The 70630-nt window shown below is 46.2% G+C and overlaps 2 protein-coding genes across 6 annotated transcripts; one reads left to right on the top strand and one right to left on the bottom strand.

The window, feature by feature from the left end:
- Positions 1 to 51922: 51922 nt before the first annotated feature.
- On the top strand, positions 51923 to 61864 carry GTF3A (general transcription factor IIIA). Of its 2 annotated transcripts, XM_074568718.1 has the most exons (10): positions 51923 to 52099; positions 53053 to 53153; positions 53707 to 53803; positions 53995 to 54083; positions 55052 to 55125; positions 56249 to 56332; positions 56740 to 56969; positions 57053 to 57112; positions 57372 to 57571; positions 60349 to 61864. In XM_074568718.1, the coding sequence occupies exons 1-9, from the start codon at positions 51947 to 51949 to the stop codon at positions 57531 to 57533; spliced, it is 1050 nt and encodes a 349-aa protein (XP_074424819.1). In that variant the 5' UTR covers positions 51923 to 51946; the 3' UTR covers positions 57534 to 57571; positions 60349 to 61864. The 2 variants fall into 2 exon arrangements, with proteins under 2 accessions (XP_074424819.1, XP_074424818.1); XM_074568717.1 differs by lacking the exon at positions 60349 to 61864 and having other exon boundaries at positions 57372 to 57671.
- Positions 57573 to 63070, bottom strand: MTIF3 (mitochondrial translational initiation factor 3). 4 transcript variants are annotated; one of them, XM_074568728.1, is made up of 5 exons: positions 62943 to 63070; positions 62495 to 62644; positions 60486 to 60949; positions 59134 to 59279; positions 57573 to 57865 (listed from the first exon to the last, which is right to left on the bottom strand). In XM_074568728.1, exons 3-5 carry the CDS (start codon positions 60946 to 60948, stop codon positions 57656 to 57658), a joined length of 819 nt encoding a protein of 272 aa, XP_074424829.1. In that variant the 5' UTR covers position 60949; positions 62495 to 62644; positions 62943 to 63070; the 3' UTR covers positions 57573 to 57655. The 4 variants fall into 4 exon arrangements, with proteins under 4 accessions (XP_074424829.1, XP_074424845.1, XP_074424856.1 ...); XM_074568744.1 differs by lacking the exon at positions 62495 to 62644 and having other exon boundaries at positions 62943 to 63025; XM_074568755.1 differs by lacking the exon at positions 62495 to 62644 and having other exon boundaries at positions 62939 to 63007.
- Between the last annotated feature and the right edge of the window lie 7560 nt (positions 63071 to 70630).

The following is a 70630-nucleotide window of genomic DNA, read 5'->3' as shown; positions in this document are numbered from 1 at the left end:
GTCTCCATAATCGTCCCCTCCAATTAACCACACTGGGTCCTGTGATATCTTACCTTATGTAATTGCCTGAAGGTATAGGTGTAGGGCTGCACACTACCAAGCTGTCGCTCCTCTGCCCCAGGCATGGAATCCTGGTTTTGTTGGACCGCTGTGCGATAAAGGCTTCATTCACTCTGTAGTGCTGTTGTTCCCTTCCAAGTGGCTCTTATGTTTCCTCTCCTTTATTGCACTGCTGCAAGATCTTTATTATGGGGAGCTAAAATAGAACTAATTAATTGTTTGCTAACAACTCCAGCGTTTGTGAGGCAGCTGCAGGCTTACTCTCCACAAAATAAAGAATTCCCATCATTGTGGGCCTGGCTTGGTCCTCTCTGGAGCCAGGAGGACTTTGTTTTGATATGAATTAAGCCTCAGATGCTGAGGCTGATACCAGCAAAAGACTGAGCACAGCTTTCAAAAGTATTATACAGGATAGACAGAAGCACAGTTGCTTCAGAGCTGTGTATCGGGCATTCTGGTCAGTGGGGCTGGTCTTGATGTTCACAGCCATGGACTGCCCTCCCAGGGATGATGCTGTTAATTAGCACATGTTTTGCCTGCTGGAAGTCAGTCTCTGCTCTGTAGAAGAGCCACATGAGCAATCAATTTTACCTGATGTTTCATGTCCCCATCCCTGGAGACATTCAAGGCCAGGCTTGATGAGGCTCTGAGCAATCTGATCTAGTTAAAGATGTCCCTGCTTACTGCAGGGGCGTTGGACTAGATGACCTTTAAAGGTTCCTTCCAACCCAACACATTCTATGATTCTATTCTATGATTCTATGAAACTGTAGTAAGTTTATTACCACTACTCTGCTGAAAGGAGTATTGGGCAGCCAATGAAAAATCCAAAGAAATTGCCTGGTGTAATTCTGCAGCCCAAAGTACAAGGCACAACTTCAACTGCAACTGAGGGGTTTGGGTTTGGTTCCCTCTCCTGAGAGCGTGACCAGCTGTAACGATTCTACGCCACGCCATCAGTCCCTGTTGATTCACATGCTTGGCCACTACTTTGGGCAGTGACATCCTGAGTTTCCAGGCTGGCTTCTCAGGCTCCTAGCTGTCCATAAATTCCAGATGGATGGCCTTTGTGGACATATAGTGGATCTGCTGCTTCCCTGACACTGGAGAGCAATTGTGCTAGTGTTGGTATATCAAATGGTCTGAGAGGAGATCCTGGCAGTCTTGTTTGAAATTGTTTGGAATAATCTGGTAAAGTTGACTAAGTTTGGGAAAGGACATGTAGATTTCCATGAAGTTTTCAGTTATTTCATCAGACTTCAGTCTACTTTACCGATTGCAAAGCAAGCCTGTTCTTTGTTGTGACTGATTTGGCCTGATTTCATGAACAGCATGTGGTTTTGGAAGGGCCTCTAATTTTTAAGGAATGATCTGTGTTTGACAGCTTCTCCTCCTGGGCTGCACCCTCCAGCCAGTGTTACTGGAGCTGCACCGGTTCGCACACAGCACCAAAGGAAATGACCCGGTGACTCTTGGACAAGGAAGCTGGCGAGGTTTTGCTCTCAACTTCCCTAGCGCATCTCTGCCCACACGGTATTTTTGCTGTAACTAAGTGTAATTCGCAATAAATATCTGCTCAGGTATAAAACAATCACCTACCTCATAAAAGGTCTCCAGTTAAATTGCCCGTGTTTGTGTGGGAGTGTTTTCTTTTCCGCTGGCAAAGTGTCCTTATAAGGAGTAATAACATTGAAGAATCTGTAAAGGAAAAAATGTTTATCGAAGGTTTACTATTTCCCAGGTTTTACTGTAGAATCATTTACGCAAAGCTGTGAGTCACAAGCTGAAGTTCAGTGTCTGAAATTGCTGGCAGAGTGAATGAATTTTGTGCATGACAAGGAGATCAGTAATCTGCATGCATTACAGTCAATTCATAATTGCTTTAAAATCACATGGCAAATGATTATAATTAGGACAGGAGCTGTTAAAATCAAGAACAAAAGAAGGCCAGAATCTGAAGCTATTTACTGCTACGTTTCTCCTCCTTGAAGATTTATGAAAGACGTCCTAACTCCTAGCTGAAAAGCACAACAAAAATAATCAGTGCCCCTTCCAACCGCTGCGATGTCAGTAAGTTTGGCAGAAATGTCTGTGAAGTGCAACATCTACCCGTGGTACATGTCACAGGGACCTAGGAATAAAGACCCAAAATAGACAGGCCTGGACAGCAATAACTTCATTGTCCTGCCTGGATGGTCGAGCCTACCTAGCAAATTGAAATGACCTCTGTCTGCATCCGGGGTGTGCGATATCTATTAACACAGACCTTCCCCTAAGGCGATCTCTCTCTAGTAGCAGGGAGAAGAGTTGTCTGCGTGTAAAGGGAACGTCTCCATGGGTGAAAGTTGCCTTAGGAAAGTACATGTCACTCGTGGAAGAGGTGACCATCCATCAGCCCCACAGACTGGAGGAGGGCTGAGACCGCAGATAAGTGGCTAGAAAAATCAGAACAGGAGGAAGTCTTGAAAAGAGAGACTTTGGTGATAGAAGCTAAAACCAACCAAACACCCATTCCCCAACCCCCCTTTCCCCGTGTGATAGTGCAGACAGCAGTCGCCTACTGGTCCATGGGTTAATGCAGTGGTGGTATAAGAAGGAGCTCAGCCTGTTTAAGTCACAACCACCCATCCGTGAGCTCTCACCACAGCCTTCGTCTTGCTGGTGGTGCAGAGACACAGTCCTCTCCTGTGACGTGATGTCCCTGCTTACTGCAGGGGGGTTGGACTAGATGACCTTTAAAGGTCCCTTCCAGCCCAACACATTCTATGATTCTATGAAGGTACTCAGTGCCCCAGGACACGGTGGGAGATGGCAGGTCTCTTGGCAAGGTGTGGAGCTGAGGGAGACACCTTGAACACACACGAGGTGGTGATGCGTTACATCAGCAGCCAAAATATCGCCCAGAGTTTTGAAGCCATCAGAGCACAAGTTTCTAAGGGGGGACTTCATTGGAAGCTACGGCTGTTGCCTATGGGTATTTGTGGTTTATCTGTGCATGATGGGCAGGGTGGGAGGCAGGGCCCACGCGAACAGTGGGCCGTGGGGCAGCGGGGCCCCATCGCTGGCAGCTGGCAAGCTCCCCCAGCCCCATGGGAGTGAGAAACTTTCTGAAGATAGCTCTGCGCAGGAGAAGGATGCTGACTCCAAGTGCGTAGGCATAACTGAATCAAAGAAGTGAACTCACCCAGTTTATGGCAGCTGCTACAGATCATTATTTAACTGAATCAGAGCAGAGCGAATGCTTTCTACCCCATAAATCCAGATGAACCTGATTAATTCCTGGGAGATTTTATTATCAAGAGATTATATTTACTCCTCGTTTGAGGGTTTGTTTGAGGGTCTTTTTTTGGCAAGGTCAGCTGTTGTGCCGAGGCTGCTTTCTCACCTGTCTAGCTATCCCCAGCACCATGCTTACTTTGTCACGGACACGTGGCAGGGAGGTGCCGCTTTGGCCATGTCAGCCCAGGGAGTGAGGCCACGGGCTAAACACTGCTGAGAAGGGGGCATTGCCCACCCCACTGCTGCTCCCTGCAGCAGCAGAAACCCCATTGCCCTGCATCCAAAAGATGCCAAGACTTTGGTATCTCAGCTTCAGTTCTGCTCTTAACCGCAAACCTCCATCCCAAACGTATGCCCAAGAGAGGGCCAATATTTTCTCTTCGCAGGTGAGACAGAAGTCATATCAGCAGGTGGTTGCTGCTGCCAGGAAAACACGAGTCTCCTAGCCAGGAGGCTGCTGAAGTCCCTCAGTCAAGGAAGTTTTCTCTCTTCTAATGACTCCTGGATGACACAGCAACCCCTCTTATCTGCTAGCCTGTAGTGCACGTGAGAATTTCTTTAGGGCCCCTCTAGGTTTAATAACCTTCCTGAATAGCACAAGGAGCTCCGGGGCCTGGAGGCATCGTATTTAATACTAACAATCAAGCACGTTGTCATGCCCAGGTTTAGCATCCCTGTCAGCCACACGAGAACTGGAGAAAAGAAACTTCAGTAGGATCAGTGCATTTTCATTGCTAACAAATCCAGGCAGCGCAGGATCCAGACTGACCCTCTTTCAAGAGGTGTGTGCAAGTCACTGCAGCGGTTCCCAGGATACAAAGTGTTTGGAGTGATGCCCAGAGGTCAAGGTGCTCTGACACAGCTCAGCAGCAGTGAGGCTGTGCAGCTGGTTTGATGACTACGGAGACAAAGCCAGTTAGGAAGAAATGTATGTATGTGCTGTCAATCACCAGTGTAAAACCAGATGTTGCAACCTTTCATTTGTGGCTAGCTGGCTGATCAAGTGACAAACCCTTCATCTGCGGGAATACGAGAGTTTGGCGTACAGCTGTTTCTTTTGACATGGCAAGGAAGAAGGCTGATGGGTCTCAATTAATTGGTTAAACGCAGGGTAAGGGTAAGAAGCAAAGGACCTGAGATCAAAACCACTAAGTACAAGGAGGTAGTTTAGACTCCAGGTGCTTTGAATTTACACATTTGTAACTAATTAAGATGATCCTTAGGGGGTTGTGATAACGTTTTATTTCCCCAGCTAAATATAAACCAATCTGGCTATCAGTTTAGCCTTTGCATGCGTATCATGCTCTGCAAAACCTTCAAGCACAAAGCTGGAAGTGTCTATGCAAAGGCTCCAGGGAGTACGTCCCCTGGGTCAACTCGCGAGCCAAGCGGTGGGCACAGCTGTGAGCCGCTGGGCACCAACTCGCCTTTCTGCTATGAAGCTGACCTGTGGGCTCTGAAGGCAGTTTAAAGTCACGTGTCCTAAAGAATTGCTGCCTGGGCGGTTGTTCATTGCTGGGATCGCATGCTTATTATTTAAGATCTGAAAAGCTTTTTCCATCGTGGCCTTATCAAAGTCCTTATATGTGTTTCTCAAGCCTCTCTTGCAGGCCAGACTTGATACATCACATTATGTTACAGCGCTTGTGCTTGTTTCTTTTCTTCTTTTCCCCAGGTCTAGAACAAGATTAGTCTCCAATGAGGCGTGGTAGTTCTGTAAGAGGGAAATAGTACTCTAGGACAGCTTTAATCCAAAATTCACAAGCTTATATGGCCTCTGTTCATCTATTGGAGACCCACAATCAGCAAACGAGACACAGGCAATGAGTTTTATCATGCTATCTATAACAGGCAGGTACTTGTGAAGTCTAGGCATGTTTCCAGCATGCACTTGGAGGAACTGGACTTTTGTTTCCTTCTAGAAAAGAACAGTAATAGGCACTATAAATGAATGGGATGGGATATCTACATCCCACCTGACAGCAGCTTAGCAAAGGTTCAAAGGGGCTTCTTACAATCTCAGCTGCATCCTTCAAGTCAGTTCAACATGGCTCAAGCAAACTGGGGCAGGGTATATCATTATTCAGAGGGACTGGAGCACTCTTCAGGAGCACATTTCAGCAGCTGAACCTCGAAGACTGAATCTGACTTTATTCCCTGACTTCATTTCAAGTGGTAAGAAGACAGCCATGAAAATGAAAGCCAAAAAAAGAAGCCAGTCTGGAAGAGGTCTAACACTGTCCATAGGACCACTGGATGTCAGAGTGCAGGCGGACTCTTATTGACACAGAGGGGGTAAAACATTAAACTTCATGTAGATGTTTGACAAGGATGACATCTCATGGAAAAGTTATCCTGCAGATGTTCCTAGCGCCTCTTCATACGTGGCATGTAGAAGAAGATTCCCCAAGGATATAAATTATTAACCATCTAATGGGTCAGACGCTCAAAAGGAAATTCCTGTCCAGAACATCTTCAGTTGTGGAGGACGATGCAAGTCCAGTTGTTTATTCAATAGGCATTACATTAGAAAAAGCACACTGCTGAAATAGCTGGGCTGCTTTATGCAGGGTCATGCATTATTACTTTGAGTTATACAGACTTAAAGTTAACTCCTCTGCCTCCTGCCAGCAAGCTTTCCAGTCTCACATACCAACACAGTTCATGTGCAGGGTAGATTTATTGAATTTCTCTCAACCAACGTCTACTCAGCCTCATTTGTTTTAGTCTTAGGTTTTCCTGGGGTGGCGAAGGCACGGATTTCTGCATTTTTGAGGAATGTTTAAGCAATTTCCAGGAAATAGATGCATATCTGGACGTGCTCTAGTGTTACCTAAATGGTCCTTAAGAAATAGGCAGCAGATGTTTTAAAACAGAAAACCCCAGCGTTTCACAAACAGTCTCAAGTACTGTTTATTTAAAAAAAATGTACTTAATAAGTCCGTTGTGAGCATAATCATAAATAAAGTAAACTGGATGCATTTGCTATGACACTTTTATCTGGAACTCTTCCGGATTTTGTTTTCTTTGGAGTTCAGGGAGAGATGAAGACCCAAAAGGTGACCTTCATAATTCATTAATCATCACAAAACACTTCCTTGAGGGAAAGAAGTATGAAAGGTATGTGCAGTGCTGAAAGAGGGTGGCTTGCTTCACTGGAGATTTGAGAATCTGGGCTCCCAGCCAGAGGACGATTTTTCTTAAAGAAATGGTCCATCCAGCCCCCCTGTGCATGGTGGGTCCATCCAGCCTGGTAGCCTGGTGTGCGTGGTGGGTCCATCCAGCCTGGTGTGCATGGTTGTTCCCCCTCTGCCCTGCCTGCGTCTCCCAGGCTGACACCTCCTGTAAGGGTCAGGGCTCACCTCTCTCGGCCGCTCAACTGAAATGGATGAGACAGTGCCTTGGCTTGTTACTCCAGCTATGGCTTAGCTCTAAACACTGTCACCTCTACCAGACACTGTCCTTGCCCTGATCTTCATCAGCCAGTTTCCAGCACAGCCCTTCTCCTTCTGGGCCTCCTTTTGGCCTCTGACTACACCTATGCAAGAGAACTAGAAAGGGACAGGACATGGGCTTTGACCACCAGCCTGTAGCTGTCCTGCTGGGATACTTAGCAGCATGCTGCCTGGTATGGTTTTGGGCCCTGGAAGCTAGCCCTCTACACAGCAAATGCCTGGGTGCTGCTCAACTCCCAGTAGACCCAATGTACAGACAGACCCCATGGACTGTATGGCTCTACACCTTAGGTGCAGGTAAAGGCAGGTTAGCCAAGCAAATGCAAGCTGTGTTGCGCCACTTGCCCTCAAAGGCTGAAGAAGAGGCTGTGGACATGTTCACCTCACACTGAGTTGCAGTCAATGGTGTTGCGGTGCGTTGACCCTGGCTGGGCACCAGGTGCCCACCAAGACGTTCTATCACTCCCCTCCTCAGCAGGATGGGGTGGGACAGAAAATAAAATGGGGAAAAAAAACTTGTGGGTCAAGATAAAGGCAGATTAATAAAGCAAAAGAGAAGACCACACATGGAAGCAAAGGAAAACAGAAGATTGATTCTCTGCGTCCTGTCAGCAGGGAATGTCCAGCCACTTCCCAGGAAGCAGAGCTTCAGTACACGTACTGGTTGCTACAAACGTCGTAAATAATGAATACTCCCCTTCCTCCTCCTTTCTCCTAGCTTTTATTGCTGAGCAGACATCATATGGTATGGAATATCCCTTTGGTCAGTTTCGGTCAGCCGCCATGGCTATGTCCCCTCCCAAGATCTTGCCCATCCCCAGCCTGCTGGTGAGAGGGGGAATGTTGGCGATACAGCCTTGATGCTGTGCGAGCACCGCTCAGCAGTACCCAAACCACCGGTGTGTTATCTACACCTTTCTAGCTACCAATGCAAAGCACAGCACTATGAGGGCTGCTATGGAGAACATTAACTCCACCTCAGCCAGACCCAATACAGGGGTTCTTCTGCACTGCCCTAACACTTGGTTGCTCTTAAGAAAAGCAGAGACAATCTGTTCCAGCACAGAAGAGACTAAAGGAACAATCAGGTATCTCAGAAGCAAACTTATTTGGACTCTTGGGCTCAATAACACAAGGCTTTTGAAATCTCAACTCATGATAAGATAAGCCTGACAGAAGGAAGAGCCCAGATCTACCACCACCTTGGAGGTGAGGCTGCGCTTGTGCTGTGTACAGATATTTCAAGGATCCCAGTAGCTCCCCCACCAGTGATGCCAGCAGCAAGCCCAGGTCTCCCCACCATGCACAGAGCGATGGCTGCTCCAATTTGGTGAGTCCACATGCCATCTGCAACTGCGGTGGGAGGATAGCTCCACCAGCACACACCTTTTTTCAACATAGGACTTCTGGGTGTCCTTCACTCTTCCCCCATGCATCTTCCTGCTCTCTACACCACGCCTGTGGCTACTTTACTATCTGACTACTGCGGACAAAGGCTGTGGTGAGTGTTGCAACTGCTTGCGTGGTCTCCTGGAGTTCAAACACAGACGCTGTTTTTCCCCACAGATGTCACATCTTCAAGCTTCAGCTATTTGAAGCAGTCGCCAACATCTGTCTGCCTTACCAGTGCTGTACAACCAGACATTAAAAGTCTCAGCTCTTTTTTGTAGGTCACGTTGCATCAGAAAACATGGCCCAAGCTACAGAACTGTAGAACTAGCATTATGCTGCTCAGTCCATACTTGGACATCAAAATAAAGCAGATCAGTCTTTAAAGGCACTCAGCACCGCAGATCTCCCTGATTTTGTCAGTTGTTCACTTAAAACTCACCTATCAATGGTCTTGGGAGTCTGGGGAGGTCCCTGCTGACTGGAGGCTAGGCAATGTTATTCCAATCTACAAAAAGGGTGTGAAGGAAGACCCAGGGAACTACAGATCTGAAAAATTATGGAGAAGATTATACTGAGTATTACTGAAAGGCATTTAAAGAATAATGTAATTATCAGGCACAGTCAGCGTGGGTTCACAAAGGGAAAATCCTGTTTAACTGATTTGATACCCTTCTATGATAAGATCATCCACCAAGTGGATGAGGGGAAGGCAGAGCATGTCATTTTTCTGGGTTTCATAAGGCTTTTGATACTGCTTCCTTCTGGAAAAGTTATCCAACTGTGGGATGAGTGGGTTCACAGTGCGCTGGGTGAAGAACTGGCTGAAGGGCAGAGCTCCAAGGGCTGTAGCAAATGGGGCGACATCTGGCTGGTGACCAGCCATCAGTGGTGGTGTTCTTGGTTCAATTCTAGGGCCAGTTCTGTTCAATATGTTTATCAACAATCTGGATGCAGGAGTTGGATGCACCATTAGCAAGTTTGCTTATGATACTAAACCGGGAGGTGCTGTTGACTGTCTTGAGGGACAAGAGGCCTTGCAGAGGGATGCCCCAAGCCTGCCAGTGTTTAAGAGGCATTTGGACATTCCCTTAATAACATGCTTTAACTTGGTCAGCCCTGAGTTGGTCAGGCCATTGGACTGGATGATTGCTGTAGGTCCCTTCCAACTGAAATTATTCTGTTCTATTCTATTCTATTCTATTCTATTCTATTCTATTCTATTCTATTCTATTCTATTCTATTCTATTCTAAAAAGAATGAGAATATGATTAGCACAGTACAACTCTTCATAACTCATCAGTTATCTGAGGTAGCTCCTTGTTTCCTCAAGCAAGTCTCCTTTTAGCCTAGCTTGCTACAGAAATGAAGCTCTTGTGATACCATGGGTTAGGCAGAAGAGGACGTGTGCAGGTGTTCCTCCTTATTGCTGCATTATCAAACTGTGATTGACATGACCCAATATGTCCCAGAGCTCAGTTTTTACAAGTTTCACAAAAATAAATGGCAAAATATAGGAGAAAAAGAGACCCTGTGAATGCGGGGGAAGCAGGAGAGAAGGACCAATGTCTTCACAGATACCAGGGAAGCTCTACCGGAGAGGTACATTAGGGCTACCTCAGCCACTGGAAAAAGTCCTGGAGTTGGCACAAAATAATCCTGTAACCCAGCATAAACCCCCCCAGAAACCAGTCCTACACTGCCTGCTCCCCACTTCACCTATGTTTCCACCAGAAGTCATACTTTCTCAGAGTAAACCTATCACTAAAGTTATCTTCATCCTCACACTTGTCCAAGCGCTCTCTTCAAGCTGGAGAGAAGATAACAAAAATGTAACTTGGCTTGGAGGAACATGAGCTCGTTCTGGAAAGTTAAAGCCCCAAAAATTTGTAGGGAGGAGAAGCGCAGATACGAGAGCACGTCTGGAGACACTGAAGTGATAGGGGGCAGTGAATCGGACAAATATTTGCAAGAAAACACCCCTTGAACTCCATTCACACACAGGCATTATGTCACAGAAAAATGAGTGAAAAGTCCTTGTTTTAATGGGCTTGACGCAGAACAGACAGAGCCTTCTGGTCCCCCTCCAGCACAGCAGCTGAGCAAGGTTTTATTTTAAGGGCGTGTGTAAGCTCAGGAAATCAAGTAGGATTACTCACATGCTTAAAGTTAAGCACAGGTTGAAAACTGCTTCTCTGGGCATGGGCCAGGGTGCTTACCATGCAGGTCATCCTTGCTGCCTTCACAGCTTCTGGGAACATACGCTAGGTCCCAAGGCCACCGTCTTGGTGGGATGACAGAGTCCAGAGGAAAGCCACAATGTCAGGAGTGATCAATTTATAAGGGAAAATCATAAAGCTAAGTAGGGTCTGTCTGAAATATAACACAGTGTGTGGGCAGATGTGAAAATACTCTGTAGATATCTGCAGAGAGTAAACACCATTGATAGAGAAAAATTGCTTAGGCAAACACACTGGCAGTGTAATTAGGGTAAATGAGAGGAAATTAAGAAAAGGAAAATTCAAATTAAACACCAGGAACATACTACCAATGAGAGAGTTTATACTGTGAAACTGCTGTCTATGGTTCTGCTAACTTCTGCAGTTCTGCTTCTCATAAAGTCATCAGGATGGAATTGAGCAAATTAACATTAATGCTGTGGATTTTTCATTTGTTTTAGTTTTAATTGAAATGTCCTTGCACGGTTCAATGTACTCCTATTACACATCAGACCACTCAATGCCACCTCTACAAGAAGGGAGATAATGAGCCAAGTTATGCTGTGAATGACACCCGTATCAATCTTCTTCACCTTCGCTGGTTTTGGGCAAACGATATTGGAGCAATGGAGATCAGATGCTGTTCCAGGCTGCTCAGGTTTAGGTGATGTAACACATTTTGGATGTCTACTTTTTTTTTTTTAATCTTTCAGTGTCAAAGATCTTGTTAAACCTTCACATAATTACTTCTATCATCTAAAAATAGTTGCCATTTTACAAAATTATTCACACGGCTCTTTTGGGTGGTGAAGCACACCACACACTGAGATTTTAATATGAGCAGTCTGCCGAAATCTTGTGTGTCATCAAGGGAGAACCAAAGATGGGTCCTGATGCCACAGACTGCAGTGAAGGTGCTCCTGCCATTACCTGTATCTTTGTGTTTCAGGTAGCTGATGGCTTTGCTTTCACAAAGCACACATTGCTAGATTGATCGGCCCCTGGATCCAGACCCATGGGACAATTTGGTCCCAGGGAGGGCTCCAAATGCCTGTGATGGCCAGATGATGGTGTCTAGAAGAGTCTGTGATGAAACCATCATCCCTTGGCACCGTTGCATCCCAGCTTTAGGCAGGGCATATCCTGCTTCTGCTCCCCTCCTTGTCTTTTAATTCTGCTTTCACTTCCACACAGAAGCAGCCTCTGAGCTCAAATAGACACCATCCGGGTCCCAGACCCTTGAGCACATATGGCTGTCAGAGCAAGCTCAGCAGAGGAATCGTTCCCACTGGCACCATCAGCTCCTGTTCGCCTAGAAACCCTCCATGGATCTCTTGGGGATGTTGCACCAGAGTTGGGTAAGCACCACGCTGTCCTTACCTGGGAGCTGCTGTGCAAGGGTGAGGAGAAAGCCCAGTTCAGCCCATGTGTGTGGCATGTCCCCCCCACCCCAGCATAGAATCTTAGAATCACAGAATGGTTCGGGTTGGAAGGGACCTTAAAGATCATCTAGTTCCAACCCCCTGCCATGGGCAGGGACACCTCCCACCAGACCAGGCTGCTCAAAGCCCCATCCAGCCTGGCCTTGAACACTTCCAGGGATGGGGCATCCACAGCTTCTCTGGGCAACCTGTGCCAGTGCCTCACCACCCTCACAGGAAAGGATTTCTTCCTGATATCTAATCTAAATCTACCCTCCTCCAGTTTGAAGCCATAACCCCTCGTCCTATCACTAAATGCCCTTGCAAAAAGTCCCTCCCCATCCTTCCTGTAGGCCCCCTTTAGGTACTGGAAGGCTGCTATAAGGTCTCCCTGGAGCCTTCTCTTCTCCAGGCTGAACAACCCCAACTCTCTCAGCCTGTCCTCACAGCAGAGGTGCTCCAGCCCTCTCATCATCTCCGTGGCCATCCTGCAGCACCCCCAGCCTGCTGCAAGGGCAGAGGGGCAGCAGATGCCCGCTCTGCCAGGGAGGGTGCAGAGCAGCGGGGTGACCCAGAGCCCTGCAGATGCTCCCCCTCCCCTGGTGGGAGTTAAAACATTAAAAGCACAAAGCGTGTTTTATGGTTTGATTCATTGCTGTGAGTAACTTTCTCTGTCATTTGCCTCCTCGGGGTTGCTAGAAGAAGCTGCCATGAGAGTAAGGTTTGAGGCTTTGTTTTTTTTCTATGGCAATCCTTTTCTTGGCAGAAGTGCCTCCCATCTACACAGGCCGCTGGTGGCTGAGCAAATAATTTCAGGGGAGCTCAGTTTCTGAGGAAGTGTTGCATGTGCCCCTTACTGTAACACTCCATAAACACTGGTGTCACTGTGAGAGCGGACGGCAGTTATCGCTGTGTTTCATGATAAACACAGATGGTGTTTATGTTTAAATATGCCAAATGTGGTAATGAGAGCAAACTTTGAAAGGATTTATTTTTATGTTGTTTCCATTCTGGCCTCTGATAATTAAGGCTGCTGTGACCTGCCTTTTGGAGGGGGAAAATATATTTATGCAGCGGTATTCAGGTTTCTAAAATAACTCAGGGAGGTTTTGTTTGGTTTTTGCTGAAGGACACTGAGCTCCTGTTTCCCAGGAGGTTTTATTGCCCCGTATTGAAAACTAGACCAAGATTTACAGAGATAATCTGGCCATAGGTTTATGCACATTTTAACTGCTTCTAAAACATCCTTTTTAAAATCACTATCCTTTTTTTCTCCAGAAAAATTAGGTTAATGTAAGAGTTGGAAGAGTTTTACACTATTCTACGTAGGTTCTTACTCCATGCTCATGCAGTAGAGTTGACCATCAGCGAGGAGCATGTTCAGCCGTGTGTCTGTCTCCTGGGGCATCTCTCTCCCCTCCTCTGGAGGTGAGAGTTGGGAAGCCCTGTTTCACATAAACACTGACGCATGCAAGTAGGCACACGAGTGTTGATGCTAGAGGCGAGATCTAAGAAACAAGTCCTACGCTCTGTGAAGAAGGTGACAGTATTTCCCAGAGCTCCCTCCACAGCTCTGAGCATCCCCACTCTCTTTGTCCCTTAAGGGAAGGAGCTCCCTCTCCCGCAGGGATGAGCCGGGATTGCTTCGCACACATGTTGCTACCAGCCCTCTCGGAGGAGACCCTGCTTCTCTGCAAGACAGCACAAAACTTCCCCCAGATTATGGTCTTGAAAACCTGGACTAAATCCACGGGAGGCTGCTCTGAAAGGGCCATCTGACCGCCTGAGCTGGAGAGAGCACGCCTATTTCTCTTCTGTCTTCAGGCCAATGCATGGGGGATCTTTCAGAGCTAACACAACCTTGTGCCACCAGCACTGGATGCTTGGCCTCAAAAAAATGGGCCGTGACATTTCAGTGGGGTCAGCGTGGGAGACATGCTAATGTGGCATATCAAGCAAGCTGTGACAGACAGCTCCAGAGATCCTTTTCCTCTGAGGGCCCAGCACCAGCCATGCTGGGTGTGGGTTCTCAGGATTTAAATTTTGATCCTTATTATCCCACTGCTTTATTGCACTAAAGGTCACAGACTCCCGGGCACCTCTTCTGTTATCCAATATAACCTGTAGCAGCGCCTCATACAACGAGTTCTTAAATAGCTGTGCCTAAATGTCACCGCTGTGGGAGGAGACTGTGCTCCAAGAATAAATGCTCTGTTGGTACAGGGCTACTGCAGGGACAGCAAATCAAGCAGAATAAAAGAAAAAAGTATCATTGCTTTAATTCATTTTAAAATTTTGAAATCATCTTGAGGTGACTGTGTAATGCAAAGAGATTTTCAACCATTTGAACTTCCAAGAATACTGGTTTCTTAAAGGAAAGCAAAAGTCTCACTGCGTATTTTGTGTCTTTGAGATAAAAGTAATATTTTAAATCTTTATTCTCTCTTCCTGTTGCTTGCAGATAGAGCGAAGAAGACGCTAGGGTGGTTATTTATTTCTTCTACAATTATTACCATTTAAATCGTGGCTGACAAGAGCTTTGTGTAACGGTACTTTCAGGATTCTTTAAGACAACAGCTATGTTAGAGACAGCTGTATCTGTTTTCTTCTCTGCTTCAGCCTGGCATCTATAGCTGTATTTATAGACTTGCACAAAAGGCCTGATTTCCTGCACTGCCAAGCATCTTCAGCTTCCACCTTTGAAAATGAGCGTGGATTAGGGGGCTGAACACTGGAAGCCAGAAATATTGACTTCCATGGCTACCTCAGCACCACGGCATCAATCAGCAAGACACCCAAATGCAAATCACAGACCAGGAACTGCTGATCACGCCTGTTTCTTTTCCAGTGCTACACATCAGTCTATAGGATGCCACTAGTCTGTGGAGTCCATTTCAGTGCAAAAGTTACTGGTGAAATGATGACTGGATCACTTGAAAGAAGGCAGTGTAGACCCCGGGGTGTTACACGCATTGAGTGAGTAACCTATGATGAAAGCTTGCGTGAACATTAACTTTTGCATGTGTGGAAACCAATGAAAAAGGCCTGGCAAACTGGTCACTCACAGGAGCAAGAGTAAAACCGAGTCCAAGGCAGCTACTAGAGTAGCTGCTAAGCACTCAAGAAACTTAGGCTTTCTGTCCTGGTTGTCCAGATCCCCCTATGACCTTCAGCCATTCACCTCATACTAGATTCATATCACCTAACTTTAGGTATTTAGTCTTCCTCTGTAATCAGTGGAGAGAGAAAGGCTCTTCAGAGATAATTAATCCGAAGCACCTCCAGGAATACAACTTGGTGGCCTCTGCTGAACTCACCCTTGCTGGTTGATGACTTCCCTGGGCTGGGGAATCCAAAACTGGATGTAGCATGTAGACATGGCCTAGCATGTGCTGATTAGCGGGGATAATGCCTTCCCTCAATCCACTGCAATGCTCCTGTTATTTCAGCCTGTATGAGCAAAGGCTGAGGAACAGTCCGTGTCCCTCATCCTTTTGCCCAGCTTCTATTGTAGAGGGTATTTCCCTGGCCCTGTTTCCACCCCATGGCAAGAGCAACACTACAGCTCCACTCTATACGGACCTCCAGGCTTCCCAACAGAAGTGCAGATGAGTTTTAAAGTTTAAGTCCATGCAGGGCTTAATTTTATATCCAGTCTCAAGGATGGGAAATATCTGGGCAGCAGTTTACTAAGAAGTGAGCTTTCTGCTCAGCAGAAAGATTCTGGTCCCCCTTGTCATCAGGATCCCAACATTTTCCCTCAAGAAGTCCATCATCATAATTCAGAAAGAATAACCAATTTCTTAAAAGGAACACTGGAATTTGGTTTGATTTCGCAATGACTAAGCAACAAAAATAGTCACAGCCAAACATTAATCCAAAAGAAATGAGACATGAAGGATTAAGACACAGAGATCACTAGATTTTCCACATCACTTGATTTTAAACAGTTGTTAGAAACTAGGGGAAACAACAGAAGTACTTGTCTTTTTATAAAAATTAAATTTTTGAGGGAATGCCAACTGCCCAACAGCATCCTGAGCTGAATCCTAAAATAGGCTGTTGAAGTGCGGTGCAGCAACATGAGAAATATTTTAAGAGCAGTTGGAAGAGATTGGAATTGCCGTCCTCTACTAGAAAGAGAGAGAAGAGTTCCCGGGAGCCGTGTTTAACTAACCCTTGACAACCTCACATCAGGCCGATTTCCCTGGGTCTGTCCTGCCCTGGTTTCCCCTGGCTGCTGGCACCATCTTGTGGCATCCCAAATAACGGTATTTATTGGGAAGCAGCGAGCGCTGCAGGCGAGTCTGGCCGAGCAGGGGCTGCCAGGGCAGCCAGTGCCCAGCAATTCCTTCCTCTGCAGGAATGGAAAAAGCTTCAAGGGAATGGATAAATCAAAACCAGAACAAACTCTGTTCCGGCGCTCAGAGCACGATTATTAGGAACTATCAATCAAAGCAACTTTCCCTAATCTCTTTCTTATCCAAAACAGTCACGTTGCACTTATATCCAAATTCCTGGCAATATCATAGCTGGGCAGATTTCCAAGACTTTCACTTAACTGGTATTTTACAGAATACCACTGACATTTATACAGCTGTAAATTCCAAAGGGCTTTAAAAGCAATAATTATAAGGCACCATTAAATTGCCTCTGGGCTGGAAGAAGTCATCTGGGGGTAGGTGAGCAGAACACCTAATGCGAAAAGTGAGAATTTTGCCAAAGGATGCCTGAGCTAAATGTCATTAAAAAAAAGAAAAAAAGTACAGGACCTTAAAATGCAAGAGCTTTCCTTATAGGAGCTTTCTTTATCCCTAGGATCTTATCCAAAAGAGCACCACAAAATAAGCTGCATTAAATTTCAGCCAGTCTAGCATTTGAGATCAGACATTAAAGCCGCTAAACACTCTTCATCCACATGGTTGACAATCTGAACAAGTAATTTTCTGCATGATTTCCGTTCTTCTATCTCCAGAAGGATCTTATTTCATAATTCACAAGATGAAGCCTAACCTTACTCATTCGTATCGCATGTAAAACACACTGTGCTAGCTTACAGTGTTCCAATTTTTAGCACCAACTGTTAACTATGGGTGAAGCAGTGATTAATGGGTGAACTAACACTCTGCTTTGGAGCGTAGGGAAGCTTTTTTGGAGATCAGGTAGAAGTGATCTAGAGACATTTAGATTGGAAAAAATATAAAAGAAGTAATAAAAGCAATTTAACTGGGTTTAGCAGCAGCAGTTGAGACCTATAAATCTGCAGCAGATATATAATCAAGGAGGACTGAGCTGAGGTTACTCAGGAGTATGGGAGACTGGAGAAACTGTGGGCCCATTAGTTTGCATGGCCATGAAAAGCTGAATAATGAAAGCCAAGGAAGCAGTCATAAAACAGGAATAAAAAAAGCACATGGATCTACTAAAGACAGGTCACACCAGATAAACCTGCCACCTTTTCTCATAGGGGAAAAGCAGTATTTAATCTCTGTGGGTATCCGAAAAGCATCTCATTAGATGCTCCAGGACAAATTATCAGGCAGCTTGTAGAAAACGGCGCAGCACATATGTAAGGCCAGGCTTTGGGGTGGCAAAACACAACTTGCAGCATTCTTCAGGGACTGGTCTTGGACAGAATTTCCTCGGAGGCCAAGGCAGATGGCAGCCCCCTGGGTTGGTATCCGGAGATGCTCAGTCAGTGCACAGGAGGATTGGGGCATTGTAGGGGCAGAACTGGCGGCCTTGGAGACTGGACCAGCAGCAGTGAGATGGTGCTCAACTGTATTGAATGGAAACTCACAGTCCTGGGAAGACATGCTAAGAAATTCACAGTAATTGAGTGCTCATCTTTCAGGAATGGGTGACACAGGCGAAAGAGAGATGTTCATGTTTAGGTTTGATCTTGAAGCTGCCTACCCCCAGCCTTCACCAGCTCTCCTATCCCCAGCTCTCTTGTCAGCCTGTATCACAGCTGGGCACACTATTCTAGCTCGTCCTCCAGTAGGACTCCTCGTCTCCCAGCCTTGTGCTTTAGCAGCTGTCTATAGGTGTGAAGAGATAACATGGGGAAAGAGGATGAGCTGGATTAACATTTATGGCATTGCAGATATTGCAGTAGCTATTACACCGTGTGAATGCCAAAGTACTGCTCGTACAGTCTCTACAGCTGCCTCACAAACTATACGCTGGCTGCCAAACTATAAGGCTGGCCTCACAAACTATACGCCTAAACACTTACAAACCATACGCCGGCTGCCGAAATAACAAAAGGCTTAAAAATCACAATATTTGAAAGAACAAGTGGTGTTCACTTTCTCTTCACCTTTGAATATGAGCCTTTACTTGCTGTATTTACAACTTTTTTTCTTTGTGGCTGCATGGGTGAGCATTTGTAAGCAAGCGAAGCGAGCTTCACTCTCATGCAAGAGCCAAGACCTGAAGCCATACTGCTCCAGACACAGCCCTCTGGCCCGTCTCTGCCTATGGCCAGGCACTTGGCCAGTTATATCCAGCCAGGGCAATTTGTTGAGGATGGATCCAAGTGTTACTACCTGGAGCTTAAATATAATATTGCATCACACCAGAAGCCACCAGCTTGGAATTACTTTTTTAAAAAGAATCCAGGCATTTTGCAAATATTTGTTGGATTAATTACTATTCTGGTTTTTGGAGGCAGTTAGGCATTTGTTTTTTGTTAATATTACCTTCTACTCTTCAAAAGGTAAAAAACATTAGAGAAATGACCATTAGTTTGCCATTTTTAAATAAATCCTCGGACCAGTGTCAGTATTTTTCTGTAGAGAAAACTTCACTGTTTTTACTTCACATGTTCGGTTTTGCTCTGGGCTGGTTGTGCATTTTCCATTAAAGACACAGATCCAAAATCTAATCTCAATTACAGGGGAATAAATCTTAGGGGAATAAATTACAGGGGAATAACCTCCATTCATGTTTAAAGATTTCCTACAGCTTTGCCCTGCTCCGTTTGAAAAGCAAGTCTTTGGCCTTTTGTCAAAGCCTGACGTGGGCCACGCAGCCTCACCGCAGTTGTAAAAATAATTTAATGGCTTTTACCCCGGGACAGGTAAACAAGCAGTTATAACAACACACAAGCTCAGGTATCATTTTCTTGGCACAGTTTTGCTTAAGGTCGTAAAAGCATAAAATGAAACTGAAGACATGGTCGGTAGATGTCACCCATGCACCAGGCACCAAGTGTGCAAATCTCACCCCCAGAGCCACCCGAAAAGCCACCTTCCTGCTGCAGGCAAGAGCCAAGGCTGGGCAGGGAGGCTTGAGAGGAAGGTTTACCTCAAAACCAGCCCATGGATGGCGTGGGGATGTTCAGAGGGTGCCCAGGTGTGGTGGCCATGCATGGTGGCCCTGGCAGCCCCTGTGCGCCTGCCCAGGCAAGCTGGGGGTGTCCTGAGTGGGGAAAACTCCTGTTACCCACGTTGGACGTAGGGACAGCACACAAACTTCTGTCTCCACTGCTGGTTCCTGTGCAAGGAGTGAGCCCAAAAAGGAGGAGGTGTCGCTGTCATCTCCGCCAGGCACAGGGAGACCAGCCCCGAGCTGGGTGCAAGTGCCCAGAGGAGCTCGTCTCTCCCATCACCCCATCTTCTGTCCCTGCCACCGATGGGGGCAGTGGGGACAGGGATGTCTCCAGCAGAGTGTCACCCTTGGCAGCCCTGGGAGCTGAAGAACTCGTGCTCCTCAGAGAGACTGCTAGTCCCTTGTCGTGCCTCTTTACACGTGTCTCATGGAAATGAAACTTCCAGCTTGTTCTTCCCCCTCTAAAAATCAATTGAAAGCAGCTTGGTGCTATCCAGCTTAATTATTAATAAGTGCTGAGCTGGCTAATGGTGTTTGTTCAACGTTTCCATAAAACATTTAAAACCAAAACCCCGCAATCCCCCCCAAAGCCCATCCCCAAGAGTCTCATTAATCCCAGACACAAACACACTGCTCAACCCCTGCATTTTTACCGCAAGAGGTTTAGAAATAGCCAAGCTTACGCACTGCTGTGCTTGTCACGAGGTCATTGGGGCTTGGCCAGGGTTTTGCTGCTGCTGTAGTCTAGCAGAAGGCAACTGCTTTGGCTGAGCACCACCCGCCTCAGACCAGCACCTGGTGCTAGAGAGGAACTTTGCCATCTAACCACCGCTCTCGTTTTATGTACTAATGGTAATTCCTGAGCAAAACATTGGGAACTTCCAGCCTAAAGAAATGGAAACAACATCAGTTGGATAAACCAGTGGCTTTGGCTGTCACTTTGGGTTTCCTACTGAGAGCTCTTGAGTGCTGAGCAGAAGCTCCCCACAGCCTCCATGGAGCCCTGTGCTCTGGTGTGCAAAATCACATGCTTTTTGAGCTACCTCTGTGGTTTACAGGGATTTAGGCATTGAAATATAGGGTAGAAAAACCTATATTAAAACAAAAAAAAAATCAGCCTAGCAGTGTGGGATGTGATCATCCCTGATTGTATCAAATGGATCAAAGAACATAGAGTCATAGAATGGTTTGTGTTGGAAGGGACCTTAAAGATCACCTAGTTCCAACCCCCTGCCATGGGCAGGGACACCTCCCACTAGACCAGGTTGCTCAAAGACCCATCCAGCCTGGCCTTGAACACTTCCAGGGATGGGGCATCCACAGCTTCTCTGGGAAACCTGTTCCAGTGCCTCACCACCCTCACAGGAAAGAATTTCTTCCTAATATCCAATCTAAATCTACCCTCTTTCAGTTTGAAAACATCACTGATGTTTGTAGAGATTTTTGCCTATCAACCAAATGGAAAGAAGATTTTCTACCACATTGACTCTAGATAAGTAATCCCTCCAGGATCCCTGATCCCACATGTTGAGAGCAGCAGCCACAGTTACACGAGGGTAGCAGCCATAGACTGCTAAATATATATATTATTTTTTTTTTTAGAGAGAATAACAGGGATTGGAAAAAATGAAGCATTGCTTTTCTGAGCCATACGGCAGACTTAGACTTCATTTCCCAAATCAGAAGCTTTGGAAGGGGATGAGTTCACTTTGTTTTCCTGACAGGAACAAGATGCAGTCAACAGAAATCAAATGAACCCGATGGAGCAGATTCAGTCCTGCATCTCCTCGCACAGGAGCTCCTGACTGGTGGTGCTTTCGGTGGGAGCCACTGGATAATGATTTCAGAGCTGCTTACCCTTCTGCTCTGGTGTTGCCTGGCTTGGTTTGGTGCCTCAGGTTCCAGGAGGGTTTCCAGCAGGAGGAGGAGAACGGTCTGTTGTTACCATCCTACTTTTTTTGAACGAAGTGGGTAGACATCTTCTCTTGAGTACAGGTGGGAAAAAGAGAAAAGGTCCATTTCTCTACACAGAAACACAGCAGATACCTGGCTTCAGAGAGATGCTGACTTGCAGCCTCTCCTCGGCCATGTCCATGCTTGCTGAGCAGCTCCCCCAGCCAGCGCTCCCGTGATGGCTGACCCAGCTGTGGGTAATCCCTTGGTCCTCAGGTCTGCTCTGCCTGATGCCTTCCTGCTGCTGCCCGGTCTGATCACATAGGCCACATAAAAGGCCATTTAATTGCGCTTTGCTTCAATGAAAGATGCTTGGTCTGGCCTTCAACCAGCTCTCCGGCTGTAAATCATAAACCTGCTGTAATGAATAAAACTTTTTTTTCTTCTCAATGGTAACACAAATATTACTATTGTTCACATGCACTGCACAGATTGCCTTGAGCTGTGGAAGTGGAAGACCCAGGCACCGCACCACGCCTGTGCTGTGTGCCTGCAGGGACGACATTGTTCTGTCACTGTCACTGAGATAAAACCTCTCATTAGACTAATTGGTGTGGCAGCAGGTACGATGCGGGGCACAAGATTGTGCTAGGGCTCACAAGCCACCCCACGAAGGCCTCGGTGAACAGGGCCTGAGATTGCATCCACGAGGTGGGGCTCTGTCCACAAATTTTGCAGGTCTTCCTGCTCTCTTGAAGGGACCTCCACCTTCTCCCTCTGGCATGCTGATCGCAGTCGTTCTGGAGGTGGGAAGGGAGAAACATGGGGATGACAGGTCTTTCTCTTCCAACCAAAGAAGGTTGGAAGACCTTTATATGTCTCTTCCAACCAAAACGATTCTATGATTCCATGAAATTTTGATGTGCCGGTGACTGGGGATGCTCAGTGTGGGGATGCTTAGTCTCAGCCTCCCAAAAGGTGCCAATTCCCTGCAAATGCCTCTGTAGCGCAGCCCTGGGGGCAGCTCAAAGCAGCACCCGAAGCCTGAAGCACATTTTTGCAACCAAAAGCACGGAGCTGGTGCTTGGACTGGGTCTGTGGAGGCCAAGTCCTGCCATGTACCCAGCACTTTTCCACCCCAGGTACTGAGGATGTTCGGTCAAGGCAAGATGCTTCACGCAAACAGGTTTTCTTAGCAGGTTTTGCTTCAGGCAGCAGGCTCACAGACACGGGCATTTTCCCCCTTTCCCTGCACTTGATACAAGCCATGTTAACATCCCAGTAAACGTGTTTTCTTTTCAGCTACACTGCTTGTAACAGTATTTGCCTGAATTAGAGTGAGTTTGCTCTGCAAACTGCATTTACCTTTCCCAGATACAGAGCAGCTGTTCCCTGTACGTTCTCGCAAGGTCCTTGTTTGCACAGACTTTTGTCAGCAAATACACCCCCCCCTGCAAAAGCCACTCACTTCGACTTTCCAGCACTGATAGGGGAGTTGTAAGCCCTGCAAGACACCTTCATCCTTGTCTTTTCGTTTCAATAATAGGCACCTGCCTTCCAGACGGCGCCAACAAGGCTTTGCTCATGCCATCAATCATGGCACTAAGGTTGACCGTGTCTTGCAGAAGTGTGAAAGAAAGAAGCAGACGTTATTAATTCTTCCTTCTGTGAAAGCTCTTTGATCACACCTTGCTAACACCCACTACGTACCCCCACTGGCACAAACATGAAGGTTGACAGCTCCCAAGTCAGGACTCAACAGAAAATGTCTCCCCTGCCCTGGCTCCCCAAATGGATGACAGCATTTGCTGTGACTCAGGTGGAATCACAGACTGTGGAAAACACCAAGGCAGTGGTGCCTGCTGTCACAGTGGAGGCAAAGGGACCCATGCAGGGGGGTTCCCTATCCCCAGTGAGCAGGGCTGAGGGCAGAGCAAGGGCTGGCTGGGAGCCCTGCAAGGACAGGGCTTTCCAGGCTTGCACATGAACCTGCGGGAGTCAGAATATTCTGAAAAATACACTCATTTCAACGATGCGTGGGCATGTGTCCGTCAGACATGACGGTGACATGCTGACAGCTTGTCTTGCAGGCAGTGAGGCAGCCTGGACTCCTGGGTTCTGCTGAGCCAGGGCTGTCTGTGACAGACTGGGGACTTGGCGGCTTCCTGTGCTTGTGGACATCTGTTGCAGAGCTGGAAGTCGGAGACCAGGCTCTGGGGGAGTCAGAGCTCTGGTGTCCAGGAGAAACCACTTTAAGCACAGATCGTTCATATGGAGGCGTCAGTGTCACCATAGGAGGTATGGAAATGGCGACATGTTGGTGTGTACTGGGGTCCTCATTGCTCCCACGCTTCTTCCTGCACACCCAGGAGCCTGTGGTCCTGACTCCAAAACTGCCTTTCCAGTCTCATTCCCGTCTGCCAGGACTTCAGCCTGAGATTCAGCCTTTGAGGGATGTATTGATTACTTGGATCTGATGGCAAGAGAAGGGATGAGTCACCAAAGGGCGTCACTGGCTTCAGACAAGCATTGTCTTCTTCATACAAGTCCTGAAGAGAAAAGAATTTTGTGGAGGGGTGTGTGTGGGGAGGAAGATACAGAAAAGTGAACAGGTCAAAGACAACCACCAGGGGCTTTTCACCTCCATTTTCCACCATCTGACATATGTCCCTGAGACACAAGCTGGGGGGCCTAGAGAAGGCCTTCTCCTCCCTTCAACCCCAAGTTCAAGAACTGCTGTTCTGGACGCCTGTGGGAAGAACCACTATTGAGTTTGCCAACAAGTAAACTGTCCAACCACTGGTTTCCTCTATTTCTCAATCCGCCTCTCAATTATGCTATAGAATATTTTGGTTTTGGAGGTGGACAAAGAGCAAATACCAAGCAGAGCTTCATGCCATCTATTGTGGGCGTCCCATTAACCTGAAGTTCAGAGCATCTGTTGGTATCTCTTTCCTACAAGTCTTAGGGAATAGGTCTCTCTGAGAGGGGTTAATCCAAGCAATAATCACCATCCAGAGAAAGAAGTTAAAGTTTCTTCAGACTGCTTACTAAAGATGCCATTACATCTTTGTCCCTACACTGACTGCAGGGAATCTTGCAGCTCTGCAGAGTCGGTGGTCTGGCTCACCCACCACTCTCCTGCATTCACACAGCAGAGTAGGTGGCAAGCACAGCTGTAAAGGACCCTGCCAAAGTGTCAGAGAGAATCTGGAGCAGAGCCAGCAACTGCGCTTTCATCTCTGAAGTCCCGACCCCATGCCTTAACCTGAAGACTCATTCCTCACAAATAGTTGTGTCTGATGACTGAGCTATGTGAATGAAACCGCATGAGAGAGGAGGTGAGACACTGACTGGCAGATGACTAATACAGTCCTGTCGCACAGTTTCACTAACGTGCTGCACCGGGGGCTCAGGGATCCAGGTGCCTGAGGTGTGTTCTGGGACTGACCGCCTGACCAGCACAATACACGGTTTAACTGAAGGCCCCATCACAGCGTGCTACTCATGAAGGACCCTGGTTTGACAGTACTGAGGAGGGACACCTTCCTCATGCAGCTAGACCAAGTGAAGCTACTGACTGTGGCCAGCCTACCCCAGCTGGCCACAGCTGGGGATCTGGTTCTCATCTTCCTAGTCCTGAGGAAGTCCACACTTACTGCTTCTTCTGCTCTCAGGAGCAGGTACACCTACAAACATACACACCTGTGCTCTTCTGACCCCAACCAGAGCTGCCAGATGCTCTGGCCAGCTCACAATGTTTCTTTGAAATGTATTTAAAAACTTAGTCTTCATCAAAGTCAAGCTGTTGCCCAAAATAAGAATGCAGTTTATTACAGTGTCCACGGTTTCAGGCCTGTTGCAACTAATTCATCTGGCCCCAGGTTCCTCAGAAGCAAAAGCAGATACCCTGGTAGATGAGTGCTCGGGGGAGATCTTCAATGGCAGGTCCAGATTTCAGGGAGATGTGAGAGGTCTGCCATCCTGTACAGTCAGAACCCAGTGAATCTTCCCAGAACATCTTAATTTCCTCGCTGTGAGTTTTCTGTCACAGGAGATCTCCACTGCCTTTCAGCTGGAGAAGGCTGGCTGTAGATGCCTTTAAACTTGAGAGGGGATGAAGGCAAGACATGGTTCTCTTCCCAGAAAGTGCCTGCAGCAACCCCACCCTGTGAGCTGGCTTGATACAATCTGAAGCCATTTAAGCAGATATTGCATGAGTAAAGAATGTCATACATCAATCACACACTAAAAGACAATGCAGTAATGGTATTTGACTTTATCTCCAATGGCTTGAGCTGTTGTCCCTGGCCCATCCTGGTCAGGGGACACATCTCCATCTCCTTGATAGCAGTCAGGAGCAAAACTGCAACATTAGTGATTCGCGCCCTCAGCTAACTCCAGTCATTTCCAGGTCCAAGAGTATTAATTTGGACTGTTTTTAACTGGCCAAGGTTATCTCAGAGGCCTCCTCTGACCATGATCCATTGAGAGTTGAGGATGTGGAGTTTATTACAAACCTGGCTGCAGACGGTTCTCTGGTAAGGGCTGTGGTCTGCGGTGCTGTGCTAAGAGTCGAGCTGAGTCCAAGAGTATGAGTGCTGAGGGCAGAATGATAAAGGCTTTTTTCTGCACTGATCATCCAATGCCAGGAAGAAACCACGGTGATTTTGCCCCTGTTAAATGGAGTGGCTAAGCTAGGTAGGTCGTATGGAGCTGGAGCTGGAATCCAGAGCCATTTCTCATTGGACAGTCACAGTTCAAAGCAACTGGGGTCAATAGAGAGGGATAATTTTTGCTATCTGATGAAAGCTGAGTAACTTCAATCCAGTTCCCTTTGGGCAAGTGTCTACCACCACAGCTAACATCTGCAGGTGATCCAGCTGGTTCTCAACACAGGTCGATTACTTGTAGAGGCTTGCAGCTTGTAGCTCAAGCTTACCTGGGACCCCCTCAGGGCTGGAGCATTTTAGCAAGGACTTATTCTGGTTTACATACCTAAATCTGCCAACAAAGGACGTTTTAGAAGCAGCACACTGAGATTTCATAAAGGTCATGTGGCATCTCTTGCTCCGCTGAAAGGTTATCTCAGCTGGAGAACTCTGACTTGGTGCATTTCCAATGGATATACTTCTGTGCAATAGAGAAAACATTCCACTAGGTGTAGGCTTATTTTCAACACATGTTGGTGCCTTTTCAAGGAAGTTTGAATGTGGTACTAAGAGAGACTGCTGTCCATCTTTATTATCACTGCCTTCTGACTACTCAGGCCTGTTAAGTTGACAGAGCACCAGAGAGACATTACACCCAAATGACCACGCCAGGGAAACTGAGCCAATCATAATTTAAGGCTATATCAGATGAATCAAGCAATCTATGAAAGAGGAACAAAACTTGCTCAGCATGCTATCGCTTCTTATCAGGCTGGGATTTGCTTTTGATGCAACAACTCAGTTCATCACAATAGTCAATTGCGAAGAAAGGTGGGGGAACATGGGGATGGTCACATTAGCCTCGAAAGGCGTTAAAATGAACCAATGAAAAAAAGGAGAATGAAGAACTAGGGATGTGCAACGTGGAACACAAACTCATTCCATAATCTTTAGGAGAATTATATTTACTGAGTGATCTTGGTTATCTAATGTACATGAGCAGGGCACGTCTCTTATTATGTGTCTGAACAGCAGTTGGAAAAATGACACATAAATATAAATGACAATAATTTTATAGTAATAATCACAAGCATAAAAACAAGGGAAGATGATGTCTTCATGCCTTCACAACGGCAATCAGCAAAGTTTTAAGCTTGCTGTCCACAAGGATGTAGACCGCATTCAAAAGAATGTAAGGAAACTGTACAACATTGGTGTTAATTTACACCATAACTGCAAAAAGTGTAAAATGTGTAGTACAAGCTTTCAATTTAAAAAAGAATAGGACTCACCTCTATAATGGAAAGGAAAGGAATCTTTTTCACTGATTTTTGAAAAAGAAAGATTTCTTCTTTTCTAAGGAATGGAAGTTTGGTAGTTCTGGATTGTGAATATTAACACAGCATAATTTAAGCCCAGTAAAGCACTTTGATGTCTACAGAAATGCTAGCTAATTTTTATCACATTAGTGTAAACACAGAAAGTATCAGAATTTTTACTACTTTTGATTATTTTCTTGGTTTTTTTCAAGTAATGCCATTTAGAGGAAACGTCTACCAAAGGATGTTTCAGAAACGCCACAAAGACGGTACATAAGCTCATCTGTTGATCTGTAGCAGTGAACAAGTGTGGTTACGTTTTTGTTATGTAGCTTTCTGAAACTGGGAAAAGCTTTCCCAGGTTTTCAGTAGGTGAAGAATGGTAGTTGCTATTGCTATGCATAGATTTGTCCAATCTCACTGTTTATCAAGCATCCTCACCTAAAAACTTATGATCGGTACCAAAATGAGGCAAAGACACAACTGAGAGCTTTGAGTCTTTAGGACTAACTAAGGCCAAAAATCAAGAAACTTAACATTTAACAGCCCCCTCCTTCCAAAATCTGACATATCCACGTAACAAACTGCATCATTCTCAGATCTGCTGCTTTAAAGAGAAAAACACCAATCTGAATGGAAGAAGAGGCATAAAAGCCCTTCTAAATACAGGACTGTGTCTATTCATTTTCCTGTGTAACAGAAGAAATAAAGTAGCGCTCGGGTGATCTTCTGTAGACAGTCTAGGAAGATGCTTCGTAAGAGAGGGAGCTAAATGATGGGACACCAAGCTATTTGTGCATGGCTGCTAGCAAGCTGATCTGTTGTTTACAGCTGGGAAGAGCCTGATTTTCTCTCTTTTATACAAGAGCTTAAAAAACGCAGGCACTGGATATTGCCATCTGGACGGTGAATGAGGAGGTGGCAGCCTGCAGTGATTGATCGGTGCTGAGAGGCAGTGAAAAAACAGACCGGTGCTCCCGTATTAATGGCATTGATTTCCCTCCACTGAGACCCATTAGACACCCTGGAATCAAACACAGTGCCTTCCTGTACCATTTAAAAATCCAGCTCAGATGATACACCAGGCATTCAGCAGTGTTTGTGTACCTGTTCCTAGGCACGTGGCAATCTGTCCGCCCAAGGGAGCTGTAGGGAAAGCCCTCTTTCCTGGCCCTGTGTCCCCAGCAGAGCAGAGGAGGGTTCATCTGGTGGCACAAGCAGAGTTGCTTCACCCAGGCCATAAGCTACGAGCAGGGCTGAGCAGGTCACATTGCAAGGGACAGCCCCAGATGCGCAGGGGGCTTGACTTCCCTCCCTGCTTGCAAGCCTGGGTTCCTCTAAAAGCGAGTCAGAGTGTGCTGGGAACCCACCTTTGGTCCTGGTAGTCGAGACTTCCCTGGTGTAAAACCAACCCCACAACATGGGAAAGGGAGCTCTGACACATGGTGGGTGGCAGTTGAAGCCTGCCCCAAAACACAAAGAAGGGGTCATACACTGTGTGATTTTCACAGGAGACACCCTCAGCTTCAGGTCCAGCTCACAGGGAAGGACCTTGAGTGACCGGAACGGGCAAGCAAGCCCTGCGGCTAAACAGCAATAACAGCTATAAATTCAATCTAGCACATTCCAATCAAATCTCTTGTTATCTCGAACCCTTTGAGCCCCACATTGGGCACCAAAAAGGACTGTCATGGTTTAACCCCAGCTGGCAACTAAGCACCATGTAGCTGCTCACTCACTTTCCCCTGGTGGGATGGGGGAGAGAATCAGAAGAGTAAAAGTGAGAAAGATCATGGGTTGAGATTAAAAAAGTTTAATAAGTAAAACAAAAGCTGTGCATGCAAGTGAAGCAAAACAAGGAATTCATTCACCACTTCCCATGGGCAGGCAGGTGTCCAGCCATCCCCAGGAAAGCAGGGCTCCATCACGCATAATAGTTTCTTGGGAAGACAAACACCATAACTCTGAATGTGCCCCCTTCCTTCTTCTTCCCCCAGCATTATATGCTGAGCATGACTTCTATGGCACGGGATATCCCTTTGGTCAGTTGGGGCCAACTGTCCTGGCTGTGTCCCCTCCCAACTTCTTGTGTGCCCCCAGCCCACTCGCTGATGGGGCGGTGTGAGGAGCAGAAAAGGCCTTGATTCTATGTAAGCATTGCTCAGCAGTAACTAAAACATCCCTGTGTTCTCAACGTTGTTTTCAGCACAAATCCAAAACAGAGCCCCATACTATCTACTATGAGGAAAATTAACTCTATCCCAGCCAAAACCAGCACAGAGGCGTAGGTCTGCACGTGGCTGATGTGTCAGATAGAGCACCCTTCCACATATCCATGCCATAGTCACCACAAACAGTTCCACGGCTGATGGCTTTTCCCTGGTGTATGTGCCGATGACAACCAGGGGCAATGCAGAGAAAGGACTACGCTTTGTGGGAGAGAACACCACTCCTCTCCTGGACTGAGGACTGTTACAGTCTCATTTTCACACCATATAATGACACACACAGATCACTGAGTCAACTGGAGCTGAAAATATAGAAAAGATTCCTTTTTCCTCATCATGCCTTTGCTTGTGATTCAAACCACTTCAAATATCTCTTTACTTTTCTTGTATTTTTCTTATTCTAATTTTTCTCATTTTTACTTCAGCCCTGGAAGTGATGTGCTCAGGTTTTTCAAATCTCTCCCAGTTGGTGAAGTACATGTCAGCCCATGGATTTACAGTTAAGTTTGAAATCAGGCTCTTACTTCCAGATACTGCAGAAATGGGACCTCCTGACATGGTCTGAGTGTCTTTCACAGAGCATCAAACATCTTCTCTGGGAAGTGAAGGCACATGGCAGCCCAAAGAGCTGGGTCCATGGCGAGCTTTGCCTCTGAAATGCGATGGCTTTTTTCCCTGTTCGTTGTGTCAGATGCCTGATCCATTGGGGGATCATAAAAGAGATAAGTCACTTGCCCAAGGCACATTGGGTTCTGAAAAACTAGCATGCCTTTCATGCATTTAATTTTATTTCAGACAACTAATAAACATCGGTAAATATTGGCTTAAAGACAGCAATAAACTGAACATTGTGAATTAAACTTCAAATATTCGACTACTGTAAGACTGCAGGAAGATCACAGTCTAAGCTGTTCCCCAGCTAATGCGCCATGGACAATTTGGGAAGTGCCATATGATTCAGTGTGCAACGGTCTCTTGAAATGTATTGAGTCTTCCTTTTTCTTCCTCTCAAATGCATTGTTGTAGCAACTCCAAAAGTGGCTCATCATGGATCACGCAAAGGAGAAAATAATCGCAGCCTGTCCCATTCACTGCTCCCTTTCCCTGCAGTATCACTTTCGCTGAGTAATGCTGGCGTCACTCTGGGGTAACGCAGTGAGTGAATCAAACCCACGGGGAAAATACAGACACACCTCATCTGCAGACTGCAGCGGGAAGTTACATGAGCTCTGCTCTTGCGTGAGTGCCAAGTTTCCCAGTTGAAAATAATACAGCCAACAGCTCTGTGGTTTGCTCCGTCCCTCCTGCGCATCCACCTCCTGGCTGCAAGCTGAGGCTCCCCTGCTGACGGAATCTGGGTCCCATCCCGCAGCCCTTGAAGATAGCTCCCAAAAGTTTCCTGGATTGCAGCAATGCAGAGTGAAGCCTTTATATTGTGAGGCAATTGTGCTCACGAGCCTGGAGACTAAAGACCTTTTCGGTACCCCATCCTCTCCCACCGACGTTCTCTGTGCTGGAGTACAGCACGGCATCTCTGGTGTCTCACGGTGTCCAGCCCATCAGCCCCTTTGGCCCAACCAAACTGCCCTAGCTCTCACTGGTCATGGCTATAAGGGCTCTAAACATGAAGCTGTTTTCTTGTGGTTCAGCAACTGAAACAGTTTATCAGTAAATTCAGCGGATGTCTGCAATGTCAGACTTCTGGAGACCAGAGCAGAGCCCAGGAGAGCTGTTACTGAACCCAGCATGCTGCGGGCCTCCGTCTCTAGCCATGGAGCAGACCATGCAGACACACGTTGTTACCCTAGAACGGCTTACAGCAGCACAGGGGTAAATACCGTTGCCTCAAAGAAGCACCGAGCCCTTCTTGATTCATTTTCGTATTAGCCCCAAACCATGCAAAGCCATTCAAGTCAAAAGGCCCGGGGTATTTCAGACTGGAGTGTGACACTTGGAGTATATCGTGGGACACTTGGAATATTTTGACCTGCCCAGTTAGGCAGGATAAAATGGAGACTTGCTGAAGTTAGTCAATGTGGCAGCATGAGCACCAGCTGCTTGGGCCAGAAGTGGCAACGTATTTCAGGTTGCATTTGATGTGCTCACCTGAGAGGTCATGGACAAGCATGTACGCTCTACCTGTACGCTCAGGGACATCACATCATTAGGGAACATGAAGCTTTGGAGCCAACCTATCATACAGTGTACTTTGGTTTGATACGTTGATTAAATAATACCCAATCACATATATTTCCACTCATACTGATCTGGATGGGTCCCCATACGAGCCAGAGCATCACCCTTACCACTCCCCACTCCCCCCAGTAATGATGCTCCTGTCCTTTTCAGTATCAGGGCTCCAAAGATAATCAAGAGCTGGAGGTTGCTGTGGGCTACATCAAGTCAAGTTGGCCCCACCAAGACACTTTTTAAGCTGCTTTGGCCTTTCCTAGGGACAACTCACAACCACCATTTGCAGGCTTTCCAACACACCTTAGAAATCAGGTTTCCTCTGATGCAGGCTGCTGTAGAAAACAGTCATTACTGTACATAAAAAGAGACATATATAAAGCACATAGAACTAGTGTGAAGGAAAAACTCCTATACATCCAACTTCTTTAGATGAATTTTATTCTTTGCAGAAGAGAAAGTGGGGTGGATGAGCTTGCCCAGAACAATGAGCAAGCAAACAACCCTTGAGTTGCTCCAGTGGACCTCATCCTGGTCAGCAGCTTTGCCGTCAGCCTGCCTGCTGCAGCTGTGTGCCACTTGAGTGCCTGTGCTGATTAAGACCTGGAGAGTAAATAGGTGTCCACAGCTGCTGGAAATGGAGTCCTCACTTAATCATGCTTGAAGCTACCCTCACCTAGAGTGGCAAAAAAACATGAGTTCTGGAGGCGGTGGTTTTTTTATACTTAGTGTTTACCAATTTACAGGTTCATAGTGTTCCGGCAGGCTTATCTGTTTGCAAGGGGACAGAGGTTGTTGCCTGTAATCTGTGGGGTGCACTGTGGGTCCTTCCCCCTCCCACGCTCCCCACTGCCTCCTCTGAGCACAGCACAGCTGGAGTTATGATCCCATGCACCTTGGGGAAGGGCAGGCAAAGGAGTCATGCTGGGAATCGGTCACCACTGTACTAAACACGGTGGTGCCTGAAGGTTAAACACTGCCCTTCCTTTGCAGAGGGAAGTCATGCACTACCACCTCACCCCTGTGGTTGAGTTCAGGCCACTCTGCAGAAGAAAAAGTGACATTTCAGGAGGACAAGCAGGGCACCTGGGTAGGAGCCTGACATTGTAGCCCAGGGGTGAAGTCATTTCCCTGAGAGAAGCAGAGAGTTTATGGTGTGGCTTCCGTGGATCCGTAATCCTCTGAAAATGATCTGCAGGACAGGGGAACAAGAGAGAGGGACTGGGCCTGCAATAGCTACGTTAATATAACCTTTGTGTAGCCTATCTACAGTTAAAAAATGGAGAGGATACAGCACATCCCCAAGACGAGGTCACTTGTTCTGAGCAGCCTTTGCAAAGCTGGAGGCAGCCCTGACGGAGGTCTTGACATACACTGAGAAGACTCCTGCTCTACTTTCAGACACTCGTTCACTTGTGCAAAACCATGGGACTGGAGCTGTAACTAAGGTCAAGAGGCTCTGGGCTGTACTGCACAGGTCAGGCTGGGTGGGCTGCATCATTTGCCTAGCCTTCAAAACCTGTGAGTGTTCCTAAGGAGAAAGGTGGAATTAGGGTTGGTCCAATACATTGCACAAAAGCAACGATGATTATAATTGTAATAACACCCCAGTTTTTGCACTTAATGAGTGATGCTCAGAGCTGCTCAGCATTGCTTGTTATGAGAACGCACCTCGGGAGCCAGTTAATGCTGAACCAACCCTCAGCCGGCTTACGTGATGGCAGAGAGACTGTGAATGGCCTCGTGCCCCAGGTTTCTTCATGACGTCTTTTCTCATATCCACCGGATCAATTTTATCTGAACTGTTTGCTGCCCCCGAGCAGCGGTGAGGAGGCAGGAATGCTAAAGATAACTCTGTAAACAGAGAAGGCATGGAGGGGTCAGAGCCCAGAGGAAGGATCAATATGTTGGCTGAGCTGAGGAGATGAACAAATTGTATCTGAGGGACACATATATATCAAGAGAAAAAGAAAGGTGTTTTCTGTCTTTAAGAGAAACCACAGATGATTTTTTTTGCCTGTATGAGACAAAGGTCCAGATTCGTGGGAAAATCAGGAAATAATAATAGTAATAATATTAATAGCAGTACTACTACTACAACTAGTAATAATGGTAATAATAATAATAATAACAACGATGACAGTAGTAATGCAGACTGTACATACAGAAGAGGCAAGCAGGATGAGGACTTGGGCTGCCTGTTGCCTTTGGAATTGAAATGCAGCATGGGTACAGAGACCCACACACCGGGAATGTCCCCTTCGGCCTGCAAAGGGCTTGCACAGGCAAAAATGCTGACTTTCTGCAGTTCCCAAATTCCTCATTCCTTCATCTGTTACCCTCTCATCAGAGGCATCGTCAGTGAGAAAACAGGCTCCCCCGTCAGCTGCTTCTGGCTTTTCTTTCTCCTCCTTTCAGGCCCCCCTTTTCCCTGTTCCCTGGTGTCTGTAGCCCCCTTCCCTTTATCCCCCTTGCTGCCTTTCCTTCCCCTCGCAGCTCCTGGCTCCCTGCCCTGGGTGGGTCCCAGGCCCTCCCCCAACAGCCACTAATCCCATCCGTGATTAAATAGACAATTCCAGTATCATTTGAGGTGTGAGAGGCTGCAGGCACCAGGGAAGGTACCCCTGATGCCACCCAGTTTGGGGTGTAGGGTTGTCCCTGCAGGGAGAGAAGGGGGCAGAAAGAAGAGTGGAGCAGCAGGGCTGAAGAGTCCTGGTCTCACCGATCAACTCCTGGGACTGGGAAAAAAAACATTAATTGCTTGGAAGAGCGAGACATGAATTTCAGGTTTGCCTCTTGGTTAGCTGGCTACCAAGTGGCTCTGCCCACTGCTGCACAGAAACATCAGGTCTACCTGGCCTACTCTTCATCCTGGGGTCTCTGCCTGGCACAGCTTCTGCTCCCCAGGGTGATGTCCTCAGCCCAGCAGCCTTTCCAAAACATCATTGAAAGCATCCCTAGAGCTTTTCCTTCATAGACTCTCCTCTTCTTGCTGCCAGTCCATCCGCTCCTGCCCGGTGCTGCTGCCTCTCCTGGAAAGCCTCAGCCCTTATGGCAAGGGGAGCACAAGTGCCCCAAGACACTGATAATAGCCACTTCCCAGCTCGCTTAGCCACCACCACTGCATACTGAAATCATCATTTTAATGCCAAGAGAGTCTGAGTTATTGCATTTTGTATTTAAGAGCTTGATGAAATGCCAAGGGAACAAATGACTGATCCCCTCCCCATCTGATTGGGCTTGGACTCCCAGCTATGAAGTCATCACCACTGTCCTCAGTCACAGATTTCCAGCTGCTTCTTCCTTTCCTCCCCACCCCAACTCCACCACCACATGCAAAAGCAAGTGAGATTTTCCATCAGGGATTTCTCCTGCCTGTCCGTCAGGTCCTCTCTCCCCTTCCCCATTTGATTAATTGGCGAGGCACCGGCACATGCGGCAGCAGACACCCCATCTACTTACGCAAGAGCTTTGTTTTTCCATCCTCAGCAGTGTGGTATGATACTGATTAAACAGGCATGGGTATAAAAACGGGTTCAGGCTCCTTTCAGATAACAAGATGCTGTTTTCCCTTCCCATATTAAACCCCATGGGAGGGGGCCCACTAACACCACTCTGGGAGGTTCACAGCGACTGGTGGTGGGAGGAGGGACCATCTTGCTCTCAAGGTGCTGGAGAAGTACTCAGAAAGGCTGTGTCCATCAGCTCTCCAGCGCTGGCTTGGAGGGTCATCCTGGGCATGTGGCACTGCCTCTCCAGGCTCCGGTTCCTCAAAAGGGAAAGATTTTCCCCAAACTCACGTCTCGCCTAGTTGAACTGGAAGCTCACTGGTTTGGGTATCTCCTGCCCCGGATTCCCAGCTGGCTGGAGAGCCTCAGCACTAAACAGGAGCATCTTGGACTGTGGGTGTGGGCTGGTGCACGTGTTGGTGCCTACACTTCAGTGAGCATCTGGTGAGGAGCACCTCTCCTCCTGCACCCCCTTCCCTTGCCCCATCTCCAGCAAATGCAGGAAGAGGGAGAAGGCAGAGAGGACCTCATCCCTGGGACAACACCTCAGTACCATCGCTCACACCCTGGCAAGGTTGTGTGCCCTCACTAGAAGATGAAACCCGACCGTGGGGATTGTCAGGGGCTGTGTAGTGACTGCTTGGCTAATCCTTAGCTCCCAGCTTGGCGGGTGCTTTGGGACTCCCCGAGTAAGAAAAGCGTGATGCAGCCGCATGGGTGGAATCTGAGCATCATCCTCACACAGAGCAAAAGACTTAATTCAGGGATGAGGTGCCTTCAAACACCTGATATTGCCACCTCGGGGGAGAATGATGAAATACAGGGATATTTTAGATTAGGCACTTGTTTCATCTGTTAAAAATTGTGGGCTGGAAAAGGATCACACACAGGGAATTAAAAACAATCCTACTGCTTTTAAAGTCATCTGGAGGCAAGTAAACCTCTACTTCAGGAGGGATTTGAGGCTGCTTGTGCAGAGACCAAGCACATGGCAGGCAAGGAGCTGTAAGAAAAACCAGCCCTCAGTAAACACAAGCGAGATGTGGGGCTGTTTGCTTCCACGACAGCAGTGTCCGTGCTGCTCCAAGAGCATCCAGGTGATTCCAGCCCTGGGAAAATGGGGACGTTATAAGCTTCTGTGTAAAAGTAGCGTCTATCTTTGCTTCCCTTTTAACAAGATTAGTCTTGCTTTTCTCTCCCTCTTTCTTTTGCTGTCTGCTGGCCACCTCCGTGCTCTCCCACTAATGTGATTAGCGGTGCATGGGGACCATACTGGCAGCAACTGTCACAAAGATCTCTGCTTACTTGAGTGCACCTCTTTCCTCAATGAAACATCTTGTGTTTATGGTCACAGGGGGTATTGTTAACTCCTGGATTCGAATAGAAAGGGATATTTACGACCCTCCCATAAAAGTTGATTCAGGGAGACATTTAGGAAAGAAAGGGACAGAAGACAGATGTGTTTCCTACCACAGATGCTGAGGAGGTTCAATTGTTCTGCATATGTAATGACTTTTTATGGTTCCTTACAAATGCTTTCCACACTGCTAGAAAGGTGCCAAAGTCAAATACGCATAGTCACTTACTGAAGACAATTTAGTGACCATACAGGACACTACAACTTTATATCTTGTTAGATATGTTGGAGATGGACATGGCTGCATGTACAACATGAAGCGGAATCTCTGCCTGCACCGAAGTCATGGCTGCCTTGCTGCCTTCCCCACCACAGCTCTGATTTCATTTAACATTTCCTGAAGCTTTCAGAGCATTTTTACTGTGATGCCCATATGGTTAACACTTAAAGAACCTATAGGGTTTTTTTCCAAGCGAGGCACATTATTGGTGTTACGTTGCCAGATAAATTCCTTGCAGTTTCTGTCTTCCCAAATGAGCAGAAAAAGAAGTTTAAGTCTTCCTAATTATGCAAACAAATAAGTACTTGTAGGTGACAGGACCGGAAAGGTTGCTGGATTATAGGTCTGAAGGGAACAGATGACCAGTGACTAAAGCATAATTACAGGTAAGAGAAGAGAAGGAAGGTGGTAAATTACTATGTTATTCTAACAGCAGCCAGCGGATGCTTGGCTACATGATGCTTCTGCCTGGGGCTGGCTGGTGTTGCTCTCTAATGAGAGTTCCCGCTGTGTGACAAGAGGTTTAAAGTGAGCGTACAGGAGGAAATATGTATCTCAGGTGGTGAAATGAGCTTGTGACTATTTACAGTGGTGGAAGATCTGGCCAAAGCCATCAACTCTGGTCCCTCCATGTCCCTGTGACAGAAGCAAAACCATTTCCCAGGATTTCTTACACCAAAAATGTTGTGCAAAAAGCAGCTGTGCACTGAGATGCCCGCAGAGAAATGCAGCTTGTCCCAGCTGCACCCACCATCCTCCCACTGTCATCCAAGGGATCAAAACTAACACTGACCGAGGACAAAGTCTTCCTGCCTTGGCACACACAAAAGAAAGGGGAAAGACGGGCAGCATGAGATCATCAAGGAGCTTTTGCACCTCCCTGTGAGCTCAAACACAAATATTTCCAGCTGGCCTGGGGTTTTACAGTGTAACAGAGCTAAGGATGGTTTCATCGGGACTGACTCACGCTTTTGCCAAGTTATCTATGAACTTAAAACTCAGGCAGGGCAGGCTTAAGTTGGGAGTAGATGGATAATTTTCACATGTCCGGATTGAGTCAAGCTTGTTATGCTAAAGAGCATACCATTACATGGGCAGTGCCGTCAGGGTGGCTCTAACTGCCAGGCTGTCTTCCTGCATGGGAACATCACAAAAAGGGTTCCCTGCGTGGACAAGTGATTTCTAATGATTTTTTATCAATGGATGCATCTTTGCCTAACCATCAGGGATGGCAGCGTCACTCCTGCATTCTCCTGTCATGAGTGGCCATTCACTACCCTATCATCTCCTGTCCACGAAGAAAATAAAATGTTCCCAGATGGGGAAATTTGCTTTCTATGGTAAATAATTAATAATGAAACTACAAGCTGCTGCTTGTCTCCCAGACTCATACAACAAATGATACTTTCTTTTCTGGCGAATGAGGAAGGTAAAATTCTCATGGGATAGACAGCATGTCTGTAAATGCCAAGCCCTACTTGCTAGAAAAATCTGGGCTAAAATGACTGGGGAACAGCCAAATTTAGTAAAGGCTGGAGTCAAAAAAATGTTACGACTCACAGAAATCCCTGCTCAGGGGAAGCTGAGCTCAGCCACAGCCATCTCCTCTCTCAGGAGAGCTCAGGTGTGCTCCCTCCAGATTTTGGCTGGCCTGGGATTTACCTAACCATCCCAGCTTCTGAGGGCAAGAGCAGAGGTTTGCGGCCTGCCTGACACATCACGCTGAAGTGACACACCAGAGAAGCCTGGAAGAAGGGGAAGGCCCCTTGCAGCGAGCGTCAAACCCCCTCCTGCCAGCAACACAGCGCTGCTGCTAATGTAGGCTTTGTTAATGTTCAACCACCTTGGGAGAAAATAAGCTCTGACGTGTGTTTCTGGTTTCTGAGGTTCTCGCATTATTCTCAGAACCATAAGGTCTTGCCTTGTCCTCCAAAATGCTGCATTTTCATTACCAATGGCTCTCACCACAGGCTTTGCAGGCCAGATCCTGCCCTTTGGTCCTCTACCAACCTCACTGACTTTTTAGGAACAAATCCTTTTCTTTGAGAATGTATTCCTGTATTTCCTTTTTTTTGTTGTTGTGAACGGGACTGTTACATTATAAAGTACCTGCTGAAAAGGAAAAAACCCTGGCTACCAGCCCAAGAAACTTGGTATTAGTGATAGCAGTGACAGCAGCTTTTCATGCATCTGCAGACTGTGACTTTTGCCATGGCCCCAAGGAGAGGACCACACAGGGCAGTGCTGGGCAGAGATGATCAAGCCGGTTCTTAGCACTTTAGCTCAGACACTGGAAGCCATAAGTCCATGGTGCTTCTCCGTGTTTGCCCACGGTCCCAGCCCTGTGCTGATGGAGCCCTTCCCACCCCTCAAAGTGCCCTGCCTGGGCAATAGGGATGTGCCACAATGATGCTGGCTGCAAGAGCAAGCTAGTTGTTGTTACCTCCCCCAGATTATCCTTGTTTTAATTCATGTAGGTTTTCAAATCCCATCTCTCTGCTGCCCCAGTCATTGGCTTCACCACATCTGAGCCCGTGATGCTCCCCTGAGCATCGGGGGGCAGGGGACGGGGGGGACAGCCCTGCCATAAAAGGGGACTGCTGCGAGCGGTGAGGAAATGAAGCCAGGAACGCTGCGAGTTCTTGGCCATAAAAAACATGCCGCAGGCTGTGTCTTGCTGGGCAATGTTAGTTCCCAAAGTTGTTTTCCCTAGTTGTTGTCATAAAACTTCAGTGAAACCATCTACAAGCTTCAGAAGTTGCGTGGGGGAGGGGGTATACGTTGAGAGTCCATTGTTGGAGCCTATAGAGACTCTTTTGCTTAAACTGGCTTGTACTGGTACGGCTTTACTGGGCTCAGTGGGACGGTCAGCGAGTTGGATCCCAGGAATCAATTAATCGTGATTTTCTTCCTTGAAAACAGAGGACTCGACTAAGAGAATTTTGAATAAAGGTGTTTGTGCTGGGCTCTGAAACGTTGCTCTTTTGTCCCTATAATTAGGGACCCGGCACCTATTTAGCAGGACTGTTTCAAACGCAAGGTAAAGCTGAAAGCCGCTGGCCAGCCAATGTATTGAAATACAGAAAAGAAATAGATGAACTCAATTAACAGGCAGTTTTGCGAGGGCAATTGCAAACAGTCGCAACTTGTCTCCGTGCACACGTTCAGCGGCATGGCATCTTCAGAGTATGGCAAATATGTAAATGTGCCTCTAAATGAATTCTTCATCGAATGATTCATAAAGAAATGGGGAGTGAGCACACCTGAACTGACCCCCCTGTGTATCATTAGCTAATTGATGCTATCTCTCCTTCTGTCTGCAGACCCTCCTTGAGCCGATTGCAGCTCCCCATGCTAACATCCCTGTCCGGATGCCATCCCTCCCTGCCACTCCTCGGCAGCGGCTCGTCGGGTGTTTGACACTTCAGGTTGGAGCTGCAGAGAGCATCGGTCTGTTCTGATGGGCACCCAAGTGGCACAGAGGCGTGCGTTTTCGGATGGCACAAGCAATGGCAGTGAGCAGGACCGAGGAGCAGCATGGCCAAAAGGAGAGATGCAAGAGAGAAAGGATGTGGTCCAGACATACTAATTACAATTAAAAGCTATAAAGAGAGTTAGTTCTCTTTAGGAGGAAAGGAGACCTATCTTAAGAGACAAAGTTAAATGACTCAGCTCTATAGTCCCCCCCACCCCCCGACCCCCCTCCAGATCTTTTACAGTAGGGAAAAGCCATGTCCTGCTAAGGGAAAAAACTGTTTTGCTTGGAGTCCTTTGCAGAAAGCACAGTGTATGTTTGTCCACCTTCCAGCACTTGGAGGGTCTGGTGGAACAGGTCTTCACAGAGAGCCTTCTGTTCAAATGCATTCAGAATTAGGCCTTTAAATTAAAGGTTGACCCTGGCTATGTGTCACAGCCAGCACTGTGAGCCAGCTACAGGCTTTGGACACAACTCTAAAGTGATTAAAGCAACTTGAGTGAACCAACTTGTCGCTCCCAGGTTCATACCTGATTAACCGTGACCGGAGTAACACCTTCAGATGAGAGGGTAAGGGAGAACCATGCGCCGTTAAGGCACTTGTGCTCTATTTATAACAGCCCAGTGAGAGACTGGAAACCCTACTGTGCTAAGTGCTGGGCGAGCATGTAGCACAGCCTCTTGCTGTAGATTTTAGTATGCAGATTTATGAAGAGATACAAAATGTGGGTGAATTTTTCACCCACAAATGGACAAAGGGAGCTGAGAGGGTCTGGGAAGAGGAATGCATAACTAGACTAACAAAGGTAAGTGTGGCAGAGATTGACGATAATCAGGTAATAGTGGCAAGGAATCACTCATCAGAAGGGAATTATTTTTAGAAATTAAAACCTGTACAAAAGCATTTTTGCTCCCTTGATGACCACACTGCCCTTCTTGTCCTTCCACACCCTTCACTCTGGTAGCTCATTACTTCTACGCATTTCACCTTGGCTTAATTAGACATGTGCAAAACAACGAGAATGCTAGTGCTGAGTTCCTGGCTGGGACTGCAGGTACGAACAAATCATTAAGTAGAAAAAGTCCAAAGACCTGTGTCATCCGATGGAAAGAAAACCTTTCTGTGAGAACAACAAAAGCAAAATTTTGCCCTCTTCTTTTCAAAAGTAAAGCAGAAACCAGAGGCTAATCCAAACATGTAGGTTGACCTCAAACAAATTGTTTTGCTTTGGGGTCTTTTGTGCTGCAGATGGTGCTGGGTTTATTTCCATTCTGAGTCAACTCAAGCTTTATAGCTGGAATTTCTCTGCAACACTAGAGTTCAGGTCCTCCCCCCTCCCAGCACAGCTTGGTGTGGTTCAGTCTGTCTCCGCCTGCCCTGAGCCAGGGTGATGCTGGTGGCGACCAGCCCACTCACTGCACAGCTGACATGGTGGTCCCAGCCCCGCATCTTCAGACAGCCTCATGCCACACTCCTGCAGGTAGCTCCAACCTTGTCCTATGAAAGCACTGCTCTGATGGGCTGCTGTGCAGCTCGCACCCATTTTGGGTGCTTTGAAGAGGTTTCTGTTCCTGGGACAAGGTGACAATCCTGTCTTTTGGCCATGGGGAAGCCTCATGGGGTAAGGAGAAGAACTAGGCTTGAGGGCTCTGTGGTTGGGACACAACCACCTTGCCCTGGGGGTCCATCACTGAGCTGTGTGGATACAGCCTAAGGCACCCAGCTGGTCTGTGACTCTGCTTTGCTTGCAGCAGAGACAGGGCCAGAGCTGGTTTTGGTCTCTCTCTAACCTGTGGCAAATGGTCTCACCTCTGGGTCTCCAGCAGGAGAATCCCTTCCTTCCCAGAAATGCCAGGAGACCTGGACGATGCTTGGGAAGGCTAACATAAAAGCTATGGTGGCTACCTTATCTCCCACTTTATAAACTAAGAAGTGTATGGAAATTACCTGAGGAACAAAACCTGCTAAGTAACCTCATTATCCCTTTCTTTGGAGAGTTTACTGTAAAACGGCAGGCTTTGGATCTTAATTTGCTGGGAAGTGCAGTAATGTAATTAGCTAGACTGATAAGGAGCTGAGCTGTGTGAATTCTTGAGAGGACAAGAGGAATGTGCTAGACAAAGAGAGGAGGAAAAGGAAGAAGAAAAAAAAAATGCTTCCCCTGCCAAGAATTCAGCATTTTTCAAAATGTTAGTGATAAAAAATTATGGAAGAGTTTTATTTTGGTCACTGGCAATGCCATTCTCAAATATTTCCTCATTTAAAAAGGATACAATTTCTAGAATCCTTTAATTATTTTTCTAAATAAAATTCGTGCATCTTTTGAAACAAAGCATTTTGATATTTTTTTTTCTTTTCTAAGAAGCATCTCTTCTGTCCTGAATTTTTCCTCATTTGGCTAAAGCAGCTCAAAATCAGCTTGGTGACGCTCCTTCTCCCAACAAACATGAGAGCACCATCTGCCCGCTGTGTGGCCGGGGCCAAGCTCTGCCTGCGCCTGGCCCCCCCATCTGCCTACAAGGCACCACAGGCTCTTCCCCAACCCAGACCTTGTCGATGACCAAAGCGGCCTTTTCTGCTTGGTGCTGCTGTCCCCACTCCCAAAAGCTTTTCTGAGGACCACGCAAAGCTCCAGTGGTGTGAACCTCGTGAGGGTCAGCCATGTGCACAACTGGGAGAGGGGCTGCCCATGCCCATGCCTTGTTGTCCTGGTGGCCAACACAGGCTTTGGGGGGCTTGTGAAGATCTTTCACAGCATGAAATGAAGAATGCATTGCTCTTGTCACTAGATGGCTCTATTTGCTTTCACTAAACACACAGGGTTTTCTTTTTACGGCCCCAAATGAGCAGCAGCCCTACAGCTCTGCACTTGTGGGGTCACCAGCCACAGCTGGGAAGGTAAATATCCTTTTTAGATGGCAAAATTTACCTGGATTTTGATGATGTTTTTTGTTATGCTCTTGCTAACATCCCTGAATAAAATTAATACTGTTGTGAGAAACCTCATGTTTTGAGATTTGTATAAAATGGTCCCCCTGTGAACAAGTTCTGGGTTTTCCTTGTCTCAGACTCCTCGAGCAGCCATTGCATTCCAGCCTCCATGCAGATCTGAACCAAAAAGGGAGGAATTTGAATGGCTACCTGGCATTTAACTTGGGTGCATGGAGAGCCATGAACTTCCTTTTCTCTGTCCTTCATTAGGTGGGAGGCAAAGAGGGGCTGGCTCCCAGCACACTGCTGAGATGACTCAAATTGGTAGGACAATGTTTTCCAGGCTCCTTGTGCACCACCAGCCACACCTGGGGTCACCTGGCCCCTGCTCAAGGGATGCTGTACCCACACCAGCAGCTGCCATCGTGTCCCATGCTCGCCTCGTGGGATTTGCTTCTGTGCTGCATCTTCTTGGGGTCTGCAGCCTTGAGGCACCAATGTACCTTCTGAAGATGCTCTTCTGAAGATGGGGACCTCACTGTCACAGCCCATGCACAGCAGCCCAGGGAAAGTCTGGGGTGATGGGGACACTGGGGGACAGGGGTTTTGCAGGCAAGCCATCCCATTGTTTGACCGATGATGGCAGGAGAGACACTCTTCTGGGATTTTGGCTTGCATGAGGTAGAGCAGGTGGGCAGCCCTGCCCGCTGGAGCAGAGTCCATTGGCGTTTAAAGGAGGTGATGGTGGTACACAGACAGGTGCAAGCGGAGTGCAGGGGAGGTGGAGGGGAGGGCAAACCCTGGCAGAGGGCATGCACTGAAGCCCTGTGGATATCTGCAGCCTCAAAACCCTACACTGGAAGCCACATTTTCAGGTTTCGGATGTCTCAGAGTAACTAAAAAGCTACTGCAGGTCTGACTCTAGACAAGAAAGCATATCAGATTGTTGCTTTCCCTGGGAGAAAAACTCTATTTTATAAAAAAATACAATACATTCAGGGGCTCCACTGGCTGTATTGGCTTAAGGCTGAGTATTTTATCAGCTGCCAGATCTCTCAAGTGTATTCAAGAGATGTTTGAAGCAAAATTCCTGCCTGGAAAAAGTTACTATCTGAGGATATAATTCAAAGCCATGAAAGACTGGGAGCATCTCCCTGCTGATAGCAAAAGGATTTGAATCAGGCCCCAGGGAACTAGTCCGGCATCTCTTCCTCGCATCAGCAGCCTCTCTGCGCTTTGACGAGACAACTCCTGTAATAACAACTGCATGCAGGGGTATTTGCAAGATCACAGCTTTGGCTGCACGAATGATACAAGAGACCAGTGACCACGGTGGGAAAGGAAGCAAATTTGCTTATTTAGATAATTAACAGGCATTTGAGACAAGTGTTGCTGTCTAACGCATTACTGACAGGCTAATAATTCTGCCTGCTGAAGCAGCAATTATTACAATAATGTTATGGTCCACTAAAATAACCATCCCTCCTAGCCACTGCTGCCAGGAGAGGACGGGTGGAATTGTGTTTCTCCTTCTTCCAGATGAAGAGGCTACGTGCCGGAGAAGCGCCCCGCAGGGCTCGGCCGGGAGAGGAAGGACTTGTACAGCTACTGTGGGGCAGCTTCTGTTGCAACCTGCCTTTGGAGGATGCCTTGTTTTTATGGCCTCAGATGGCTGCAGGCATAATTTTGCACCTGCACTTTTGGTGAGATAGGTAACTGCTGTCCTTATTGACCCACGTAATGCAATGCCTTCAGAGGCCAATGCTGCGAGCGCAAGTAGTTGTGCCTTCCTGATCAGGAAAGGCACCATTTGTAGGGCAGACACAATGCTGGGTGTTATGTCCCTCCTGCAAATTGGCTGCGCCCTGAGCCAGGGAGGACCGATAACCCCATCGACGTCCTTTGGGCAGGCAGCTCCTTCCTGGCGTGGTGCCGGGGGACTGAGGAGTAACTTCGCTCACTTCAGGGGACAACGATGGTGAAATAGAGAATCGGGGCCACTTCGCTTTAACCTGGTCTTGTCTGATCCTGTCTAACAGCCAGGTGAGCTGAATGCTCCAGTAGGTAAATCCTTCCCGGCGAACGCAGCGAGGTAGGGGCAGGAGTGGAGGGAGGAGGTGTTTTCCAGGAGGGGTCCTTCATCACCACACAGCCCACAGAGGAGCTGTGCCCAAGCCCTCCTTTCCCCTGCAAAAGAGCTTGCAGGGAGCCAGCTCATACAGGTGCTCACAGAGTCGAGCTTCCCATCTTGTCTTGCAAGCCATGGGAGAGGGGTAGAGATACAAGACCCCACAGCAATATTAACTGACTGGCCTCAATTCTGTAAGGAACACCTGGGAGCTGGCTCGAATTTGGTTTGTATGACATGCAGGAAATTTTATTCATAGTAGGCAGGTCAGGATAGCTGGTGGGAGGACTGCTGGGGAGCAGAGGGCTCTGGGCACTGCCCCACACAGCTCTGCCGTGTAACTTTGCCATTGCTTACAGCCTATATCTCCCACAGGCAGGAGAGAAAATCAGGTAATGCAGATTTCCCTATTTCTTTTCTTGGGCGATCAGTCTATTGAGAGATTCACTAAAATCTGCTATGCCAGAGAGAGAAAAACATCACCTGATAAGCAAATGCTCTTATGCAAAACAAGTCTTTGATAGCTTTACATGCTTTTTGAACACAGGGAAAGCCAGTCAATAAAGTTCCTTGTGGTCTAAAAGCAGAAACATCTGTCAGAGGCAGCTTGCTAGGCTGAATATAGCAGCAGGAAAGCCCAACTGATTAACTCCATCCTCTTCCTAACATGTTGTTGTGGTTCCCAGAAATCCCTAGAAAGGGCTCCTGAGGACACTGGCACAATTACAAGCTAGCTATAATTCTGGAAACAGAGAGATCAAGGAAACATCCCAACTGCGGTTTACCTCTGGCATCCTGTTTGCATAATTCACGCGTGCTTCATCTACTTGCCTTTAGATATGGGACAAGCTTGTCATTTAGGGAAAGAGGAATGGCCCGTGCTCTGATGAAGGAGAGAGTAAAGCCATTATTGTCATGAGGAGGAAAAGAGGGCTGGGGTCCATATAACCTTGCAAGTAGGCTGGAGCTGGGGAAAATGACAGGGAAGATTAGAGCAGTCATACAGCAGACAGCGTGGCTGGGCTGATCCTCCTTGATGCGAACCAGCCCCATGGCCCTTCTCCCACTCCCAGCTCTTCTCATCCACATTCGTCCTAACATGGAAAGCAGCCGGCTTTCTGGGGCTTTCTCTTGATTGCTTTTCACATTTTGGACTTCTTGCATTTCTGTTTATAGTAATACCACGGGATGCAAACCCTTAAGAGGAACAGCCTTTTCTATCCCCTCTGCTGCATCAACTTTTGTCAAGACACAACTGGACAACATGGTAGATAATCTCAGCTAGGCTCCCTTTGCAACAAAGGGTTGGACCAGATGATCTTTTGAGGTAACTTACAACCTGGGCTGGTCTTGGCAAGTGCTCTAGGACTCATGTCTGGTACCAAGTAACAATTTTGTGTCTGGCATGCATGAACATCATGAAGTTCAACCAGGCCAAGTGCAAAGACCTGCACCTGGGCCACGGCCATCCCAGTCACAGATACAGGCTGGCAGAGAATGGCTTGAGAGCAGCCCTGAGGAGAAGGACTTGGGGGTGCTGGCAGACAAGAAGCTCAACACGAGCCGGCAATGAATGCTTGCAGCCCAAAAAAACAACCGCATCCTGGGCTGAATCAAAAGAAGTATAGCCAGCAGGTCAAGGGAAGTGATTCTGCCCCTCTCTCACCTCTCCTCTGGTGAGGCCCCACCTGGAGTACTGCATCCAGCTCTGGAGTCCTCAGCACAAGAAGGACATGGACCTGTTGGAACGGGTCCAGTGGAGGCCCACGAAGATGATGAGAGGGCTGGAGCACCTCTCCTGTGAGGAAAGGCTGAGAAAGTAGGGGCTGTTCAGCCTGGAGAAGAGAAGGCTCCAGGGAGACCTTATAGAAGCCTTCCAGTACCTAAAGGGGGCCTACAGGGAGGATGGGGAGGGACTCTTTGTCAGGGAATGTAGTGATAGGATGAGGAGTAATGGTTTTAAACTGAAAGAGGGTAGATTTAGATTAGATATTAGGAAGAAATTCTTTACTGTGAGGGTGGTAAGGCACTGGAACAGGTTGCCCAGGGAAGCTGTGGATGCCCCATCCCTGGAAGTGTTCAAGGCCAGGCTGGATGGGGCTTTGAGCAACCTGGTCTAGTGGGAGGTGTCCCTGCCCATGGCAGGGGGTTGGAACTAGATGATCTTTAAGGTCCCTTCTAACCCGAACCATTCTATGATTCTATGATTCTATGCAGAACAGTACGATCGAGGCTGCCTTCTTGGTGGGAATAAGGGATGATTACTGGGCAAACAGATGCAACGTCATTTTAAGGATTGTGTTAAGGAAATATGTGTTTTCCACCATGTAGCATGCTTTCCTCCCCCCCCCCCCCCGCTTTGTGGTACATTTCTGTGGTATACAAATGCATAATTCAGTTAGAACATTTTAAAATTTACTAATTAAAAAGGTACTAAGCAACTTGGATGCCTTGTAATGCATTTTAATCAAATAACAATTTTTGTATTTGTAAAATTGAACATAACTTCAATTGATAGTTCAGGTTAACATAACATTTAGTAAGTTCAATCTTCTCAAAGCTGCTTACCCAAACAAATGTTACTTTCACTGCTGCATTTTGGGCAGACAAAAGTAGTTAATTCCACAATTTTTAAGAAATTTCAGGGACTAGAATTTAAGTTGGGATGTAGATAATTTCCTAATGCCAGGCTCCTGAAGCAAGAGCTTTACTGACCACTTACTGTACAGTATTCCTCCTTCTTATTATCCATATGCCTTTATTACAGATTCTTTTTATCCATATCCCCTTCCGTCAAGTCTGAAACCTTTGAGAACGGTTACATTTCCTGTAAGCTACCTTTCAATTAATGCATTGGCATAAAATTGAGGAGATGTGTCCCTTTGCCAGCCTCAAAGGACATAGCAGCTCCAAGAACGCATTCACACTAAATGTCTTGCAGGAGTGCCGACATCTGGGTAGTATTTTGACATCCTTTCAACTGAAAATTATGGAAATAATCATCCTGTGGGGATATGCCTCAACACTCCTACATATTCAACATTGCCAAAATGGAGTATTATCTGCAATCCTGAATCCTGATGAGGAAAAATGATTGAGAACTTCTTTCACAGCCTTTATAGACAAATAACGAATTATCTTCAATGTCTTTTCCTACAGTATGCTGTATATGGGTGGAGCAAATATCTGTAAGGACATACTTACTCTGATTTCCCATGAGCTTCTAGAGAAAATGATGTCTTGAGTTCATGTTAGCATCACCCATTGCAAGTATCAAAGCCAAAACATTTGACTGCGGTACATTATTTTTATCTTTTCAAATATTGCTACCGGAGCTTCCTCACAGCCTTGGAAATAATCAGACAATAGTTTATGTCCTTTTCAACTGTGTAAAAATGAACAACTACCAAAAAACCTTTGTTGTTTTCATGCTTTAAGGTATCTATTGCCGAGAGGGGAAAAGGTCTTTTTCAGCTACATGTTTGCTTTGTCCGTGAGAGAGGATCTATCTGTTGCTGTCATACACAGATTAATTGTCTTACACAATCATGTGATCCATTGGAATGATTATGGATCATATTAGCATAGGTTTCCAGCACATCTGCCACAGCGATATTTTCACATTTCTGCTAATAAAAAGCTCAAAGTTTCAGATTTATAAGAAATGCTAGAATTACTTCTCTGCTTTATTTCACTTCTATCCTACCTGGTGTGACAGTTCCCCATGCATAGCCGAGGAACTTATCCACAAACTGCAGGAAATTTCCTTGACAGCTATTGCCAACTTTATTGAGCTGCTCAACACCATTTCTCCACTTACTCTGGAAAGCCAAAAGCTTTTTTTTTTTTTTTTAAGACATCTGTCTGCTGGACTTGTTGTGGGATTGTTGACACTGCAATTGCAATTGTGGTCTCAAAACTTGCAGGGACCAGCTAAAAACACATAAATAGTAGTTAGCGTCATTCTTAAGTCACAGCCACTCTGCATCCCACCTCCAATGGACCAGGCCAAGGGATCTTAGATATGGTGCTTTAAACAGCCAATATTTAGCTTGCAATAAGTCTATAGGAAAAAGTCATCTTTCAGTTTGCAAACTTTCTCATGCGGGGGAATTGCTCCTGCAATTCCACAGCTATTCTGTAAGTACATTTAAACCATATTTATGTGCATATTAGTAAACATTGAAATAATTTCTGTGTAACGTTCATAAACATAAGATCTTTGGATTCAATGGTGCTGCCTAAAGAGAAATGCTGTTCTTGAAAATGAAGTAAATACAACTTTGCCTAGAGCAGAACAATGGGGTGGGAAAATGAAACAGCCTTTGGTAGACAAAGATACAAGGCCCATTCACCCAGCAGTTCTTTGGACAGAAATAAGTATCCACGGCACTATGTGAAGTCTTTCCTGGATTGATATTTGATTCTGGGTAGATCCTGCCAGCTTAAAGGAGTAGTTTTAATCAAAGTCTGAGGGATTTACTACCCTGTGGGGGTAGTGCGCGTGAGGGAGTTGTGTAAGTCTTTTTCTTGAGGGAATGAACTACCTCTCAGAATGTTTACCTTCCACCTCCCACAGTGCAAAATACAAAGATCAAATCTGAAACGGAACCCACTGCTCTTTCCAGCTCTGATAGAAGTCTTCAAAATCCTCCCTCTGTAGTCACCTCAGAAGACGTCAACAGCACAACACAATGAGAATCCCTCAGGCCTGGAGTTATCCTCTATTTATGTATTTCCAAAATTGGATTAAAATTCCCAGAGAACTCTGCTGAAATCTATAACTGGCATTGCATAGAGCAAAATCCTATATGATGAATATTTGTTCTTGGTTGTAGCCAGTAGCAACATTTTCCAAATTTTTTTCCCTTGCATGTTATTTCCTCGCCTGTGCTAGAGACCTGAGGCAATATCATGTTTTCACAGGCAAAGTCTCAAAAAAAAAGATTTGTAACTTCTTTTTTAAATTTCAAATTTCAGGTTTGCTTTTTATTGCAATTCCGAGACACACAAAAAACATAGCAATGTTTTCTTCTAAGTGTTTTGGTTAGTATTTGTTAAAAGCTGAAAATTTTTCAGGCTGACTTCCCTTCTGAAAATAAGGTGATTTCTTGCCGTTGCTTTGTGAGGGTCTGACTGATTCAGCCCTCCCCTTAATCCTGCTACAGATGAGCAAGGTAAGAGACATCCCCCAGTGCCACAGGGGTCTGCTTCTGGCACGAACTCCTTGCTCTGACCAGCAGCTTCTCTCCCCTCCGCATGCTGTGCTCATCCTTTGGCAATCCTGACATCTCACTTCATGAGTCCCTTCTCCTTTCCAGCCCCCATAGGCTTCATTCCTGCTCCTGATTCTCCCCATCTTTCCTCCCCCATTTCCCTAGACTGCTCCAAGCACTGCCATCTGCTTAGGCTTTCTCAGCTCTCAGGACACAGAAGAAGGGATGGTAGTTTTTCTCCCTGGGATGGTTCCCTTGCCGCTGTCCTGTTCCAGCTTTCTCCCTCTGTCCTACATGCTCACTCTGTGGGGGGGAATTGAAGCAGGTGGGGAATATCTCCTAAAATAAAGCTCATGTGACAACTCAAATAGTGTAAAGCAGAGCAGATGGTGCAATGATCAATGATCTGGATGAGGGGATCGAGTGCACCCTCAGTAAGTTTGCAGATGACACCGAGTTGGGTGGGAGTGTCGACCTGCTTGAGGGTAGAAAGGGTCTGCAGAGGGACCTGGACAGGCTGGCTGGCTGGATGGGCCGAGGCCAACTGTATGAGGTTCAACAAGGCCAAGTGCCGGGTCCTGCACTTGGGTCACAACAACCCCATGCAGCGCTACAGGATTGGGGAAGAGTGGCTGGCGAGCTGCCTTGTGGAAAAGGACCTGGGGGCATTGGTGGACAGCTGGCTGAATATGAGGAAGCAGAGTGTTCAGGTGGCCAAGAAGGCCAACAGCATCCTGGCTTGTATCAGGAATAGTGTGGCCACCAGGAGTAGGGAAGTGATCATCCGCCTATACTCAGCACTGGTGAGGCCCCACCTCCAGTACTGTGTCCAGTTTTGGACCCCTCACCACAAGAAAAACATTGAGGTGCTGGAGCGGGTCCAGAGAAGGGCAATGGAGCTGGTGAGGGGTCTGGAGAACAAGTCTTAGGAGGAGCGGGTGAGAGCTGGGATCGTTTTTCCTGGAGAAAAGGAGGCTGAGGGGAGACCTTACCGCTCTCTACAACTACCTGAAGGGAGGCTGTAGAGAGGTGGGGGTCGGTCTCTTCTCCCAGGTAACTGGTGGTAAGGCAAGAGGAAACAGCCTCAGGTTGCACCAGGGGAGGTTTAGGATGGATATTAGGAAAAATTTCTTCACCGAAAGGGTTGTCGAGCATTGGAGCAGGCTGCCCAGGGAAGTGGTTGAGTCGCCATCCCTGGGGGTTTTAAAAAGACATGTAGATGTGGTGCTGAGGGACATGGTTCAGTAGTGGTTTTTGTCAGCGTTACATTTAACGGTTGGACTCGATCTTAAAGGTCCCTTCTGACCTAGGCAACTCCATGTTTCTCTGCTCATGGCCGGATCTCCTCAGCCGTGTGAGGTGGCTCCACACGGGGTACCAACAGGGGGGTTGTGCCTGGCGCATGAGGTAACGGAGACGGGACGGCGGACCCAGGCTGCTCTCGGGATCAAGCCCTCGGGCCCCGCCGCAGCCCCCGAGCTGACAGCGGGCCGTGCAGACCCACCACCCCCCCCATGGCCCCGCCGCACCGCGCATGCGCCCGCACGCGGAGGGGAGGAGGCGGGCGGGGCTACCCGCCGCGCGCGGCGGCGGTCACGTGCTTTCCGGCATGGCCGGGGAGCCGGCGGCGGGGAGCGGGCAGCAGGGCGGCGGTGGGGTTGTGCTCGCTGCCCGCCCGTTCATCTGCTCCTTCCCCGATTGCGACGCCACCTTCAACAAGGCCTGGCGGCTGGACGCCCACCTCTGCCGGCACACGGGCGAGGTGAGCCGAGCCGGGCCGGGCCGGGCCTGAGGGAGCGACGGGGTTTTCCCGCTCGGGCCGCCCCACCGGCGGTGAGGGGCGCCTGAGGTGAGGGGCCCGGCGGGCGGCCTGCGCGGCTTGATCCCCAGGGGGTCGGGGAGCCCTCTTCACCCCCCGGGGTACCCGGGACAGCGTGGGGGAGCTGCGTAGGTCGTGGCTGTGCCCTGGTTTGAGCGGCACGGGGCTGATTTATCTTTCGGTAGTTTTGCTTTTCAGTCATTTCTCTTCTAATGCTTGGGAAAACTGTAATTTTAGAAGACTCTAGTGTCTTAATTTGTGAATATATTTACTTTATAGCCAGCTATGATATGCGGATTTCAAGGTCTCGGTGTTTTCGAGCTCACCAGATGCAGGGATGAGGGGGAGCAAGACCCGGGCACTTGACCCAAGCTGGGCAACAGAGTTATTTCATACCATGAATGTCACATTAAATATAAATTAGAAAATTTGCAGCAAAATTCTCTCTCTCCCTTGATGGTTGCGATCCTGAGAACTTCTTGCCCCAGTGCCAGACTCCTGAGCCCTTCCCTTCCCCAACATTTGGTGTCCACTGCTGGGAGCGCACAGCTTCCTGCTGATAGAATGGGCCAAGGATAATCCTTGTATATGTTGTATTGGTATCAGTATAAATATTGGTTCTTTAGTATTACTAATGTTAACTGCTTAGACTTATTCTGTTGAACCTGTTTATACTTCAACCCTCAGGTTTCCTTGTTTGTTTTTTTTTTTCCCTGATTCCCCTTCCTGGGTGGGGAGGGGTCATCAGATGACAATAAATTTTTGTGGGTTCCTCAAACCATAATATTCTGAAATACTGTCACCGGTGCAGCCTGCTGAAGGCAGCCTCTTGGAAACAGCCAAGCACCCAGAGGTGCGGGGTGTCATCTCTGAACAACTCCCTCCCTCTCTTTCAGAGGCCATATGTTTGCGATTATGAAGGCTGCGGTAAAGGTTTCACCAGAGATTTCCACCGTGCTCGACACCTTCTTACGCACACTGGGGAAAAGCCCTTTGAGTAAGGCCAAGTTTTTTATTTCTTAAAATGGATTATGCATGTCTTTATGGAAACGAAGTGGAATTAAAACTGGTATGTGGCTGGTACAGAGCATGCCTGCCTAGCTTTGGTATCATGAGTACTGCCACAACAGTACTCACAACACTCATCACAGTGCACACAGGGTGAGACGTGGGGAATCTCCTTAGCCTAAAACCCCCTATCTGGCAGTGATCCATAATAGATGCTTAAAGAAATGGGTAGATCTCTCCCTAGAATACAGAATTAAAAGAAGGAAGGGCAGTTATCTCCTGTTACTAAGTCATTAATAGCTGCATGTCATGGAGTAGGAGCTAGGAATTCTTACATGTTTTATTAAGAATCTCTTCTGATAAGTTTTCCTGTGGCTTTTGATTGTAACAGCCTCTGGCTTTTCATGTCTTTAAAGCAAATTTTTATGTTTGGGTTGTGAGTTTTGGTTATTCTTCATGTATTTGTCTTATCCAATGATTTCTGTATCTGCCTAGGAACCAAATCACTGAGAGGGATAATAAAAAATGCAGTTCATTTTCAGGTGCACAGCTGACGGATGCAATCAGAAATTTGGAACAAAATCAAACTTAAAGAAGCACATTGAGCGCAAGCATCAAAATCAGCAAAAGCAATATGTGGTGAGTAATTACCTTTGATATTGTAAAGTGGAGGCTAAACAAGCTCCTTTTTGTGTATCTAGTGAAGTATTTCAACTTGTTATTATGCGGTACTTGTATGAGTTCAAATACTGCGACTGGGATTTCAGCAAACACATGTGGACTGGGCTGTCATTTTTTGGCCTCTAATGATTACTCAATTTCCTAAATAGTGCGACTTTGAAGGCTGTAACAAGTCTTTCAGGAAACATCAGCAACTTAAAGTTCATCAGTGTCACCACACCAATGAACCTCCCTTCAAGTAGGTGGATAATTTTAATAATGAACTTTAACAATTCAATTTAAACACCCTTGATGAAAACAGGTGCCTTTTCTCAACCTTTTAATTGATGTAGCATTTAAAAAAAAATGGCATGAATTTGCAGTCATGGCTTCAAGTACATTTCTCATATTGGTCCTTTGCCTAGTAGTCTGTTTTGAGCAACAGTCTTGGTGCTCTGTAACTTCAGCATTCCAGCCATTTTCTTAGGATTAACTACAGGTTCACAGGAATAATAAAAAAAACCCCAAAACCAAAACCCCAAAACAGTTTGAGTTCATAGAGTCTGAAATACAAGCATAAGAGCTTGCACAGTAATGAAAAATGCAGCTACTTCTGTTTTCCAGTAAAAAGCAGATACTTGGCTAATACTGAAGTGAGTAGTAGCTTAAAAAAGGTGAGAGGCTTGGATACCAATCTGAGAAGCTGTGCATTGCAACTCTGTTATTTACAGGACACATTAGTATAGATCTGATGAAAGCGAAGTTCAGCCTTGCATTTCTTACAGGTGGAACACGCTTTACAGGAGTGTTGCACTTAAGTGAAGTGCACTAGTATGGCTGGGTGACAGGCGCAAAAATACTGCTAGTGCTCTGCTACTGCTCTGATGGCTAGATCCCTACAAGCCACTTAAACCCTCTGCTTTTTCTCTCTCTCTTATGTTTTAAGAGCCTACTGTGTAGGGATGATAGGAGGCTTGATTCTTTAGCCAAAGCTTAACTTGCTGTATACGTAGAAATCATACTGTGGTTTTAACTCTCCAAGGGATCAGAGTCCTCTATTAAAAACATACTACGGAATTTACCTTTACAAGGCCGGGGAGGGACAGAACAGATCTCTAGGCAAGGGGAAACTTGGGTTATTTTGTCCGCTTTAGTTGTTCTTGACATAAAGAATAAAAAATATGCAGACGCAGTGAAAGAAATCAAACCAGTGTATTTTATACCTAGATGTAATAGTGAAGGATGTGGAAAGTACTTTTCTACTCCAAGTCGACTAAAGCGGCACGAGAAGACACATGAAGGTAATACAGTTTTTCTTCTTGCTTCAGTTATGTTTTAGCAAAGGAAAAAGGACTTCTTCCAGTACAGAGAGTATGCAGGGATGTATGACAGACATGAAAGTGTTCTGGGCCTAGTGATCCAGACAGAAAAGAACAAGAACACCTGTTTTGAATAGCCAAATGGGATACAATTGCAAGGCATTGCAGGGTTCAGTTACAATGTACTTGTGGCAGAGGTCAGGATTACTGCTGTGGTTTATTCTCCTGATGTGCTTCCTTGCCAATAATCCTTTTTCTGGAGATGGGCTAATGGTTAAGGCACTAGTCTAGACCTCCAGAGGTTAGGATCAATTGCCAGTTCTGCCACAGATTTCCTATGAAGCCTTGGCAAAACCGTATAAGCCTGCATTTTTAAAGTTATTAATGTACCTATGCGAAAGGTATTTAAGTGAAATCGTCAGAAGGTGGTCAGGTATGTTTTAGCTAATCTTGCTACACTCCTATCTGTTCTTTCAGCTTTCCAGTGCTAGAAAAAAAAAACAACAAATTCAAGAGGCTAGGGAGAGTATCCAGAAAGCTGCGATTTGTAATGCATTCCTTTCTTAAGATGGGGGCTTGTTCATAGTTGTTTAAAGAGTGTTGACTTTCTGTGGTTCGTTTAAAAAACATCTGTCTGCTTGATGGAATGGTACTATTGCAGTTATTTTCATCTGTGTGAGTGAAAGTGTATGGCTGGTGAGGAAGTAGCTTTACTGAAGCAAGGACACATAGTTTCCTAAAGTCATTTGGTTGGAAAGGACCTCTGGAGGTCATCTGATCCAACTCCCTGCTCGAGGCAGGGTCAATGAGACCAGGTTGCTGAGGACTGTGTCCAGTCAAGTTTTGACTGTTTCCAGGGGCAGAGATTCCACAGCTCTATGGACAGCTTGTGTCAGTGATACAGGGTTTCTTCGTTAAACCTGTTAGGATTTTCTCATGTTCTAATTAGTTTCTGTTGTCTCTTGTCCCATTACTGTGCAGTATGGGAGGAGAGGAGGAATACTGGCCTTTAATTTTAAAATTATAATAGTGGAGTTCCCCCTTGTAAAACTGGACTGTGTTTGCCAGAATCTTAGTGACTGTAAACATCTGTCCTGTCCAACAGGCTATACATGCAAGAAAGAAAACTGCTCATTTACTGGAAAAACTTGGACAGAACTTCTGAAACATAATAAAGAAAGTCATACAGGTAAACTCCAAATGCTTTAGTAAATAGAACTTAACTTTTGATAACAAATAGGAAACAAACTGCTCATTTGAAGAGGAGTCCTTGCTGAGCTCATTTCATCAGCTTGTTGTTGTGTCTAGACAAACTTGTTTACTAGCACTTTATTGGTTAAATGGTTGTGACTGGCTAGACCTTTGATGAAAATGCTGCTCAGTATACTAAATTTGCTCTGTGATCCAGTTAACGAGAAATTGTACAATATAACTCTTCGGATCTGGATAGTTCATACTGTGTTATTCTCTTCCAGTCTTTAAGTTACTTGCATTTCATGTGGATTTTAGCATTGTTCTAGAGCACTACTAGGGTTTGATTCTGAGCTCCTGTAAGAAGCTGTTAATTTATACCCTGTCTGTCTCTCTCCCATTCAGAGCCGATAGTTTGCAGTGAGTGTTACAAAACTTTTAAACGGAAAGATTACCTCAAGCAGCACCAAAAAATACATGCAGTGGAGAGGGATGTCTGCCGATGCCCAAGAGAAGGATGTGGGAGAACTTACACAACAGTATTTAACCTTCAAAGCCATATCCTCTCTTTTCATGAGGAGAAAAAACCATTCTCTTGTGATTATCCAGGCTGTGGAAGAGTGTTTGCAATGAAGGTATGTATTTTTTACACTGTTCTAATCTGAATCACACAATCTTAAATGATAAACCTTTTTTTTTTTTCTCTTTGTAACTGTAGCAGAGCCTAGCAAGGCACGCGGTTGTTCATGATCCTGAAAAGAGAAAACTGAACTCAAAAGTAAGTTACACTCTTGAAAATGTCGTCTTAACCATACCTTGTGACTTCAGAGGAGGGTAAACATTACGTCGTTTAGAATGTAACTTCAACCAGGAAAACAGTCCGTCTATCTACTTAATTTGGGAGATGCTTAATTTCTGAAGCTCATTTAAATAATGCAGTGCTGGCCTATTCATTGGTTTCTTCTCCCCTGCGCCACCTTAGTAGTCTTTGCTCCATAGATATGTTAAGTTGCTAATTCTGGATTTATTTCTGCCAGGCAAAGCGTTCTCGTCCTAAGAGGAGCTTAGCCTCTCGTCTGAGCGGCTACATTCCTCCTAAAACGCAGCCAGGAAAGGATGTGGTTGTGACAGAAAGCAAGACAATGGATAAGCCCATGGAAAATGAAATACCAACTGTTGAAATTCTGACTCTGCAGTAAAGGATAACTGAGACAACTTTCTTCATGGAATGACCAGTGTAAAGTTCAACAATAACTTTATTAAATTTATAGTATTATTTTTTTAAATAAGAAATTAATGTTGTTTACACCTCTTCATAAAGTCACTGATGCAACTCACTTGACTTCAGATCTTCATTTTCATCTTTCTTTACTGTACTGTTTTTCTCCTTTTCCATCTTCTGTGCTTTCAACTCCTTGTCAGACATGTGTCTCAAAATACAGGTACTCACTCCTTCTCTAGTAACTTTCGGCTTGGAAAGATAAGTGGCTTTCTCAGAGACAGTCTCCAAAATCTGATCGAAAAGCACAAACTGAAAAGGAGGAGAAAAATAGGGACTAAATGCACAAACACAGGTAAAAAATATTTCAGGCTGTTCTGTAATGACACTATCTCCTGCTTGTGCTTTAGCTATTAGCTGAAACAAGCTAGTTGCTAGTCCTGGTTTGAGCAGTTCAGCTTGTCCTTTCCTAACTGTCTGTTCTTTACTCATAAGCAGGTTTAGGAAAGTCACCAGAGGGATTAAGCCATTTCCTAACACTTAGGTTGATTTCCCGACTCATCCCGTTTTACTGTTTAAAGGTGTCCACAACAGTGATTATGACTGCATCTGACTCCCCCCCACCCTCCTCTTCCATGAGATTTGGGCACATTAGTATGGGGCTTTTCCTCTTAAGGGGCAGTATTGTTCTCATGTTCGTAGGATGTAGTAGTATTGAACTGAATGATACAGTGTGTTCATATAACAAGCTGAACTCTTAAGCTTATAATTAAACTTCTAAACTTAAGGACAGCCTAAATCTGGACTGTGTCATGAAATGTTCTGCTCCCTCCCCTATCCAGTTCTTCCTCTTGCTGTCCTTTCCCTGTGAATGCAACTTCCTATAAAAAGTGATATCACAATTTTTTTCCAGAAATTTATTAGAATAATTAAGGAAATCTAATTCACTACACACATTAAAAGAAAAAATCATCTTACATGGAATCTTTACAAAAAAGATATTTGTGCAAATGACAATGAAGACAAGTCTCAAGGCAATTTTGATAGTAAACTGCCACCAGCTCCCTCACATCTTTATAGATTTTATAAACATTTATAGACCTTGCCAGTCTTGGAACATCATTCCAGTAGTTTTCCATGCAGCAGTGAAAGACTAACCTTATCCACAGGAGAACAGTTAGGTTATTGAAATAATCTAGCTAAAATACAGCAGCTTTTTTCTTTTTTTAACCATACTGTTAAACTTTTCAGTGAGGGAGCTGGCTTAAGGCATGGACAGGAAAATTTCACTAGCCCAGTTTAATAAGCTGGTGCTGCAAAGGAGTAGGAACGGCTTAGACTCTGCTGTCAATGACAGTATTATAATTGCATTCTTAGGAAAGCACAGTATTTGAGTTGTCTCTATGGGACCATATTTCTAGAAGGTGGGGCAACCGTTACTTTCACGGGACCTAGACCTTCACTTATTTTAGCAGTACATGATACACTAAAAAAAGCGTGGCAGTATTGAATAGCGGAAATTAATACAAGTACACCCATTTCATGAAATTGATTGGTCTAGCTTTCAGGAGTCCACTTACCATGTCCGTATTGCTATCTTTAGCTTGCCGGATGGTAACTTTAACATGGTATTTCTTTTCAATCCACTGCACTATCTGTTTAGTCTTGGTTTCTAGGTCGTTCTTGGCAATAGCTGAAGAAAAGGATAACTCCTTCTGAACCATCCCTGTTTAAAACAGAACTAAAACTGTGTTGGCTCAACAGCTGACAAACATGTATTAGTTGCTCTCTTAGATGCAACATGGTGCTTTTTCTGCTTATCTCCTTTCCCCCATGCTGCTTTCTCATACACAGAGCATCCCAATCTCGTCGTCTCAGCGTGCACCACTCTCACCTTAGAAGGTGGCTCCTTGGTATCTCACACTCACCACTGTAATTGGGAGAGTGAGCGCATGTTGGAGGCACACAGGGAAGTCTCTTCAGGGTCGGGAGTCTTGAAAGTATTTTTATTTTAATTACAATTTTGTTCATACTACACACAATGCAGGTCTAACAGAGATAAACAGGTATGCATCGGAATTAAAGATTTGCAAATTCCTACATGTTAAAACCTGGAAGTTAGATAGTTCTTTAGCTCGAGCCTCTTTTCTTAAATGGTGAAGTGCAATATTCAACTGGAAGGATGATGCCTTGTGATATATTTGAACAATTTATGGTCTCTTCCTTCTTAATGACTCTCTAAAGTAGTTACCATCTGCGTAATCTTTAGTTTCTTGAACAGAAAAACTCACTACCACAATAGTGGTCTCCTCTAAAATTAGAACTCTACCCAAAGCACCGATACTTTGTTAGCCTGAGGAGAAGAAAAGACGATACAAGGTCAGGTGCTTTTTCTAAAACCTCTTTGCCAAACTCAGTTTGTTAAACTGCTGGAGCAGGCTGACTTAAGAAAAAAGACTGAAAATCATTTGATATTGAAAAAGAAATGTGCAAGAAATGGCACCAGACTTTGTCTTCCTAGCAGCAAGCTAGGAAGAGAATGGTTCGTGACTAGTGACAAAATTATGTTGGTGTATCTGGTGGTCAGTTTGGAAAACCTGCCTGTCACTTTACGCCTTAGCAAAAGAACAGAAATTAATGAGTTTCATGGAACCAGAGTCTAGTTATAGTCGCTTAAATAAAAACAGATCTAAAAAAAAGACAGCAGATGCCAAAATATTACATCCTAAGAAGGCAATAGAAGGCTTCTCTGTGGAAGACTACAGTAATCCAAAATTTTATTTTCACCACTGCAGATCCTTAATAGCGCAGACTGCAGCGACGTTGCTTTGGATTTACACAAATGCCAGTAAGAGGATTTCATCTGCCGAAACGCCTTTTAATGCAGCATTTTTGACAGTGCTCAGCATTGTAGTGCCAATAATGTACGTACCTGTTTTCGGACTTGCTTTTTTTTTCTCTGCACGTCTAAGCTGTTCTTCATGAATCTGCTGCCCCGTCATTAGTCTGTATACAGGAGGCTCTGCGTTCTCACGGAGGAGAACTAGTTTCAGGTCATGCTGATCCATAAGTTTGAGTGCCTCTGCTCGGTGCATATTTCCTAAGCTCTCTCCATCCTGGTTGATCACGTGCAAAATCCGATAGGGAATTCTTCGCCCAACACTTCCAAATGCTGCTTTCGTTTTCGGTTCCCTGTGAGATTTTTCAGCTGTACAAAATGGCTGAGTAAGTCCAAACACAGATGACTTTCTAGGGTCAGGTACCACCATCCAGAATGGAGAAAAGACCCTTTTTTGTGATGTTTGTGTCAGAAGAGTACCAACGAACCTTTTTGTGTATCTATTCTCATTTCTGATTGCTTGACATAGAAGTTTCATCACACAAAAGGTAGTCATTCTGAGGAAGCAGTGAAGAAGAAAAAACAAGTTACCCCCATTCAGTCAGATTCTTCTAGTTATATTAGAAAGATTTGACTCCAGTTCGGTAAACCCTAGTCCTTAAAACTACTCTTTCAAAAAGATGCCTGGTGTTACTATACAGACTGAACAATCTACGGTATTTTCACAGTGACAGAGGGCTTTAATCCAGAGAGAAAATCTGACAGAGGAACAAAATTTATGAAGAATTGATGTTTCTTCAGTATTTTAAAATTTGAGCCTGAGCTCTTTTAAAGAATCCAAAACTTCTCGTTCATTTCTGCTTGCAAGAGTATCTAACTCTTCCACAGCTTTTTTTGTGTATAGAGAGGAGCCAATGTTTAAGAGGGAGAATTTGTTGTCAAATAAACAGGCATGTCACACTTAATATTTTCAGTACAGATATTTTTCAGGAAGTATCTAACACTAGGACTTTCCTCCTGGTTCTGATACTCTTTGGAAAGTGTTTCATTGAAGCCACATTAATTCAGAACCACCCTAATCACACAGCGAATGAAGTGGCGGTTTGTGCGATGTCCGTCAGTAGCCATACCAACATCTACAGTCTGACTCTTCTGTGTTTTGTAAGGTTTGGGAATTTCAACGCCTGGGCCATACAGAGTAAGACTGCCAGACAAAATCTTCACGTTGGCTTTAAAACGTGACAAAGTGACCGTTACTGTACTTGAAAATGTGGTTTATCCCAGGGCTGAAAACGCTTCCATAGCTAGCATGCAACTTGCTTCTCATAGCACCGACCCCAAGTTCTGTATTTTTCTCAGTTTTCCAAATGTCATTTTGTGGAAGTAATCCAGCTGGCTACTTGGTCTTATATGGATTAAGCACTAATATTATTTCAGTAACCTTAAAAAAAATAAAATAAAATAAAATAAAATGGTCTTCACTGTCTTTTAAGCTCAAGTTCCACAGATTCAGTCATGCTTCAAAGTGAAAACAGCACCTTAATTTTAAACCTATTTTATCAGATATTTATAGTATTGACTGACTGTGCCAGTTTTTCACAAACATTAACATTGGGGTGGCACATTCCTGTTTATAGCGAGCCGAGTATTTCCAGGAAGTACAGGAAAAGCCAAAGGCAATACAGGAAACCAAAAATGTGTCACAACAGAGGAGTTGGCAAGTATGACTTCTTCTGCCTAGGAAGGAATGTGACTCCACTCTCTATATATACACATATACATACATATATATATATATATGTATGTCATTGTGTAAACATGTATCCATGTGCCTACTTATACATGGAGAAGGTGCAAGCAATTGGCAGGACAAGGAACTATTTCTAATTCTAATCAGCATTGGCCCTGGAACAAGCAAAATAACCCGCCTGTGAATAAACTTAGTCTGAAAACGGGGATGTTTTGGAGTCTGGCACAGACTGCAGATTTTAGCAGCAGGGACAAAGCTGACACAAACCGGGTGAGGAGGTGCGGGATCAGCATAGGAGCATTATAAAATATTATAGTTTAATTTCTCTGTCATTCACACGAACTTGGCTTACCTTTGTCAGCTACTGGCCTCTAACAGTATCACAGCAATGAAAATAACACCTTATTTTAAAGAATTGTAAGTCTCATCGGCTAAATACATGGTTTGACCTTCATTCTCCTTCATTCCTTGTTTAAATTTTCCGAAATCCTGCCTTAGCTGTCTGACAAGAGAAAGAAAACGACCCTTTCTGAGGAAGGATTTTTCTTCCTTTGACAGGGCACATAAGAGCATTTCGCTCCGTGCGGCTCCGCCATCACACACCGTGTATTAGAAGGACCGCCCACCCCGCTGGGGGTTTCAGTGGGCGGGCAGGGGACACCCACGCGTGACCGTGTCTGTGACCCGGCCCCGGGCGGGGTGTCGGTGGGCCCCGGGTCCCCGCGGCCCGACGGGCCTCCCCCGGCCCGGCCCGGCCCGGCCCGCAGCGGCCTCCCCCGCCCCGGGCGGCTCTTACCTACCTGCCGGCCGGGCCGGGCCGGGCCGCTGCAGCAGACCGGCCGGGGCCGCGTCTTGCCCTTCCGCTTCCTCCTCCTCCTCTTCCGCTTCCTCCTCCGCCCCCTTCCCCCGCCCCGTCGGTGAGCGCCGGGGCTGCGGTTGGGCCGGCCCCTCTCTGTGCCTGTGTGTCTCTGTGTAGGCGTGTCCCCGTGTGTGTCCCCGTGTGTCGTCTGTGTGTGTGTCCCCGTGTGTGTCCAACCATCAGCCACTGCCAGATCCACCACTAAACCGGGTCCCTCAGCACCATTTCTGCCCGTCTTTTAAATACCCCCAGGGATGGTGCCTCAACCACTTCCCTGGGCAGCCTGTTCCAATGCTTCATAACCCTTTCAGTGAAGAAATTTTTCCTAATATCCATCTTAAACCTCCTCTGGCACAACTTCAGGCCGTTTCCTGTCGTTCTATCGCCTGTCACCTGGGAGAAGAGACCGACCCCCACCTCTCCACACCCTCCTTTCAGGTAGTTGCAGAGAGCGATAAGGTCTCCCCTCAACCTCCTTTTCTCCAGGCTGAACAACCCCAGCTCCATCAGCTGCTCCTCAAATATACATATAATAAATCTATTTATATATATATATAATATATATATAAAATAAGTATATTCAATATAATAAAAATACATATACAGCTGTATTTTTGCATATGGCAGTTTGTGTGTACGTAGAGAATTTCAGTCTCTCTATGGATGCACGCACTTATCTGTATCTGCCTGTTCCTCTTGCTGTGTTCACACACGCGTGTGGTGTGTCTGCCCGGTTCTGCGCGTGCAATTGCTTGGTTATGTTGTTTTCCTGGGTGTGCCACCGCACAGTTGTGTCTTTTTGTGGGTTCTCCGTGTGCCTGTGCTGCACTGGGGGGGTCAGTTGGGTGTGGGCTAACGGTCGCTGCTAGGAGGTGGTAGGTTGTGGCTGTGATTGGGATGTGTGCGGGTGCCGAGTGCTCTCTGAGTGTGTTGTGTGTTGAGGTGGTGTGCCCAAGCTGTCGTAGTACCTGGCTGCGTACTGTAATACGTCACTCCATCTCACTCCACCTGCAAGACGGTGTGGTGGCGTGGGCTTGTGTCTCATGTGAACCTCATGAAGTTCAACCAGGCCAAGTACGAGGTCCTGCACCTGGGTCAGGGCAATCCCAAGCACAGATACAGGCTGGATGGAGAATGGATTGACAGCAGCCCTGAGGAGAAGGACTTGGGGGTCTTGGTGGATGAGAAGCTCAACATGAGTCAGCAATGTGTGCTCGCAGCTCAGAAAGCCAATTGCATCGCAGGCTGTATCACAAGAAGCGTGGCCAGCAGGTCGAGGGAAGTGAGTCTGCCCCTCTGCTCTGCTCTCATGAGACCCCACCTGGAATACTGCGTCCAGATCTGGAGTCCTCAGCACAGGAAGGACATGGACCTGTCGGAGCAGGTCCAGAGGAGGGCCACGGAGATGATGAGAGGGCTGGAGCACCTCTCCTGTGAGGACAGGCTGAGAGAGTTGGGGTTGTTCAGCCTGGAGAAGAGAAGGCTCCAGAGAGACCTTATAGCAGCTTTCAAGTATCTGAAGGGCGCATACAGGAAAGCTGGGGCGGGACTCCTTATCAAGGAGTGTAGTGATGGGACAAGGCGTAACGGTTTTAAACTGAAAGGGGGGAGATTCAGATCAGAAAAATTTTTCAGATCAGGAAAAAAAATTTCACTGTGAGGGTGGTGAGGCACTGGAACAGGTTGCCCAGAGAAGCTGTGGATGCCCCATCCCTGGAAGTGCTCAAGGCCAGGCTGGATGGGGCTTTGAGCAGCCTGGTCTAGTGGGAGGTGTCCCTGCCCGTGGCAGGGGGTTGGAACTAGATGATCTTTAAGGTCCCTTCAAGCCCAGACCAGTCTATGATTCCATGTTAGGATTGCCAGGAGCCAGGGCTGCGTGTTGCACTGTGGGTCGAGTCAGCCCTGTGTGCGCGTGTGTGTGTGTGTGTGTGTGTGTGTACAAGGTGTTGTGTGTGTTGCATGGTAGAGATGTGTCTGCAGGGGTCAGCAGCGTGTGTGTTTGTGGCATTGCATGATTCCGCCTGAAACCTTGTTGGATGTTGTTACCTGCTTTGGTAGGCTGCTCTGCCTGAGGTTTGCAGGCTCCTTCTTCCAATTTGGAGATAGAAAGCGTTGCCTTTGAAAGAGAAGCTGAAATACATGTACAAACCCCAGGCCCCCAGCTGTCAGTGACACACTAAATGAGTAAAACACTAAAGAGCATGAGCGTTTGCTGTTCTCCTGTCGTTCTGGTGGGGCAGCGCCTGTGTGGAGCAGTCTGTGCCGGGAAAGTCTTTTCAGGAGCCGAGGTGTTTGTGTTTATTGAGGGATGCTGTTTGGCCAGCCGGGCTGGAGCTGAGGACAACGCTTGGGCTGAAAGTGCGCTCGTGTTTAGAGTTTGGTGCAAAATGAAGCCATAGGACGCAGCTGTGGGGGCAGGGAGAGGCCTTGCCCACTGTCTTTCCTGCTTAAAAAAAAAAAAATCAGGACTTTTTAGCTTATTTGCTTTGGGCCACAACTAAGTGACCCCTCTTTCCCCTCCTCCCCCCCACCTTCCCACCCGGGAAGCAGAAATGCAGTGAAAATCAGAGCTTCATTCTTTTCTGGTTTGAAAGTTTTCTATTCTTAACTGCAGTCTTAGAACGCTTTAATTCCACGTGCCGGTTGTTTTGGTGTGGTTGTTTTGGTACACACATGCAAAAAAGTCTGTCATTGCTTTGCGCTCTCCATCCTCCCCAAAGACATCGCATGGCAATACTGTGCGAAACCAGAAAACTTTACTAAACCAGTTCACAATCTGAAATTCATTCGTATCACCTTATTCTCATTAAAACTCCTTGCCTGCAGTAATGAATATGGAAAAATGCCATTAACAGAATTAGTGAAGTGCAGGGTGGGTTGTGTTAACAGCCTGGCTGACAACTGTGGTGTCACCTACTCTGTGCAAACGGCGCCTGTTTTTTCCATCCCGCCCTTTCGTCTGTGTCTTGATTTCACCCAGGCTTTATGCCTTTACAGTTGTAAGCTCTTTGGGAAGAGGGATTGCCATCTATTCTGTCAGTAGAGTGCCTAAGAAAACCGGGTCTCAGTTTAAGGCTTTTGAAATACAAATTACTGAAATTCTACAGCATCCAATTGTGGAGAGTGAAATATTCCCCAATGAGAAAAGGCAAGACAGAAATGTTTTTTACTGCTCTTTTTCATGGCCTGGAAAGCAAATGTGGAATTCGAACAACCACGAAGGGAAGTTTTGGCAGAGCTGAAGCCTGGAGAGAGATTTTTTTTTCCTTCACAGCTCTGCAATAGGCATTAGAGGAGAGCTTGTCAGCGCCCCAGCCCGCGGTTACCTACTAGTGCCTCGCTGACAACCATCCCCATAAGACAGATAATTTTCAGCAGTGTTAGTAGGAGCAATAAAGCTAATAATCCTCTTCACTGTGATAAAAACTACCTGCATGAAAGTAAGCTACTTTGAAGCGTGCAACTTGCACTCCTTCTTCCTTCCCCTTATTTAATTCTGTTAAGTTTAAACCTGATGTTTGTTTTACTTCGTGCTTTTCTAATTAAATTTAGTGTGCCAAGAAATAGCGCAGCCTTCTCGTGCTGTTTGTCCTCAATTAACACAGTCTTTCTGGGGGATCATTGTACTCTTTCTCCTTGTCCTTTGTCTCGTGTCTGTTTACACTGTAATTGTCCAGGGGCTGTGGTTTTATATGTGCCTGTCACAGTGGGACTGCAGTCTTAATTATTTGAAAGACGCTATCGTAATAAATGCAGTTAATAATAACCTCCTCCCTTCTATTTTGCCTGATGCATATTATCCCTCGCCCACCCCGACAATATTCTCAGTCATTTATTTGTTTTCTAATTCCTAAATCTGCATCGGTCTCTTTTTCCATTTGACATTTCATTTCCTGAGCAAAGTCGTTGTTTCCACTTTATTATTTTTTTTGTGCCAAATCAAGGCCTGTTCTGCTAGGCCTTGTGCCAAAGCATAGATAATTCGTGCCCCAGAGAATTTAAAATGCAAATATATGAGAAGGAGAAAGGATGGTGGAGGGAGAGATTTCTCACCCTCCAACACGAACAGCAGCGATCTGCCAGTCTGGATGTTATTAATGTGCTCTTGTGAGACCCAGTGGGCTACCGGGAAGCTTCCTCCACATTCACAACTGATCTGTGGGGGACAAAGGGTTTGATTGTCCACTGGGGATGTTGCAAACTGGTTCCAGTCCTTCTGTGTTTCAGGGTCGATCTCCCCCAGACGCTATTTGTTCTGGGTACACTAAGCTGCTGGTAAAGCCCAGCAGAGAGCGAGGATGCCCTGAGCTGGATGGCAAAGTGTTCTCCTGGAGACCCAAGGCTCTAGTTTACTTTCATTCAAACTCCGTCACGCGTTTTGTGGGAGGAGGAAGCAAGCTGCTGAAGTAACCCACACCTGCAAGGACCTCCTACCTGCTGGCTCTGGATGGAGGACAGGGCCTCCTTTGGTCCGTGGTGAGCATCTTGCTGCTTTCTAAACCGCAGCTGTGGTTCTCCATATCTAGTCCAAAACATTTCAAGTGCCAAACAAGTTCATCAGGAATTTATTACTGATATTGTTGGGTGTATGCAGTGCCCAGGGCTCTTGGTCATGGACCATCAGCAGCAGGTGGAACAGCAGTTTTTTCCAGTCTTATTACCGATGCTGTGATTACAGAATCACAGAATGGTAGGGTTGGAATGCACCTCTGGAGATCATCTAGTCCAACCCCCCTGCCAGAGCAGGGTCACCCAGAGCAGGTTGCACAGGAACGCGTCCAGGTGGGTTCTGAATGTCTCCAGAGATGGAGACTCCACCACCTCTCTGGGCAGCCTGTGCCAGTGCTCTGCCACCCTCAGGGTAAAGAAGTTCCTCCTCATGTTTAGGTGGAACTTCCTATGCTCAAGTTTGTGCCCATTACCTCTTGTCCTGTCCCCGGGCACCACTGCAAAGAGCCTGGCCCCATCCTCCTGACACCCACCCTTTAAGTATTTATAAGTGTTGATAAGATCCCCCCTCAGTCGTCTTTTTTCCAGACTGAAAGACCCAAATCCCTCAGCCTTTCTTCATCAGAGAGGTGTTCCAGTCCCCTAATCATCTTTGTAGCCCTTTGCTGCACCCTCTCCAGCAGTTCCCTGTCCTTGAACCGCGGAGCCCATTAGTCTCCCGCACAGTTATGCTTGCAAAAGCACTGAGCGTCTGGAGGGCTACTTACCCCGCGCACCTCTCTTTTCCTTTTTTAATGTGTAATTCCCTCCTTTGCAGGGCGTTTTGATGGGGAAGCTCTGGGGAGAACTTGCAGGGTCTTTTCTGCTCCCCAGCCCTGCTCTTCAGCAGCAGCTGGCACGGCTCGCCCCCACCTCCCCGCGATGTTACAACCATGGCCCTGGGGTTCCGCAGACCCCTGGTTCAGAGAGGGGCCGGAGCCTCCCCTACGCGCTCCGTAGTATTAATTTTCCCCTTTAATGTTTATAAAATACTTCTGCACATACCTCAGATGAAAAACTCCCTTGTGCTGAGCTGAGCGTTGCCATATGGCAGAGAACACCTCAGAGCAAACACGTATTTAAAGGGGACAGAAATCCTGGGTGTGTGGTAGGTGCAGTTTGCGGGGTTCTGCAGTAGCTCGCTTGCTCCTTCTCCATCCTCAGCTTTTCAAAGTTGCTTCCTGTGCTCACTTCTCTTATTTTATTCTAACAAGAGACAGCAAAAAATTAAAGCAAACCCAAAAATTCTGTTGAGTGGTAAACGGTCACTGCCAACTGATGCCCTGCACAGAACAGACGAATACGGTTGAAACAGCTGAAGTTTTGTTTGGTTTCTGAGATCTGCCCCTCTTACAGGAATTAAAACAAATCTTTTGAAGACGTACGCTCTGACGTTAAAATGCTTGGGATGATTTACTGAATCCAGGCGAAGAACTGATTTTGCTCCCTGAAAAGTAAGGCTGACTGAATTTATTAAAATGTTACTTATAAAGCAAACCCGTGGGTCCCTGGAGTGACACACAATTAAAGTTACAGCTTCCCAGTGTAGAAAGTTTTTTAACTGTCTAGTTTTACATCTTGACTGTAGGGAGAGGAGTTTCCACTGTACATCTAAGACATTGTTCTGCAGCCTTTGCAAGTTGCTGGGTTCAGCTGCGAAGATTTTAAAAGCTGCTTTTGTTGGCAGCCTAGGACACATCCGTGACCTTATTAAAGTGGAAGTGAAAGCTCTCCTTTTCTATGTTTTTTTTTTTTTTGCAACAGTAAATCTACTAATTTTACAGTCAGTTGAACAGCAATAGATTAATTTGTTTAAAGTCTGCATTCACAAAGGAAACGTGAACTTCGCTGCCTTGAATACCCGAAACTACAGTGCGATATTTAAAGGGTAGAAACTATTACAACTTGCCCCAGAATGGTCCAAGCAGTTCCCTGTCACCTGCTTCTCGGCACAGGTGCTGACCTCCCCGTCTATTCTCTCCTTCCTGACAGCCCAGCAGCGAGGCTGGGGCTTTGTGTGCAACAGAGAGCGTTTTCCCAATGGCGGGGCCAGTTTTCTTCAGCAACCACAGGAAGCAGAATAAAGACGAGGTTAAGGGCCACCGCAAGGGTCAGAACGGGTTAAATTTAGTTAACATCAGAGGTTATAGCTTTTAACGAGAGCATGAAGGAAACGTATTCGAAGATGCAATTTGTTTCTTCTTTGTCACCCATTATTTTTTTTTTGCTCCATTGATAGTGACAGCTTAACAAAGTTTTTATACGCCAGGGTTTTCATCCTTTAGAGGATAAAGAACTGTGATGCAAAAAAGAGATGCAGGTGGAAGACTTTATAAAGCCTCCATGATTTTCAAATTGAGGGTTGAAAGTAGGCTCCCTGCGTGGCTAAGTCAAAAATAATTTGTAAATGTTAAAAAAAATACACGTTACAGACAGAGGAGCTGCCTTGTATTTTTTTTTCCCCCAGAGTAACTTGCCAAGAGTAGTGTTTTATCCGAGGCTTTACAATCTGACTGGTTTCGTATGTTTTTTTTTTTCCAAGGTAATCTTATTTTCTTTTTTATCTCCCTCTAAAGATGATCAAAGCCAAATGCCCTTAACAACAGTCTTCATCATCTCCCTTCAAGACCTTTTAGCATATAACGCGTGATGCTAGGGGTTTTTTTTGTTTTTTTTCTCACAATTTACTGAAGAAGCACAAACTACAAAATGCACTTGGTGAGTAGCTCCACTGGATAGTTCTCATTCAGCTTCTTGGAATGCAAAGATGAGGAAAGTTTATATCTTTATGAAAATTATTGAAGAAAAATAATTTAAAAAGTAAGCCCAGTAGGGTGTGTCATGTGTTTATACACAACAGCTCATCTTCTGACAATCAATCTTTTCTTCAGAATCAATTCATAAAATTACTGCTTGTTTTGTTTTGTTTTACCCTGGTACACAGTAAAGAACTCAGATCTGAAAACAGAATTTAATTACATCTGATAATAATTCTTAAGTACACACTATGCATTTTGGAAGTGTTTTGGTTTTTTTTTTAACATGTTTCCCTCAAGAAAAAAAAAAAGCTTATGTGATCAAACTGTCTTCCTACCCATCTGCCTTTCCACAAGTTCTCTCAGCACAGTTTTAATCTCTTGG

Source organism: Larus michahellis, chromosome 1 (assembly GCF_964199755.1).
Source record: "Larus michahellis chromosome 1, bLarMic1.1, whole genome shotgun sequence".
NCBI lineage: Eukaryota > Metazoa > Chordata > Aves > Charadriiformes > Laridae > Larus > Larus michahellis.
The sequence above is the reverse complement of the archived record's forward strand: the minus strand, read 5'-3'. Positions and strand labels throughout refer to the sequence as shown.

Bases quoted from the DNA above. Each gene is read 5' to 3' on its own strand.
- GTF3A (XM_074568718.1), top strand. From the start codon at position 51,947: ATGGCCGGGGAGCCGGCGGCGGGGAGCGGGCAGCAGGGCGGCGGTGGG. The intron at 52,100-53,052 runs GTGAGCCGAGCC...CCTCTCTTTCAG, and splicing joins TCTGCCGGCACACGGGCGAG to AGGCCATATGTTTGCGATTA. The intron at 56,970-57,052 runs GTATGTATTTTT...TTGTAACTGTAG, and splicing joins GAAGAGTGTTTGCAATGAAG to CAGAGCCTAGCAAGGCACGC.
- MTIF3 (XM_074568728.1), bottom strand. From the start codon at position 60,948: ATGACTACCTTTTGTGTGATGAAACTTCTATGTCAAGCAATCAGAAAT. The intron at 59,280-60,485 runs GTACGTACATTA...TGTTTTAAACAG, and splicing joins AAAAGCAAGTCCGAAAACAG to GGATGGTTCAGAAGGAGTTA. The intron at 57,866-59,133 runs GTAAGTGGACTC...CCTCCTTTTCAG, and splicing joins AAGATAGCAATACGGACATG to TTTGTGCTTTTCGATCAGAT.